Source organism: Phaseolus vulgaris, chromosome 2 (assembly GCF_051622355.1).
Source record: "Phaseolus vulgaris cultivar YP4 chromosome 2, ASM5162235v1, whole genome shotgun sequence".
Classification (NCBI taxonomy): Eukaryota; Viridiplantae; Streptophyta; class Magnoliopsida; order Fabales; family Fabaceae; genus Phaseolus; species Phaseolus vulgaris.
The window spans coordinates 1,145,780-1,203,280 of record NC_143499.1 but is presented as its reverse complement, the minus strand read 5'-3'; the positions used below and the strand labels follow the sequence as shown (position 1 = coordinate 1,203,280).

Genomic DNA, 57,501 nt, shown 5'->3' with positions numbered 1-57,501 from the left:
AAAAAACCTTGATTGCTATTTAGAGACCAATTTAGAAACCATTTAACAATAATAGTAATTAATTTAGAAACCAAAATTTTTTTAGTCTCTAAAACAGTTTCTAATTTAGTCACTATAGCAACTAATTATTTTTTGTCTCTAAAAATTGGTTTCTATTTTATGATTTTCTTGTAGTGTATCTGGATACCCACCTACCTTTAACATGTGTTCCAAACTAGAAAAACAACCTCACATTCTAGAAATAAATGTTGTACAGGTTCTTGGCACAACTGGCATAGCAAATAAAATAAATTAGTGATATTAATTCCTCTCCTACTTAAGTTAAGTCTAGAAGGTAATCTATCCAAAAGCATCCACACAAGAACTTGAGTATTTGGGAGAGCCTTCACCTCCCATAAACTTTTAAAGAAACGAGTATTTCCAAAAGATGGATTATCGTGTAGTACATCATAAGTTAACCTCCCAAAAAAACACTCATCATCTTCTGGAGTCCATCTCCAAGAATAAGGTTTATCCCTATGTATGTGTATTGAGTTCATTTCAATCAATAAAGTTGCTCTCGTTCTCTCTCACATCCAAACAAATCCATTCTCCGGTACAATTTTCAAGACCATATTAAATTCGACCAATAACTTCCTTCCTCAGTCAGTATAGAAAAACAAGATAATCTAAAATAAATATCTCACTAAAAATTTGTAATATTTTATAAATAAATAATTGTTTGTTATTCTCCAGAGTAACTTGAAACCTTCCTTAAAAACAATGCATGATTTGCTATCTAATGAAGAAGAAATAAAGTATGTTTTGGATTTTTACTAATAATGTTTGATTGATTTGGGGGTGTTTCAATATAGGTTGTAACAAAATTGGAAGGATTTTGGTTTTGTGTCCATGTAACACTGCTTTCATGAGTTGTTTTTGTTGGAGTTAAAATATAATCAATTGCATCAATCAGTTCATTCTACCTCAATGAAAGACCGTATTTGTTGTTGTTTGCTTGGAAAGAATTATATGGGGTACCCTATTCCCAGCCTTGTCCATGAATTTGGACAACATTATTAATTCACATTATTAATTTCCTCAATGTTCTAATTCACATTATTAATTTCTAGATTGCCAGAGTGAAATCAAGGGGTGGGACTTTAAACTACTTTGTCTTTACTCTGGAGCATCCCATTCATCTTTGTTTAGGTCGCTTTCAAATTTCATTCCTTGCATTTATTTAATGGAGTTAATTTCCCGTATCTGTTTTCTTCACACAATTTTAACATTTCCCCCACTTTTTTCACTATGAAATAATCTATAAAATTATCTCATTTTTAACTTAGATATAAAATATTATTTTTTTAAATAAATATTTGATAATAAAGTAAAATTTAAAACTCAAATTACACCATCTACATAAATTATTTTAACAGCACAAAAACTTTAATTGAAATATTAAATTTCCACGCATTCTAAATTTTAAAATTTCCCATCAAAACAGTACCTTATGTTTTATAGTGCTTAAATCTGTAAGCTATTTATAATATTTTATATTTTGTATAAATTTTTTGTAAGACTTTACAAAAATTATTAAAAACAACCTATTTCTTGTAAACGTTTTAAAAAAAGTTTCAAAAAGTATAAAAAAAAAATCTTAAACAAAAGTATTATTTTGCAAAACTTTATAGATATTATTTAAAGACTAGTATCTCGGGTTTTATTTTATCAAACTTTCATTGTCGGGAGTTAGGTGTAATAATAGTAGTATATTCATTAAAATTGTGGTATGCATTATTTTAAAAATAGACAGAAAAACAATACTTAGCAAGTAAGTCAATTCTCATTGACTAAAAATATCATATAAATGAATTCTATTACATAGTTTTCACGATCTTGCATAAAATTGGTCGGATGTGGAAGTTATCATTTTCAAAATGTCAAATTTAGTTATCCATTTTCATTTAGTTGAGTGTATGAATTGAACCATGCTATATACTATGTATAGGCAAACATGTCCTGTTCTAAGATCACTATAGGCCAACCTAATTAATGTAAACTTTTATTACGCTTACTGTTTCAAATCAACGTAATTAATGGTAAAGAATTCTCCCCAGTCTAAAATCAATCTTTTGAAATTTGGAAAGCAAATTAACATATCAATAGTTTAATATTTTAAACAATAACACGCTTTTGTACTTAAACAATAAATTTATCGATATTTATACATATAATAATATCTTTGATTTTAATTTCTAACCTATGTAAAAAATTTAAATACATCACCTTAAATTATCCTATAAAAGTTGAAGAATAAAAGTAACATAGGTCTTCTTTCTTATCTTAAATTTGTTGGCATGGTTGGTTAATATAATTTATTATACTAATAGTAAACATTGTCACAGCTTCGCCGCAAACTCAATTTAATGACATAATGACGCAATGAACAAGGTCTAGTTTGATACTTGATATGATTAATGTCTTTAGCCTTTTCATGGTTTTGAATGAATCCACACATGGAAGTACATTTTACTGTGCAATGGATCATTATCATTTAAACTCTTTATTTCAAATCCTGTTCATCATGAACGAGTTGTAATCCAGAAAAAAACGCACGAGGGAAAGAGCATGTTATAAAACCATGTAGCATGATACCTGTTACAGTCTTTTAGTTGCTAGTTAAGGTTATCTACATCATTACTTGTCATTTTTGCCTTTCTTACATGTCATCACAATGTTAAAAAAACAAAGTAATGTAAAGAAGGGTAAAAGGAAATTGGGGCTATGCAAATCAGTGAGTGGATCCGCAGTTACCAATTAACTACCTCACCAACCCAGTTAGGTTTGCTTTCTTTGCATCAAACAATTTCTATATAAAGACAGAGAGAGATTAGCTACCGTCACTTTAACCACTTTATTGCTTAAAAATGGATGATCTCGCTTTCACTAAAATTTACTACTTAACAAGAGCTAAAAGGCTGAAGCGATTGCAAAGAGGTTATCTACTTCTAACTTCATGACTTTGTTAAGTTTTGCTAGTGATACACATGGGTTTTAAAACTTATAAACTCCATTTTTGCTTCCTTTAATTAAAATAAATTGTGCCTCTTGTTGTGAAAAACTGTGGAGGACAACCCACATCAGTTTTCATCACTTTTCATTAAATAAACAAAAAAAAATTGTGTTTATTAGCTATAAAATTAAAACATGTTTAAGCGATTTTTATCATTATGGTTTTTTTTATTAAAGTGGTGTTGTTTTCTAAAAAATTATTAATTTATATAAGTTGTGTTAATCTGACACGATTTTTGTCACATCAACTTGAAATCGTGTCAAGTTAACACGACGTTGTCCATTCATAATTTTTTTTTTTAATTTTTGTTTAATTTTTTTTTTGTTTTTAAATAAATATATACTATTAATCATTTAATTACAGTTGAAATTGATTAAAATTGAGTAGTAAGTTATGTAATATTTGAAATTAAATTAATAAATAAGTATTTTAATGATGATCAATTTATCAAATTTATTTAAAAACTAACACCCTTAAAATATTTATTTATCAAATTAATTTTAAATATTATATAACTTACTATTCAATTTTAATTATAATTAAAAAATATTTATTTATTTAAAAATAAGAAGATTTTAAGTAAAAAAATAACATAAATATTGAAGTGACAGAAATCGTACAAATTTCACAAATTTAGTTTGATGTGGTCATATTAAATTGGAAGTTTTGTCAACTTTGACACAACTTCTATGTAAATCTTTTAAAAATCATTTTACTTTAATAAAAAGTGAAAAAAAAAGTCAACAACCATGTTTAAGCATACATTATCGTTACTTCATAAAAAGTAAACTGGTTATAGTTTGAATATATTTTTTAAATACAAATAATTTAAAGAAAAATCATTCATAATCAGTTACACCAAAATCTTAATCAAAAGATCCAATGAAACTGCGTTATACTTTGACATTCACACACAAATCAAAACAAAATTTCATTCGTGTTATATTCGAAAATAACTTAACGGTAAGTACGAAAGGTATAAGTGAAGAAGAGAGTAATATTATAATTAGGCAGCATTAACAGCAAACAACACCTTAGAAATGCAATGTTATTTGGTTGGTATAAAGTATGGTTGAAACCCACTACAGTGTGACAGTAGTGATATAAGTTTGACCACATTTTGATAGTTGATTTAGTTATATGGTTACGTGACACGATCTGAAGCTAGGTAATATATGTGTTAGTCTGCCAGAAGCAAAATATTAGAAGACGCTAGCTAAGAAAAGAAACAGAGGGAGGTGATAGAAGAAATTGGCCGACAAAATCAGAGGGTAACCAGGGAGCATAGCGGTCCATGCTGTGGGTAGTCTAGGGTCCAAATTAAGCTTTCTGGACCGTGTGGGTCTCTACCCATTTTTCATGTAATTTCCTGTCGGTACGCTGTTACAAACTCTACTGTATTCCCTTCCCATCACCTTACACCATTTTTCTTTCTTTCTCTTTTTTTTTTACTGAATTATTCCTTGCATTCTACCCAACTTATTCATTTATAATTCATACAATACAATTTTTCTCTCACTTCATATATATTTTTATTTCTTTTCAAAAATATATAACCAGTAGAGTTATAAATAAAAGGTGCCAAAAATGTATGGGGCGGTGGACAAAGTGCGTACAATTAACACATTCATTTGAAGGGATTTGCCTCCTCTTTTCTCTCGTAAGCAATTCTCTCTCCTCATAAGCAAAGAGACACTACTTGGTCAAAAGTGTTATATTTAGCATCACGTGGCCCTATGCGGCAATGTGATTTTGGCATATATACATGACCCCACCTATGTCCTTCTTCCCCCACCAATTGGCACATATAAATACCATGCCTCATGCACTACTTCCCCCACCAATCCTCTTCAACGTTTTAGTACAAAAGGATCAAGAGTTATTAGAACCTTCACTTGATAGTCTCTCCTCGACATTCTTTCTTCGAATCGCTTTTACAAGCTATTCTATTGCTTCAGCCTTTCTCCCTTTCTAGGGGCTTCAGTTTAATTTCCTCACACTTCTTTTCAGATAAGAAATCTCAGACACCCTCTTTCATCCTTTTCCACTCTTTCCCGAAAAAACAAAAGATGAAGTTGTTGTCTACAAAAGCCACATGCAACTCTCACGGCCAAGATTCCTCATACTTCTTAGGGTGGCAGGAATATGAGAAGAACCCTTACGATGAGGTTCTGAATCCCGAAGGAATTATTCAGATGGGTCTTGCAGAGAATCAGGTTAGGAATTATTTCTTGTTGTGACAATTTTTTTTTTGAAGCGCATAGTCACCTTCTATTATTATGAACAATAATTAATAAAAAGACAAAAAAAAACTACGGAAAAAGAAACAAAGAAGCAGGATTCACTGTACGCTTTTGCGTAATATGAATCTAGCTACAGCTTCGACATGCCATCTTATCAAGCTTTATTGAGTGACATTCTAATAATTAAGGTGGTGATGAGCTAATGAAATTTTTTGTTATTATGTTCAGCTCTCATTCGATCTCCTAGAGTCTTGGCTCGCTAAAAACCCTGACGTGGCGGGATTCAAGAGCGACGGAAAATCCATATTCCGAGAGCTTGCTCTGTTCCAGGACTACCATGGCCTCCCTTCCTTCAAGAAGGCATTGGTAGACTTCATGGCAGAGATTAGAGGAAACAGAGTCACTTTTGATCCTAACCACATTGTTCTAACAGCTGGTGCCACCTCAGCAAATGAGACCCTCATGTTTTGCCTTGCTGAACAAGGAGAAGCATTCCTCCTTCCCACTCCTTATTACCCAGGGTGCGTATTAATTAATTTCATCTTCTCTATAGTAACCTGCATAACATTCTGCATGCCCCTTTGCAATAAATCTAAATAATGTCCACAATCAGGTTTAAATTTGTGTAAATCTCTCTCCATAAATATTAAATAAGCCCTACTTATTTATTGTCTATTATTATAGGAGAGACAAATACACTATTTGAACGTGATATTATTTTCCTAAAATTTGACGTAAGAAAATACAATATATCCTATTATCCATATACACATACCCACGTGGTAGTTCTTTTTTGCTCCCCATACATATCTCTGATGTTGCTTGCGCTTGTCCAGATTCGATAGAGATCTCAAGTGGCGAACTGGGGCGGAGATCGTTCCAATACAATGCACTAGCTCCAATAACTTCCAAATCACTGAACCCGCTTTGCAACAGGCTTATCAAGAGGCGAAGAAGCGCAATCTCAGAGTCAAAGGCGTGTTGGTGACAAACCCATCCAACCCACTAGGCACTACCATGTCCCGGAGTGAATTGAACCTTCTCGTTGACTTCATAAAAGACAAAAACATGCATTTAATAAGCGACGAGATTTACTCCGGTACCGTTTACAACTCTCCAGGCTTCGTCAGCATCATGGAAATCCTTAAGGAGAGAAATGACCTTAATGACTGTGGTACCACAGTTCGGGACCGAGTTCACGTTGTCTATAGTCTCTCCAAAGACTTAGGTTTACCAGGATTCCGTGTGGGCGCCATCTATTCTGAAAATGAGGCCGTTGTGGCGGCTGCGACAAAAATGTCAAGCTTTGGCTTGGTTTCCTCACAAACTCAGTACCTCCTCTCAGCCATGTTGGGTGATAAGAAATTCACCAAAAACTACATCTCCGAGAACCTAAAGAGGCTGAAACGACGTCAGAGAAACCTTGTTTCGGGCCTCCAGAAAGCAGGCATTAGTTGTCTTAAGACCAACAATGCAGGCCTTTTTTGTTGGGTTGACATGAGGCACCTTCTCCATTCCAACACATTCGAAGCTGAGATGGAGCTCTGGAAGAAGATACTCTACGAGGTTCGGTTAAACATATCCCCAGGCTCATCCTGCCACTGTACCGAACCTGGCTGGTTCCGGATGTGTTTTGCTAACATGTCCGAAGAAACTCTAAACCTAGCCATGAAACGGTTGAAGACCTTCGTCCAAGAGTCAAATCACGATGACAACGGGTGCACCAAGAAAAGAGTTCAATCTTCAAGAAGAAAGTCACTCTCCAATTGGGTATTCCGGCTATCTTCTCGCGAACATCATGAACAAGAAGAACGATAGCCCGGTGGTGACGTGAACTGTGCTAAGTCTGAACGCATGCACGATTAACTTTATTATTTTTTCCTCCCCGAATATTCTTGGTGGAGTTACAACTACATAGCTTTAGTCATCGTTATTATTACTATTACTCTTTTTTTTTAAATGATGAAATTGTAGCGAGAGAGAGACGAGCACTCTATCCATTTGGATGTAAAGTGTGATCTTTTAATTAGTGAACTACCCTCGTTTGTATAACTTCCATCAATAATCAAAGTTACCTTATGCATGAAAAATCTTATCAGTATACCATGGATGAAAACTTTGAAATGTACTGTGTTGATGGTAGTTCGTGTATATTTTCAAAATAAACCATCCGGTGTAGCCTGAGTTAATAAACGAGGATATATAACTCGTAAACGGAGGACAAAAATTCATTTATTCATATCAAGTTTTCGCAGAGCTCATTCAAGGCTTACTAATATTGTTCTTAGTAATGAATGATATATAAGGTATATAGGTGTGAACGTCCACCAAAAAAATGTAATGTATGTGTGTGAACACTTACATATTGCTTGAAAGCTTACATGTATCTTATATAATAGCACCGGCAAGATAAGCGGTGGCACAACATGGGTTGGCTGCCGACGCTGACACGGTAATCGTATGAATTCAACAGATATAAGGAAGTTTCAACAACTCAGATTCTGGACCCTTCACACTCACACCGTTACTACTCACTCACTAATCCTCTTACGGAATTTTCACTGACGAGCTATCAGTTTTCAAGGCGTATCAGTAGGAGAGAACACGTTGTAGTTACCATGTGAGACAGAGAACAGAAAGTCAATAACCCCTCCTATTTTTGGTATTCAAGAGAAAGGTAAAAAGGAAAAAAAACATTTTATTTTTTCATCAAATAAAATACCTGTTATTCTACGTGTTATTTTCCCTCCAATTTTTCTTTCTCTTATGCAAACACATCACATGTTTTGTTTTTCATATAACTGCAAAATTAAAAAGAAAACGTGATGTTAATTATAAAGAATTGCATAGCATTTATAAAGATTATTTTTGTTTCCATTTTACAGGGGGAATAGTACCAACTTGATTTTCTCGGTCACAAAAAGTACTAACTTTTATTTCTATCCACAAGGAGGAAATTAAAGGTTATGTGGAGCCACGGAAAAATAAAAACTGTTGTCTTGAAATTTGGACTTAGAAATTTTCTAAAATTAAATGAAGAATTATACTATTTTGTACACTATTTTTTATAGTTTGTTGAGTAACGATATATGTATATGAAAAAAACATGCATTTAATTGACGGACTTATTCTGATAAAAAAAATTGACAGACTTATTTTGTTTAATTGTTATTACATTATATCTTTATTACATCTTTTTATCTAGTCTGATTAATTTATATAGTGGATATGCACTCGACACTCATATATTACAAGAACACTATATCTAACCAAATCTCTTATTCCATTCCGATAATTCGTGAAGATTTGAATTACGGTCATAATATTGCGAACATGTGATAAAAATAATACGTATTTTACTTTTATACCTATCTTTTTTTATTGATTCGTGTATCTATGAATATTTAAGTTATTTTTTATGGGTTACAGAGAGATAAATTAAATAATTTTAGTCATCGGTGAAAAAAATTATTTTCTAAATTTTTTAGAATAAATTATGAAAGTGTTAAACCATTAGTAATTACTTTTATCGGTGATTAGAACTATTTACTATATATAAATAATATCAGATAAAATAAAAAATAAATGAAGAAATCAATAGATGTGATTGTTAATCACTATTATTTTTTTATAATTCGTGACAAGTACGCAAGCGATCAGAAAATGGTGATAAAAAGCTAGAGGTGTTTTCAACGAAACATAAAGTTGAAAACACTTTGCTTTGTTGTTGAACTTTTGGGGAGTAATCATCACTGCTCAAAAAGTTATTGTGTTCCAAAGTAAAACAATTACGCGTTGTGAAGTTGTAGCATCGTGTATGTGCTGGATATCACTCCGCAGATCGTACGAACTATGAACTTTCTTTAAGCAACTTTTAGCCAAGTCACTTTTCAAAGAAACCAATTAACGGGGTAAAGAAAACTTTTGAGAAATAAAAAAGTGGAATTATGGTTGGTTTGGACGAAGAAAGATATAGAATTGTTGTGAAACATATTAAAAATGTTTTTCTTAAGGTAAGTTTATTGAATTCTTTTTAAGATAATTAATAACAAAAATTGATTTTGCACAACAACAAAAACATGAACATGTTTGGGAAAAATTAAATTAATAGTTCTAGTTGTTTTTTATACAAAATTGTTTTCCATATCAGTTTCACGATTGAAATAATGAATCAATTTAGAAAAAAAGATTGTAGAAATTTTACGCACCTACTGGTTTAACTTGTAACTATTTTTCAGTTACATTCGAACAAATTTATTCAAACAAAAATTGATTATAATTTATTCATACATGTAATCGATTACAAAAATAGTTTAACTTATGAATTTTTTTCCCAAACATATATGGTGTGAAACCAAAGAATATTATGAAAAAAAATAATTACAAAGTATAATTTTTCAAATTCATAAAAAAATATTTTAAAATTTACTTATTATCCTAGATTATGAAATAATTGAAAACCTTACAAATAATATTTCTCAAAATATACTCTAATATTATCATTGCAGATTTTCTTACGTATATATGGAATTTACTATATTAGTATAATATTAAAATATAATTATTTACAGGGTAAGTTATGCATGATTTAAGAGATTTACAAAAGGAAAACTATTTTTTCAATATGAGATTTATGTAACATCTAAAAATTAAAATTTAATAATGAAATAAATATTAATATTTAGAAAAAGATTTATTACCTACAAACTTTCCTGCAAAAAATTATTCATAGAAAATACTTGTAATTTTTATTGTGAAATATTTTTCCTAAGAAATATCTATGTATTTTTTTGAGAATTATCTTTTTCAAAAAATACCTTCGAAATATTTTGTGAAAAATTATTTTCAGAAAATAATATTAATACTTGTCAGTTTTGCTGCATCAATTACTAGAAAAATATTTATTACCTGCAGGTTTTTCTATAACTTTTTCGCAAAAAATATTTGTGATTTTTGTGTGAAATATTTAGAGAGAGAAACACCTACAATATTTTTTCCGTAAAAGACTTTCCGCAAAAAATACATGTGAATTTTCTTTTATAAAATTATTCGAAAAATATTATTTATAACATTACTTGCGTCTATGCTAATTTAGAAATTTTATTTTTGTGAATTTTGCACCAAAAATATTAAAAAAATTTATCATTAAAAAATCATTTATTACATACAATTTTTAAAAAGGAAATTTGGACAAAATATATTTAAATTATTTTTTGAAGAAATATTTACTGATTTCTATTAAAAAATCCACTAAAAATTACATGTGAATTTTTTAAAATTATTTTCAATACTTGTAGAATTACATACTTCTATATTAGTTATATGATTATTTTTATAAATAAAAATGTTGCCGAGATTCAAGACGCTGTAGTTTTTAGAGCTTTCGGAAAACTCTTAAAAATCGATTTTTGTGTGATTATATAGCGATTTTGCAATCACAGACTATTGGAAAATAGTATAGGTAGAGAAAAGAATCTATTTTTCCAAAACTGCTCCACTTTTATATTTGTTCTATTTTATTAAAAGTCCATTTATTTAAATTTAACATTTTATTATATTTTCAAATCAAATTTTAAAAATTGAATAATCCAAATTTTTAATTCAATTTTTTAGAATAGTATCTCTACAGTATCTTTACCAAAACTAATTTTTTATACTTTCTTTCATTTGCCGATCTTTTTTTTTCACCTGCACCTCTGTTGAGCACCTTTTATTTACTTTTTGAATTTTATTTGTTTTCTCTCACATATGAAGCAATCAAATTTTATATATTTTTTTTAGAATTTTATTTGCTCTAATATTTTTTTACATGATATAATATTTTCAAAAAATTTAATTAAAGTATTATAAGTAGGTGTATTTTAATATTCAGAATTTATATATTATGTTATCTTTAATTTTTTTTTTATTATTAAACTATAATTTTATTAATATTTATATTATACTAAACTTTTTTTTTTGCATATTATTATATTAATATTAAGTTATTTTTTTTAAAAATATGGATTTTGATTTAAAATACATTTTTTTATAAAAATATGGATTTTGATTTAAAATCCAATTCAAATATTTAGATTTGGATTGGATTACCCAAATTTCAATCTATGACCATCCATATGGATTGATTTTTTTATCGATATGTTCTCTTTAGAGAATGTCCATGAATAAGATGATTCGTTACACAAAATGACTCCTTGCTTCCTAAAAATTATAGTCTTTTTAGAAGAATTCTCTCATCAAATTCCAACTAATGCAATAAGTCATAAATTTGTTGTTGTCAAACGAGTTCCTTCTAAATCTGTTTCTCAAGATTTGACCGTGTATTTTTTTTTGAATTTCAAGTGATGAGGTTCAAGAGTCATGTTCAACCACCATCTTAGCAGATATAATTCAATCTACTTCAACTGGTATTTTCTTAAAAGAAGCCAATTTGGTATTTATGTTCTGAACTAAAAAGATGGATAATGATAAATCATTAAGTGAAGATGATGAATCACTTCAAAGCTCTAAGAGATCGGGACGTTCTCCTAAAGTTAGAGTGAAAGTCCATAAGAAGACTTCTAAAATAGGTAAACCCAAGAAAACATAATGGTAGTGATGTGCATTAATATTGTAGGATTTTATTACTGATATTGAATGCAAAGAAGGATCAATCCAATTGGATTTTTGAAATTGTTTATGAGAGCGACACATTAGAGAAACTTCTTTTGTTTGATCTTGTCTTTATTTATTTTTTTTTATTATTTTGTTTTAACTCTCTTTGTAGTTGCTTAGATTATTCTTGAAAGTTTATTTGTTTTTTGTTTTTCTTCGTATGTATTTAAACTCGTTCATGTGTTTTTTTTTATGCTATCTTTCATGTGATAGCATGTGTTTTGAATTTTATTAAAAAAATCTCTTTATTTCACCAATGATCTAACTAATATAAATGTACAAACTTAAGATTATAATAAACTTATTTCAATATTTAATTTTACAATTCTCCTCTAAGGTGTTAAATTGAATCACATGGTTAATATAAGACTTCTTAAAAATGTTTATATGTTGCTCTCTATTTTATGTCTATTTGTGTTTAAGTCTAACGTAGATATACTATAGATCTAGATCTACAATATAAAAAATAATATCAAATACTGTTTCTTGATATGATGTATATAAAACACGTTGAGTTATAAATTTTTACTTGTAATAATTTAACCTTCTCTTTAAAAACTATTGTAATTACCCTTGCAAGTTTAGGACTTAAAAGAGTATTTCATTTAAAAATATTTAAATAGAGATACATGAACAGTTAAAATAATTATGTCAGTAAATTGACCAGTAAAACACCTTTATACATGTTTAAAAAAATTAAAAATATTACTGTTTATTATAGATTATAAACTACATGATGAGAAAGTGAGAAAGATTCGTAAATTTGTAACATTTGTTTTTTTTATCACAATAAGAAATATATAAATATAAATGCGAACCACTTTACAAGAGATACATAATCCAACATCTAACTGGAACCACCAAACCAACAAGTAAAGCACTGTCCATACTAATCAACCTAAAATAATTCAAACTACCAATTACATACATTCTAAAGATTCCAAACACTAACTGAAAAAAGGAACCGAAGCAGAGCAAGATTTTACCAACACCCAAGACCAAACTTTTACTTGCATCAAAAAACAAACTTCAGATGCGTCAACCATACCCCTATTAAAAATGATAGAATTTCTGTGAATCTAGATTTTCCTTCAACCCAACCCAAATTGTACTCCACACGTAAATTTGTAAAATAGGATGAACACGAACCGATTACACTAATTAAGTATAAAATAATCATGGGCGTAACTCAATAATATTGAATATGATAAATTATCTTTGAACCTGAACAAAAGAAAATCATGGTTTTACGAATCAAAATAATTGAGAATGAAAAGCATATTGAGATTTTATCGTATGAATTTTATAATTAAAAATATGGTGCTGGCTAAGATGTGACAATTTTGATTACGTGGTATGGGTGAGAATAAGTGACATGTGGGTTTCACATGAAGTAGCACATGCTAGGGAACATAGAATACCTGCACTGCAGAATTTGAAGAGTGTGGAGGGTGGGAGAGAAGAGAAGGTAATTTAGCAATGTGAATAGTATAGTTTGTGATGGAGGAAGTGAATCAGCTTAGAATGTTGATGGGGACAAGAAGGGTCAATCCAACATGGCTCTTTGCTTGGCATACACCGATAACCCATGCAAGAAATTTAGTACTCTAATTCTGGTCCCATAGGTCTGCTAGAGAGACCCTTGCCATGTCAATGAATGATTGATCAATTACAGCATTGTCTTCGTTCTTGGCTACCATGAAAATATATGGAATTTTGTCTCATTTATTTGTCTAATGCGATGCAATTGCGAGCCACCCTATCCATTACCTTCTTCGTCAAATTAATTTACGTTGTCTCTCCGGTGTCGGGAGTCTTTCACTCTCACGTCACTTCCAAGTCAAATTTCCTCCTCCACCTTATTATACAACATAAAATTAACGGAAAACTATGTTTTTTTTATAAGTTTTCAAAAAATAACATCATACAAAATTATGTTTTCAAAAATATTTTTTATCAAAATTTTAATAACAAATTTCGTGAAAAATAATAATACAACTTTCTGGATCAGATATTTTTTTTATCAAACAAAAGAAAGTAGCCCGTGCTCTTACTCAATCATTTAATATAACATTAAATTGGAGATTTTGATAAAAATTATTTTTATAGTATATATTTTACTATTGATCTTATATTATTCAAATATTTTAAACTAACTTCCAAATAGAAAATAGATATCTAAGTAAATATAATATTTATATGATTGTCTACTCTCAAATATATTAATTTATGAAAATAAATAAGGTAATAAGTAATCACTAGATCTATACAAGAAATTTGATATATAGAGTCGAGTACACAAAATAAAAAAATGGATGTTATTTTGAAAAATTACACCGGTTCTGTATTAAAAAAATTAACGTTAATAATATGAAATCTAATAAATTAGTGTTGACACTGGTGAAAAAATAATTCAATATTAATTAAATATAGAATGGACATGTATGCATATTTTTCACATTGGGGTAATAAATAGATTCTAACATATATATACAATCTTAAAATGGGGGTAATGGTACATGTATGCATATTTTCCACATTGGTTATGTTGTTTTTTATAGCCCACACACAAGCAAGCAAAGCTATTGTTAAAAAATCTTTTGCATGTTCCAATTTTTTTTTAAAAATGGTTAGTGAGTCAAAGTTTGTAAAGACAACAATGTTCATTTTAAGTTTCATTCTAATATTTGTTATGTTAGAAATTAGGACACAAAGCATATTGTTTTTAGAGGAACTCTTAGAGATAACTTATATCTTTTTCAAAATTTTCAGTAATCTATTATTTTAATGTTAATAATACATCTCTTATTTCTGCTTTGTCTTTATATAATTATGGTATTGGACATGCCTCAAACCAAATTGTTAAAAAGGTTTTAACAAATAACAATACTTAGTAAAAAAGATTTCATCTATTATGTTCCTGTGATGTCTATGTTAGAGCCAAGATGCAGTAGCTACCTTTTAAATACACTAAAATTTTAGATGCTTATTCTAAATCTACTTTGAATATATCTTCGTCACTTTAAATCTGAAGTTTCTTTTGTGTTTATTCTTTTCAACCTTTGCTGAAACTAAAACTAATCACACGTTAAAGGTTATCACGATTGATAATGCAAAAGAGTTTTTAAGCATTGTCTCATATTTTAATAAACATAGTATTAGACGGAGATTAACTTGCCCTCACACTCATCAACAACATGAATCAATTGAAAGAAAGCACATACATGTTGTTTGACACTAGGTTATCCCTTCTTGTCGGAGATTCTTTACCTAAAAAATTCTAGAGTGAGGCCTTCAATGTTGCAATTCATATTATTAACATGTTGCCTACTCTTATTTTACATAATTTCTGTCTCTATGAAAAGTTTTTTCACAAAACTCTGGATTAAAATTTTCTTAGAATTTCTTGTTGTGCATTGTACCCTTGATAAGACCATATTATAAGCATAAGTTTTTAATTTTCAGTCAACTATGTGCTTATTTTTGGGATACAATTCTCAAACAAAAAACTATGTTTATCTTTGTAGTTCTGGAAAGGTTTACATATCATGTCATGCCCTATTCAATTAAACTGTATTTTCTTTACTTTTTCAAACAATCATTTTACAAAAGAGAAAACAAACTTTTCTGATATAAAAAATAGCATGTCTATAACTTTTATAAAACAAACATTTCACAAACATTTAATAAAAATTATTAATATTATTAATATTATTCATATATTTAATATCATTCATATTATTAATTTTATTAATATTATTATTATTCAAATTAATAACATTATTAATTATTATGATAATATTATTAATAATAATAATATTATTAATATTACTAATATTCATAATATTTATAATATTAATATTAAATTTACTTTTGGATATAAATTTATTGTTAAAATTTGTGAATAATGTAAAATTTATCTGCAGATAGAGATATGTGAGTAATAATTTGTAGATAAAGCTAAATTTACTTATGGGTTTAAATATGTGGGTAATATTTCGTAAATAATGTTCAATTTACCTACGGATTCAGATCCGTGGATAATTCGTAGGTAATGTTAAATTTATCTACGGATTTAAATTAGTGTGTAATATTCGTAGATAATACAGAATTTACTTACGAATTCAAATCCATGGGTAGTCGATAACTCTGATTTTTTTTTAGTGAATGTTTATCCATGATCACAAGATAAAAAAACATGTATTTCCAATCCCAAACTCTTCATTATTTCTACTTCCATTGAACCAACTACTATTAAAAAGCTTTAACTAATCCTGATTGGTTAAATGTTATGCAAACCCAATATAATACTCTCATTCAAAATGGAACATTGACTCTCACTAATCTTCCATATGGAGAAACTCTTGTAGGGTGTAAATGAGTTTTTCAAAAGAAATATAATGCAAATAACACTCTTCAATGATACAAATCCCATTTTGTTGCAAAATATTTTCATATGTACATAGATTTGGTTACAAAGTGATATTCAGTTCTGTTATCAAGTCAACCGCAATTCAAGTCAACCACAATTAAAGAATGTCTTTTTTGCATGGTGAGTTTTAAGAGATAGCTTTCATGCAACAACCACCAGGTTTTATCTTTTCTAATCCTAATCAAGTTTGTAAATTGCACAAAGTTATATATGGCCTTAAACAAATACCATGTCTTGGTTTAAAAAAACTAAGCATCACTTTAATCCAAATGGAATTCTCTTCTACTAAGAGTGATCCTTCTTTATTTACATGGTTTTTGGGTTTATCCACTATTTTCATTTTAATATATGTAGATGATATTATTGTCACTAGGTCTTCTACATGTGAAATCATTTATCTAATTTCTTCACTCCATAATGTGTTTGTTTTAAAAGATCTTAGTCTTTTACACTATTTTCTTGGCATAAAAGTTACATGGATATCATCTGGTCATCTACATCTCTCTCAAACCAAGTACATTAAATAAATTTTGCAACGTGCAAACATGTTTGAAGCTAAAGTTCAACTCACTCTTATGATCACATACCTTCATTTAACACAAGATGACTCAACATCCTTTGAAGATCCAACTTTACATCACACGAAATCACTAAATAGAAACCAATTTTAGAAACAAAAAATAATTAGTTATCATGTGGACTAAATTAGATACTATTGTAAAGATTAAAAAATTATTGGTATCAAAAGTAGTTTATGAATTGTTATCTAATTAGCTAAAATGTTTTAGCTACCAATTATTTAGATAGTAAAGTTAGTAGCTAATTAGATATCAATTTAAAAATTATTTATCAATAATAAAAAGTAATTTAGATACTAATAAGTTTTTAGTCTCTAAAATAATATTTAATTTAGTTAATATAACAATTAATTATTTTTTGTCTAAAATTATTTTTTATTTAATAATTTTCATTTAGTGAACCGTGATTTTTTTTTATACAATCTCAATAATAGAAAACCTTTTCTTTCTAGCTTTTTTTTATTAGAAAGAGAAAGTAATATTTCATCAGTATTTTTTTGTATTCTTTTTCATGATTATTACTTAGACATTTTTATGTTAATATAGCACTTTATTTTTATTTTATTTTTCAAACATCAATCCTTAGTTGAGTTAACAACACTTTTACATACTAATTAATTAATTTTTATCAAATAATTGTGCTATAAGAAAGCATGTGCAATATAATTTGAGTCATACATATATCTTCTTGTGAATCGTAAACGAGTTTTTAAATTTTTTTAAAAAAAATGTTATTTAACATTGGGGATAGTATCAAATTTACTTAAATATCACTACAAGAAAATCATGAAATAGAAACCAACTTTAGAGACAAAAAATAATTAGTTACTATAGTGACTAAATTAGAGACCATTTTAGGAACTAAATAAATTTTTTGTTTCTAAATTAGTTTATATTATTGTTAAATGGTTTAAGAATTGATATCTAATTAGCAACCAAAGTTTTTGCTACCAAATTTAGAAACTAAATAATTGATAGTTAAAAACTTGGTAGCTAATTAAATACCAATTTAAAAACTACTTAACAATAATATAAACTAATTTAGAAACCAATAAATAATTTTTAGTTTCTAAAATGGTCTCTAATTTAGTTACTATTACAACTAATTATTTTGATCTCTAAAAATTATTTTCTATTTGATGATTTTGTATTGTACGTTAAGCTTTCCATATGAAGACTTGTATTTATTTTAATATTATTATAAAAAAATTGTATAGTTTTTTTTAATGTTTCTTGTAACCTTTTTAAAAAAAGTTATAGATAGTTTTGTTTAATAAAACTAACCTGGCATTTCTTTAACTATATATTGTGTGTTAACAAAGGGTGTGTTAAAAAAATATACCACTGACATTATTGAGTAAAAATGTATAACTAATAATTTAATTTACAATATATTATTGCATTAACTAATTAAAATTTGATTAGCGGAACTTTGGCAAAAAACCCTTGGGTTTTGAAAAACTTAAAAATAGCAATAATGCATGGTTTGATGAGTCAAAATGTGTACTGAGCCAAGTAAGAGAAAAAGAAAGCACTGCTTTTGATTTTACTTTTCTTCATGAATCACTTGGTAGCTAGGTCACATAGCGTGGTGAAGGTTTTGTCCCTTTACCAGGCTGATCTTACCCCCTTTGCCAATTCAACGAAGAGTTAGCATTGGTCTGATACGCATTGAATTCATTTCTGTTGAAAGCAGAGGAGAAGGAAGACTATGGATCCATTGTTTCTCATTAGGGAAAAAGTGTTGGTCTTGGATCTCTTTGGATCTCTGAACTCGCATCACCATTACTAGTATATTTGTAATTCTTATGGTACACTGCAAGGGAGGTAGATAGTCAAGAAATAGGAGCTTGTAATATTCAAGAGTTGGGGTATTTATTGTAGTGCGTTGTCTTTTCCACATGCAATTGAAAAGGAAAACCGTGGGTCAGTGGGCAAGAGTGGGATGTTTCCTTTCAGGGTATTAATTAATTAATTCTGAATACGGTTGGGAGTGATATGTTGCAGAATTTGCAATAAACTTTAGACGCAATGGAGAAAGAGATTTAGCAGGATTCTAGTGCATGCCATGGGGGTGTGTCTCGTGCGTATACTACGACTTGGGACACTTTTTTCAAATTGTTTTGCCTTTTATAGAACCCATATTTTCCTTATGGCTCCAAAAGGGTAGAGATATCCCCATTATTCCGCTCCAGATTGTGATTATAGTAATCCATAAAAAACCAAAAGCTAACCAAGGAGTCAGAACATATTTGTTCCATGCAAGATCATTGTCGGAGTTAATTTAATGTCATTTTCAATGAGTTGGTGTGGGTTATACCCACTCTACGCTCTTATATTTAAAAAATCGATGGGGATAACTTTTTGTTTATTATTATTTTGAAATTTTGAACAAGGAAATTGACATTATAAACAAATACTATATAACTGCATTTTAAATATATTTCAAGAACAACCAGAGAAAACAATTTTTTGTCCTCCAACTTTAATGTTGAGTAAACATTTTCGATTCGTCTATACACAATGGGAGTGGAATAACAAAGGCATTGTCCCTGACTGAACTATGAACTCCGAAGTCTTCTCCATTTATTTTGAACTCCGAACTACGACTGAACAAAGTGATTGTACTATTTCAAAATAGAATGCCGTACTAAAAAAATAAAAAAGTCAACGTTTGCCTCAAAATTCAATTCTAATTCATTATGAAGACCTAAATTTTTTATGACAGAGGCAGAGCAAGGTTGTGTTTATGTTCACTGTACCTTATCCCTTATATCTCACTCCAATACTTGACTATGAAATTTTTTTAAGAAAATAGGATTATTATATAAAAATTATGAGATAACTATTACAAAAATCATGACGAAATTTCATAGTTGCGCCATCCATAATTACCAAGGTTTCCTAATATTGTTTTAGAAACCAAGGTTCTCACTGTGGAATTATGGAATCAGTGATAGTAATATTTCTTGGTTCGTAGTTCTGTGGTGCATAGTTAGTGAACTAAAAAATTCTTAATACCTTTTATATAACTTGTCAAAATTTATGGATGCCAGTGTCTAATAATTTGTTTTGAAGACCCATGTTGAAAATCAAGCTCGGCCCGAAATCACTAAAGGTTTCCGTTGCGTAAAGCCTTGGCAACTTCTTCCTGAACCTCTACAAATTTCTCCCTGCATCCCATCATTTACAGAAAAGACTGTTTTGCCCCCTTTAAAAATGACTTTCAGATTGTTTTTTCCAAAATATTTCCAGAACATCTTTTTCGAAACATGTTTTATGAATTCTGAATTTATCAATCCAGAAATTAAAAATATGTGTTCCAGAATATTTTTTGTCTTCTGGATTTTTTATTCCGAAAATACATTTTACTTACGGAATCACTATTATGAAAACATCTAAAACTGTAAAGAATAATTTCAATATTTTGAAGAATGTACGGGTGCAGGAAGAAAAATATAGTGGTGCAGGAAGAAATTACCTATAGCCTTTTATATTGGATGGCTTAAGTACGGCCCATTACATTGACTATCTTGGTCGGACAGTTTCTTTACTATTTCTATAGTTTCTTTTTTTCAGCATTTCAATAGGTGTAGCAAAAATTTAAATTCTCTATAAGTTATAAATATTCTAGGTTGAATCATTTTAGAAATCAATTTCAAATTTCAAAATAAGAAAATAATATCATCTTATAAATTATAATCTATATTATGAATGATATAATCTATAATATATTTTCAGATCAAAAATATATTTTTGATTATATAATTTAAATTTAGATTGTAAAATCCAAAATATATTTTTTATTCAATAATTTAAAATTTAATTTAAAATTATATATCTGAGAAGTTTAGAATATTTTTTTTTAATTTAAAAATATATTCTAAATTACATAATTTAGAAATCTCCTATACATTTTCAGAAAATTATATATTTTAGATTTATAGTTTGAAACATATTTTAAAATTATGCATTTTAAAAAATCTAGAATATGGATAACTTAGATTTTTCCAACCTCTCTATGAAGGTGTAAGATCTATTAGGGTACCACGGTAGGTATAATTGAGCTTCCAAAGTCTTTTGGCAATATATCACTCGAAATTTGAATCTACTATTAAATATGCCCTTAAATAAAAGAGGTATGAATTAAAATACATTTTAGATTTCTATTTGATGATTTTGGATTTGGATTTACATTTCAGGACACTTTTCTGGTTTCTAGAATTCTTTTATAAATAGATTTCTAGATTTTGTTTCTAGAATTGGTATTCCAAATTGTTTTTCTGGAATTGAATTTTGATTTTCTAATTTTATTTTGGAATTCCACTTCCAGAACATCAAAATATATTCTGAAGTAATTTTTAATTCTGGATTTTAATTCTAGAATAAAGAATAATTTTAAATTTTTTGAAAGTTGCAACCAAGTTTTTTCATACTTTCATAATATGATTCTCAAAAGCCCAATTTTATGAAGGCGGCGAAAATATGAAGTAAATGGCCTGTAACTGAAAACACAAAAAGTATTCATTCTATCGGGCTTAACTCAGTAATTCTAAGGCTGCACCCCTACATTCTTTAAATACCAAAATTATCCTTTCACAGTTTTGGGTGATTTGAGTGATTCTGGAATAGGGATTGCGTAAGTAAAAATGTTTCTGAAATAAGAATTCCGTAAGTAAATGATGTTTCCAGAAAAAAAAATCATTCCAGAATATCTGTCTGTAATGATTTTTTTTATTTCCAGACAGGTAAATTTGAAATTAATATAATATATAGTGAAAATATCCTAAAAATAATAATCCGAAAATAATTTTTAAAAGAGTTAAAATAATCTTCTTCAAAAATATGGGTGCAAGAAGACATTTGTTAGGATCAGGAAAAAACAGCCTAATTCTAATGGGTCAAAGGCCGACACAGCCCATGTAATTATATATATTTTAATAATTTAAAATGTCAGGTTAGACTAACAAAAATGAAAAACCATTTCAGATAAAAAAATCTGTAATATAAAATTTCGTTGCTAAAAAAAAATCTGAAACACATATTTCAGAAATTTTTTTTAGAACAGTTTCGTCTTCGTCTTTTCCGTTAAAATTGGGTGCAGTGATATGATGCAGGAAGCAATTGCCTAATTTAAAATGTCAGGTTAGACTAACATGTTGTTTTGGATTTTGTTAAGATAGGGTCTGTAGTTGGTTGATTTTTCTGCTGTAGTCGGATCTTGATACTCTTTTGTTTACAACTTTTTTCTTAAAAATCTTTAAAAGAGAAAAAAAAATTATAAATTTAAATTAGTTTATAAATAAATATATTTATAAAAATTGTAATATACCTTATGAAAATTGTCTTTTCTAACTTGAATTTTCTAACTCGGATTTTATTGCAAGTGATTTAGGGAGTTCAACTTACTTCACATGGTTCCAGTAACTGCAAGCAAGTCTCCCACATTGGAGTTATAAATCTAATAATTTATTTGCACTTTAATGTGTATGTGTGTGGGAGAGATTAAGAAAATAAGGAAATATTCTTTAGTTACCATCACCATCTCACAATTCATAAGCCTGCCACCGTCAAAATGGAGAAAAAGAAAATTTCAGTGTTCTTCTTGTTAGTAAGAAATAGTATATATATACACAAAATTGCTAACTTTAATGATGAAACGAATATTAGAATGAAGAAGGTATATGTGTATATAATGTGGTGGTACAGTGAGTGTGGATATCATGAATAAAGAAATGGTGGGAGGCATAGCTATTTTTGTAAAGTAATTCAGTAATGCTACTGTTGGTGTTGCATGAAAAGTATAAATCCTTGAAGGAAGGTCGTCATGGGGCTTTTGTCGTGGCTTGGGCAAACTCAAGGCTTCAATCAAGCCTCACTTTGTGTTTGTTTATTTAATTAATGGATCCTTTATTACTGTGACGGCATGGCATTCAGAGAATTGATGTGTGCCTTCTAAGTTTAAAACCATATCTTAATTTCAATAATACGAAGAAAAAAAACCTCAAAAGCTTTGTTGGTATGCTCTGAATCTGTTTCCCAAATGGTTGCTCTCGTCAAGGGATTATGCTCTGAGTTCCTACCCACTTCATGAACCTTTCAATTGAATATTCACAAAAGCGATTGTATTGAGCAAGTTGGTGGGGAAACCATTATTGTTCACTCCACATTGTTTTTTTTTTCTTCTTGTTGGCACTTCCTACCCAACCCGCTTCCATTTCTGAATTACAATGTCCTTCATCTGTCAACACACATCGTAAACTTTCGGTAGTCTTATTTTTGTACGTTTCTTTAACCAAAATTCAAACCTAATTTATATATATATCCATGTTTATAATCAATTTTCACATATATTATATAGTTATTTTATACCAGCTGCTTGCGTGCGGATAGGACGCGTATATAGAATAAATTAATTTGAATGCTCGAGTCGTTCAATATTTCATTTATATTCTGCAATATAAATGGTATAGCCATCTCCTTTTTTTATTCATTTGTCTTCTTGCTGTTGGTTTGGAATGTTCAAAATATGAAATAGTTTAAGGAGTGAAATATGTATATTGTTGTAGTGGTAGAAGTAAGAGTTGGGGTATGTGCATGGTGTGGCGAAAGGATAAGTAAAGATGTGCGTAAGAATTTTGTGTTTGGAGTGAATTAATGGGGTGTTGGAGATAATGGATAGAATGGAGATTCGTCGGTAAAGACGGTACGTTTTTGTCCATGGATAAGTATTGGCTAAAGCGACAACTAGGTCTACTAAGTTACATCATGCTTTGTTAGGGTTTGTTCAATGGATAGGGAGATGTTAACGGAGGGGAATGATTTTAGAAGAAAAGGTATATAATAGATAGGTAACTCTTGTTTGGTTCACATGTGAAAGATATGATAATTTTTTAATTCTTTTATATATATTTATACTTTTTTATTTTAAAAAATAAATAGTATTACTTGTTTTAATACATTTGAGAAGTTTTAAATCACTTCCTCACCCTTTTGAGAAGTACACAAGTATTCCACACCTTTTCAGGTAGCAAGTCTTAATATTCCTTGAGACTAAGATCTCTCAACAAGTGAGAAAAACACGGGAGATGAGAGAGTAAACAATGAAAACTCACAAGGTAATCTTCACACGGTGAAGGATTTACAATACAAGGTTGACTGCCTTAAACTATGAGTGTAATAAATAGCAGATATGAAATATTCTCCCAAATCACTAATACAATGAGAGTTAAGTCGTTTGTAATGATCTTTGAATGCTTGTATGTTTCGTTATTGTGTTCTTCATCTTCAATGTCTTTATATAGAATTTCAGAGTGACCGTTGAAGCTTTCGTTCATCTCTTTGTTCACATAGTCATTAGACGCTAGATAAGAAATTCTTTGCTTTTGATTGATTCTTTTGTGTCTTGGACTTTAAATGAAGTTGATTTGTTTCTTCTTGTAGTCCCAATGTGAACATTGAATCATTAATAATGTAATATCTTGGTTATCCTTCATTTCTACTCGTAGTTCATCATCTTCATCACGTTGGACGTTGAATATAATAACTTCTCCTTCATGATCAATTATATTTTTTTGCATCTGTGATCATTTGAAATAATTTGAATTGTTTTCTTTATGAACTTTTGATGTGAACATTATTCCTTTACAACTTTGTGACTTGAATTCTAATCATATCTTTGTCACATATGCTTTCACTATAATTTTCATAAACGCTGAGTATGGAAGTATTTGCTTTGCGTTACATGTTTTCTTAATTTCTTTATTCTTGTGGCTTGAATGTCATCAATGACTTCAACGAATTGTGGTCTGCAATAACTTCATTTTTCTTGTTGGATGTTTGATAAGTAAATTCTTCCTCCTCTACGTCTTGATGGTTCCTAAAAGCATATTAGGAAACCTTTGTGATTATTAGTGATTTAATATCTTCAATATCTCGGAGCAAATATATCATTGAATAACTATCTTAGAATATAAAATGAATTATCAATATATTCAAGTTAATTTTTCATACTAAGTCTCTTTCATTATCAATCATAATTTCTCTTGAATATATTCCACAAAACATTTTCAAACACATTTAAATCTCTATTAAGTATAGATTTGTTTTTACAAAATATCTTTTGCATAGATATATTAATTAAACTCATAATATTTTCAATATATTGGACATAGTAGACACAAGATATATTTGTTCAAATTTATTTGAAAACATTCTAAGGTTTTAATTAAAACATTGTATTTTGATAAATATGATTTGTATGACACAACATAATCAAAACACGTTTAGAAAATTTGAATAGCACATTGAAAAGTGAAAGGATTAAGTATGGAAACTTCCTTGACACTTGTTCATCTAGCGCAAGGTCTTCGTCTATTGCATTTATTTGATCAACGTCTAGCCAGTGTAAAGCTCATGCTTTCTTGAATATAGCATAGCAACAACAACATCTAATGCATTTGCCTCTGAGCACTTTGTGTTTAGACTTTGTCTAACTCTTGAGTATGACGCTCGATCCATTGCGTTCTTTGTGACTTTGTCTACTTCTTTTTGTAGATTCCTTTAGTGATTCATTTAACTCTTCGCCAGCCACTCGTTTGTTGTCTTGCTAACCATGAATAATTTTTTATATGTTTATTGTCTAGTACACTTTGTATTTTTATTATCTTGTAATCTCAGAAGCACATTGTTCATTTGATGTGACCTTTTGAAGTGTTCTTTTAATGCTTATTTCGTTTGTCATTTGAGTTCATCGCCTCTTTGTACCTATATAATTCTTGTAGTGTTGTGTCTCATGTATGATATGGTGTATCATTTCTTTTATGTTGTACATGAGTTAGATTGGTTATATATATATAACAACTTATAATGTTTTGTTATCATCAAAATTCTTAGACTGTCAATACAATAAGTGATATCATCTAGCATTTACATAATAGTGATAATATTATTGAACCAATAACTCATATTCTTATAACAATTATTATTATTTTTTTCGAGCTTTAGAGTAATGTTGGATACTCACCAAAATCGAGTCTTCCTAATCATTATAAGTAATTGGTGCTGTATACAATAATAATTTTGATACTTACAACAACTATTTTTTTTGTTGGATTCTACACTATATACTTAACTTATTGATGAATATTGTAATTACTTAAAAGCTGATCTTAATATGCGTAACATATGTATTATCATTTTTAATATGTATTCTGCAACAAGTAAAAATAAATAAATAAAATAATCATTAAAGTTTATTCTACACTATATACTTATTGATGAATATTGTAATTACTTAAAAGCTGATCTTAATATGGTATAGTGCACAAACGTAACATATGTATTCTGCAACAAGTAAAGATATAAAAAAAAATCATTGAAGTTTTTTAACTAATAATTAAAATGAAAAAATATTAATTTTAAAGCCATATATAAATTTAGAGTTTGGTATAATTTTTCTTTATATCGATAATAATTATTATCACTACTTATTTCTTTCTTAAATTTTTAATATTAGCGAAAAAAATTAGCCACACTATTTTTGTGATTTTACTTTTGTGTACCATATAAATTTAAACTTTCTAACTTTAGATTAGTTTAAAGTCAAGCTTGTAATGAATGCATGTTTTTTAGTGATGGGTAAACCAATGCCTATATAAATAAATATATACAAAAACGAAATACTCGACACATAATTAATTTAAAAGCAAGTTAGTGGAATAAAAGAAAGTTGACATAAAAATCGGTTCGAAGATTGATAGATTTAAAATATTTTATTAGTATTTTTTTAACTTGTTGTCAAATAATGTTTATGTTTAAGTATGATTATTTAATGTTTTGAAAGGAAAAAAATATTTTAACAGGGGGTTTGAAAGTTAGATAAGCTGCAGTTGAAGTTTTCTAATGTTGACAAATCAACTATCAATATCAAATCACTTCTTAAGATTATGTTGGAAAAGCAAAATCAATAATTAAACGTTAAAAAATTCTCCAGAAGCTTTTCATACCAAACGAATTGAGGAGGAAAGTCAACATTGAAAGCTGGTAACTTCCTTCGAGTTGCATGTTGCAACAACTCCTTATGAGCTGGGAAACAATCATTCAAATATTAATATCCTTTAAGAATTATATTTTTATTTCACAACAATAAAAAAAAAGTCATAATAACTAATAATAATATTGAATTTAATAATTATATATGTTTAAGTGGAAGTGTAAATAATATATAATTAAATTGAGGTCTTATATATACTTTTGGATAATCAGTGTTTAGACCCATTAGTTTGTTTGAAGTCAATTAAAAAGTAAGGATGAAGTTGAGAGTCTCTATGCACTACAAGAAAATCATGAAATAGAAACCAATTTCTAGAAACCAAAATAATTAGTTGCAATAGTAACTAAATTAGAGACCATTTTAGAAACTAAAAAGAAATTTGGTTTCTATATTAGTTTCTATTATTTTCTATTATTGTTAAATAATTTCTAAATTGGTATCTAATTAGCAACCAAGATTTTAGAGACTAAATTTAGAAACTAAATAATTGGTATCTAAAACCTTAGTTGCTAATTAGATATCAATTTAGAAACTATTTAACAATAATAGAAAATAATAGAAACTAATTTAGAAACCAATTTTTTTTTAGTTTCTAAAATGGTCTCTATTTTAGTTCCTATCGTAACTAATTATTTTGGTCTCTAAAAATTGGTTTCTATTTGATGATTTTCTTGTAGTGATGGGTATAAGTGTCTCAGGGTTCAGTAGGTAAGGTCTTTCTTGTGGTTTATATTTTATCTTTTTGTTTTCGAGTTGGATGCTACTAACGTCGGTCTTTGGCTAATAATGGAGTTTGGTAGGTGTTGCAGGTTCTTCATATGACTCTTGGGTTTTGAAGGATTGAAGTTTGATGTTTCTTTCCCTTGTATTGTTTTACTTTGTTTCTTTTGGGTGGAATGACTTGATAGGCTTTTGTTAGGTGTGTATGCGGTGTTGCTGGTTTGTTCGGTTTGGTGTTTTCGAGGTTTGTATTTTCTCTCCATTTGTGTAGTTTGTGTGTATTGTGTGGTTCAAAGATTGAAAGGTTTTGCGTGTACGTTTGTTTATGGATCTTGACATGTTAGGTAAGATAGTTTTAACATTTCGTATAAGGGTTTGAATATCTCTGAAGTATTTCATTTTATTTTATTTATTACTGAGAAAAAATATATATTAAAAATTAGTCGAATTCTTAAAAAAAGTAAATTAAGACTTAATGCAATTTGAACTTCATGTTTTATTTAACGAATTTTTTTCATAATTTTATAATTTAACATAATTAACAGAAGATGTTAACAGATGATGTTTGAAGAAATTGTTAATAATGTGTCGCAATGGCTCTTTTATTATAATGATATTATCTCACATTAAATAATTCTGAAGAAATCCACGTTAAATTTGTTATTTAATTACGGAATTCACCTAAACCGGCAAAGAAAATATTAGTTGTTTTAAGAGATGATCCAAAATCAATGTCACTATCTAATATTGGTTTCTTAGATTTGGTTCGCTAGCTTTAAATCCTCACTTTGGAAGAAATGAATAATCTCAATCAAATAGTGAAAAAAAGTCATGTTTAATAGTACATGTACAGATGTGTCAAGTTGTGAATTTCATGAAATTGATTCTTTATTTTACCATTACCAATTAGGTGTCATGTATTACGAGTCAAATAAAAGTCTTATAAAAACTACTCACGATGAGACCAAGAGAAGCCATTTCCCACTTTGTCATAGTTATTCATGAGTCTTCAACACTCAAATTTCTTTATAATAATAACTTGATCTATTTTTCAGGTAATAAAAAATAAAATTAATAATTTTTGTTTTCTCTTAATAAAGCTAAAATTATGAAAAAAATAATATATCGAATTGTATTAAAAATAAAACAACATTTATATAGAGAGTGTTAAGAAAAGGACTAAAAAAATCATTTCTATGTGTATAAATTAATTACAAATTTATTAATTTTAAATATTAAACTATATTTAGTATTTTTATTCTTTTTTTATTGATAATAAAAAAATGAATTAACTGAAACATTTAAGAGATCTTCCTAATTAACCAAGACCAAGTTTTTAACTAAGTAAGAACAAAAACCTTCAAACGGAGTAAGACCATATTTATTAATTTTTATACTTTATATTTATTAATTTTTATTGTTGATAAAAAAATAAAAAAATATGTACCAGTCGGTTCTATTCTAAAATAACCATTAACTAATTAAATTCCAAATTTTGGATGTTGTACAAAGATGTTGCATTGTTCATAAATATAAGGAGGCACACAGCTTAAAAAAGAAAAGAAACTCTAAAATGGAATTATTTTGAATTAATGATGAAAGAGTGCAACAATATTCAATTTAGTGAAATTACAAGTAATTAATCATCAACAAACTAAATATAAATATTTGTTCAACAAAATCTCTCACGCTCAATTAATTTGAAGAATAGTTATTAATAACCGATGTAATTAATTAATAATTACTTAATTACTTATAAAAAAATATATTTAAGTTTTTTTGTCAAAACTTCTTTAGTTAAAATTTGAGAACTCAGAATCAGATAAGTTAAATAAGCTTCTCTAATGAGTTACAAGCCAAAACAACCTTTTGCTAAATCACCCAAGAAACGAAGTGAGCCAAACAAAAGGTTTTACGGCATCATTGACACTTCGGAAAATGGATCTTCATTATGTTGAGGCGAATAAACCATGAATGGAGGATCACATCAACGAGAACAACTTTGCCACTATCAATGACAAAAATAAGAAAAGGACTAAAAAAGGCTTAAAGATTTGGTGGTGCGCAAATAATGATTGACAATTATGTTATCAACTCTAACAAATCCACATATCCATTTCAAAATTAAATGCTCTTAGTAAAATCTCTAAGTTAATGTTTACATATACGAAAGAAATGACTTGATGAAAAAATTTCATTAAAACTGACTAATCAACATCATAAAAAACTTAATAATTAACAAATAAGATAAATACTTCATTGTCCAAACTTGTATCTTTTTAACTCACTCACGAAATTAAGACTATGATTAAACAAATTGTGAGGAACGACTTTTCTAAATCGAAGCCAGAAAAATATTGCACCATAAGGCTGAAAAATGCACTGGTTCTGAGGCCAAGTTAACCATGATTCTTAAAATTGTTTTTCTCATATTAGAACTGTACAGTACTGTCAAAACTGGAAAGTTCTCTTCGTATCCCTTGTATTTTTTTAATGTTACGTAAGGCCATTGATTTTGATGGAAAACTTTCGAGTTTTAGTGGATATTGATTATATTTCACTGTTTGGTAGTTCATTTCAAAAACAATAATTGGTTTATGCGTATAAATGTTATGATAGAAGACATTTTGGTGCAGAAGAAAGGGCTAGAACAAGATATATGTTATGATAGAAGCCTTTTTCATTTTGAATGAATAAAGAGGAAGAGAAAAGGGATAGTTGGTACGTGTGCCTAGTTTTAGTTGCGAGTAATTTATGTGTTGTTATTGTCAGGTGAAATCTATACGAGGCATCCAAGTTGAGGGACAACGAGGCTTAATGCTGTATAGTTTCTAGTTGGACTCACATGAGATGTACGCCAACTAAATACCAGACATGAAGAAAACTATAAAAGAATGCAGACAGATAATTGATGCCTCCGTTGCTAAAGCTAAGAAACTCACAGCCAAAATGTTATGCACCTTTCAAACTTCCCACAGCTTTTTGCTTTGCCTTTCAAATGAACTTTGCGAAAAATACAAATCAATCAATAGAAACTGAGATTTTGGTCCCTCATTGTTCAATTCAAGTACATTACCATAAATAAAATCATAATTAAACTGCATCTACTGGTATAAAACATATGCACGTATCCAAACACTGCACTTGATCCAGGTGCAGTAGAAAACTGACACATTAGGAATTCAAGGGTCTCGCACTATTACTAAGATTCTTTCCTTCTGTAGCATCCATATACATAAGGTTATAGATATATAGAAAAGAAATCCTAAACAAAAGAGTTTCTCTCAATATGTATAAACATGTGGACGATGTTCGAAACAGTTTCAATGAAACAAGAAGCTACGAAACCAACAAATTATGTAAGGGAATTAAAGTGAACTCATTAGGGTTTTGGCCAATACCAGTTTTTTTTAGCGGTACAAGTTTACATGTATGCCACCTCGTATTCAGAGCTGTTATTGCATCGGCATTCCAAAGTACTTGCACTCTTCGAAAGCTACAACATCTCGAGGATTTCCTTGTCGGCAACCTTCATAGTCAGAGACCAAAGGTGAGTAAACCAAAGAGCTCATGTCACCCCAACTAGTGCTTTCTGTTGAAGTTGTGTTGGTGCTACCACCATTGCTCATGACGTCCATGGATTCCATTCCGTAGTTAAAACTCTCCATTGACCGATCCATTTGTTGCGAGTTCACGCAGACCAGTTCACAAAAATCACTGGGGAAGTTTTCAAACCCTTGAAATACATTTGATGGCTGATAAGTGACGCTGTTGTTTTCATCACTCACCACGGCCACATGATTTACCATGGTTGGGAAAACCTGGTTTGGCAGGGAGGGAATTTCGCATGCATTGGTGTATGGCTGCTGCTGCTGCTGATGATCGTTGGAAAATCTTATTCCCTCTAGTTTGTTAACCATCAAGTTTCTGAGAGATGTTTGATTGTTCAGACCATAGTGTTGAAAGGAAACATCAGTCACTGGCATAGGCACAGAAGAATATTCGGCAGACCAGTAGGGAACTTGATTGATGAGTTCAGAAGCAACTATCAAATTCTCGGTTTCTCTTTTCACATCTTGCTTCTGCCGATTGCCGCTGACACGGCGAGCTTGAGCCTGTTGTTCCTTCCTTTGTTTGCCAAGAAGCTTCTTCTTTAGCCTAGTGTTCCAATAGTTCTTTATATCATTGTCTGTTCGCCCTGGTAACTGTGCTGCTATAATTGACCACCTGCATGTATGTATCCCAACGAGTTCTAAGCGATCAATTAATTGGATTCCAAATTTATATCAGACACTGCTTAATTCCACATAAATAGAGACTGCTAATTAATTAACTTCGATAACAAATTCAAATTAATTTTAGCAGATCAATAAGGAACTTATTTAATTACCTGCTTCCAATACTGACATAAAGGCTGCAGATGATGTTGTCTTCTTCTTCTGAGAAACCCCCATGTTTGATGTTTGGGCGAAGATAATTTAGCCATCTAAGACGACAGCTTTTCCCACACCTCTTAAGGCCTAAGCCACACACATACAAAGCAAATAAGAAACAACCCAAAGAATTCTGTGTTCTAAGATGAGATTGACAAGTTAAGAATCATCCGTATATATGTAATTGAGAGGTTTGATTTGCAATAATATTTAACTAGCATGTGTTGATTGATGAATACACATGAACAGCATACCTATTTTCTGGGGCAAGGCTATCCAGTTGCCACCAGTGCCATGCTGCTCAATATAAGCCTTGAGTTTAGCATCTTCTTCAGGTGACCATGGACCTTTCTTGACGTTGGCTTTGTCACAACAAGGAGCCCTTCCCATTTCTGCAGCGCCAGCTTCTCTCTCTGTGTCAGTTGGTCTGAGTTTCAAGTAAGCCAATCTTTGTAATGAGTTGAGTTGATGATAATGATAATAATGCTGTGTTTATTTATATATATATATATATATATATATATATATATATATATATATTAGGAGAAAGAGGAGAGAGAAAAGCCTGGAGAAGGAGGGAGAGAAAGAGAGAGCTTTGGAAGGTTTCAAAAAGGTGAAGGAAAGAAAATATATTCCTTTATGCGTAATAATGGGTGAATTGAAAAATGGGAGGAAATAGACCCTTATTTTTCTTATTTTTCCTTCTTACTACGTAGTCTATATAATTAAAAATGGAATTATAAGAAATTGTCTATAGAAAGCATGAATAAGAATAATGAAACTCCTTGTGTTATCTGTGAATGCAATATGCAGTCTCTCTCATATATTATTTTGTTGAAGTAACGGGGATATGAATTATTGTTGTGGAAGGATGATGATAAACCTGGTGCATGGTGCAAGCAGTGGGACCAAAGGTGAAAGGTTAAAGTGGTTAAACCTCATTTCGTTGAATGGTTCTTTCTTTGATTACGTAATACCTAGATGAGTGACTCTTTGATTTGCGCATGGGAAAGAAGCAGGACGCGTACATGTTTGTGATATGGAACAATCTCTCTCGCCAGAAACCAAAAGCAGTTCAAAAATTCACTCCATCTGGCCATTCATGATCAACTTATGAGAACAGTATATGCGTGAGACTTGAATACTACACAACTTTTCAAACCTTTTAGCAATGCTAAAAATGAAGTTCTGAACTATGTATATTGTTCAGTCATTCCATCATATGGATCATCTTTTCACGTTAAGATAAAGGTGGAAGAAGCATTCAAATTTGTATATTTGTTTTGTTATTTTGAAATAAATATAAATCATTAATAAAATAATATTGGTGCTTTTGATATCCTTGTGTAATGAAAATGATATATACCAGACGTTTCATCACATTCTCCCAATTATAATGATAAAGGGACAGTCTCACGTAAAATAGGGCTAATTTATTTGGATGCCTCTGCTTCTCTTTCACATACATATACATATAAATATAAATATAATAGAAAGGAGTAATGTTTGAAAGAAAAAGTAAAGGGTTTCATGGCATAGACCCAACTCTATATTAATTAAATTGCATATTAACAATTAGTAAATCATAACTAAGCACGTTAATATTATAATTATTATAGAAAAAAGGAAAGGGACAGAGCAAGAAAGTTCATGGAATTCTTAAAATGACTCTCGTTGGAGATCCCACATCGAATATAAGTGGGTGCAAACTCCAACTTTATGAGCCGATTTTATGGGGTTGAGTTAGGCTTAAAGTCCACTTCGTAATATGGTATCAGAGTCATTTTGAGCCTATCCTATCAAGTATTTGTGTTGGACCTATTGTGTCACCCGCTATCGAGTTAAAGTCCACTTCGTAATAGCTCTTTAAGCAGAAAAAAAATAAGATTTTTTTGTATTAAATTGATAAACGTTTTTATCACATAAAATAAATTATTTTAAATAATTATCTTTCTATTTATTTTTTATCAAATAAAATGTAATACTTCCTTTTCATTTAAATAATAAAAAGGTTTTATTTTGTTTTTTTATTCCATGTTTATAGTTGAAAAGAAAATTATCTTACACATATCACTGGATTCTATATTAGCAGCCTTCATCCATAATAAAAAACAAAAATAAAATAAAAACATTATTAATGAATTACTTTTTGGGTATGCAAATAGTCAACAACTAGGATTACCACTATCACCTCTGTTACGTCATTATAACTTTATAAGGGGTACCTGTGATCATAGTTTTATTATTAATTAATCGAGTGTTCTGTAGGCTACAGGAATTTTGTTAAGATTTAATCAACTTTTAAAATATATAATTAGAAGGTAATTTAAATAATAAAATATTGATATTAATTCTCTTAATTATTTTAAAAATTAAAATCGTGGCACGTATATTGTTTTAAAAACTAAAGTAAATATATTTACTTTTATAAGTAATATGATATAATCGTTTCAATTTTAAATTGACTAAAATAATATCAATTGTTTCAAGTAAGATTAACTACTATATTTAAAGTATTATTTACTTTTGAAAATGAGTAAGTTTATCATAATTTATTTTTAAAAAGCATCTCAAAGAATTAAAAGAAAAAGAAATATAAATTGTTCCACTCCTGAACTGTAAGTTATGTTGGACTATTTCACTTACTTAAAAAACAATAAATTGTGAATTTAATATTAAATTAGAGGCTTGATAGATATTCAACAACAAGGTTGACCTAGCATAAATAGCAATCACAATTATCAGTACAATTTTCAATAGAGAAAAAATACATGCAATTTTACTAAGTGTTTTCAAATTATTTTTTAATTACCTCGATAGTTAGTTAGTGTAATAAAATTTACATAAAAAATAACATACTTTAGCAAAATATAATTTAAAAAATGGTAATAAACATAGAATGCATTTAAAATAAAAAGTTGTGGAAGAAAAAAAAGTAACAAACTTTTCAAGAAGTGAAGGAAACGGTCTTGGTAGTTGGCCACCATCATCTTCTTACTCATTTTCATAATAAATTAACCATGGTTAAGTAACTGCCTTTTCTTTTCAACCAGGAGAAAAAGTATAAAGGAAGAGTTCCTCTATTTCCACGTTTTGCGTGCGTAACCGTAGACCTAGTTTCAGGTGTGAGACAGTCCCTTTTTGACACAGTCCAATCTTTATTTCTATGTAAGTTCAAGGATTTTTCTTCACTACCCTCGACTAAGCAAAATTACAATACAACATTTACAAAGGAATCCATGTTCTAGTAATCTTAATTCTATCTAAAAGACAACAATAAATATAAATGATAATTGTTTTTTTTTCCCTTTTAGTCCATAGATCAATCATACGTTACTAATCAACAATGAAACTCCTAGAGTAATTGAAATAATAATTATTATATATATAAAAGTTAAATTTCTAGTCAAGAGAAATATCTCTCTACTAAAACATACACTTAAGCCAGAAAAAAATATTTAGTTTTAGAATGTTATGTTTATTAAGTCATTTTTTTTCTTATATAAGATAGTGTTATTTCATCTTCTGCTTGTATTTAGTTTTATTTTGATTTATATTCTTAAATTGATTACAATCTCGTATATACTTTTCATCTCTATAATTAACGTTCTTCCCTCTTTATGAGAAATAAATGATATTTTTTTCATTAATGTTAAATATCGACATTATGACTATTTCACTAGATGATCAGACTTGGTCCATGACCTCAGAGCCTCCCAACCTCAGATATAAGCCAATGAAACCGATAAGTTCATAACCATTATTTGCATAGATCGACATTAAGACAATTTCATCCTATGGTTGGATTAGGACCATGACCTCACAAAAATAAAAATATTTCGTAGTATATAAATTAGTAAAAATAAATATATTTTATAATATATAAATAAATATAAATTTCACATTATAAAATAAAATTAATTAATCTTAGTTTTTTGGGATGACAAGAACACTATCACTCGGAATCATCATCTGTGGATCTTCCAAGACTGTATATGATTTGGGGAGCTAATTTTCAGGTATATATAAGTTGCCCCTATTTTTGTATTCAATTAAGTAGTTTCTAGAAGTTCTGTTATGCAGGGTGGTGGAAAGCTTGTGGATGCGTGGTTTTGTTGTTTATGTGACCAGATCGTGACAGAGAATAATTGTAACTATTATTTGAACTGTCACATTAACTTAAAACACTTATTCAACAATAAGACTAAGTGTGACGCTCAAAATCCAAATGTATGAAACGGCCAATAAAGGTTTTAACGTAAGTTACAGTAGCAGTGAGACCAAGCGAAGGTTAGTAGCTACCCGCGGCGTTGAATCTTCTATCACCAATGAAAATGTCTAAAGAATTTGTATACTCCTTTTTATAAGATCAAGTTTATTCATGGAAATTTAGAATTGAGTAAAAGATTCACTGAAAGCCAAGTAAGTAAAGAATCACAACACTAGAATTATGAGTCATTGCAATGTTCCATTCTTTGCAAAATATCTTGTATTTAGATTTAATATATATATATATATATATATATAAAACTATTGAATATTCTAGTGAGAGATATCCTTCTCGATGCAATTAAAAAAAACTATTGAATATCTTGTGCGATGAAAATCCACTTATTTTCCTAATAAAAAAGGTTATGCTGAGTGAGGTACGCGGTTTCTTGTTGTGGTTGGTTTGTTTGTGGGGAGAATAGAAAGGTTTAAAATGAGAATGGACATAAGAGACAAAGGGTGAGATATGAGATGTACATTTTCATTTGAAAAAGAAAGCATGGTGTGAGTTAATGGTGAATTGTATCCACATTGATAGTGGCATAGTCTGCGGATTAAGAGACACCTGTGTAGCACATTATAACTAATTCTTCATTCTCCCTCTTTTTTCATTCCAACAATATTACTTTATTGTTATCATTTCACTGCTGATTAAAAAGCATACAAAGTAAGCAAGTATGTCATTTTTATCATTCTTTATTTCTTTCTTTCTCTGTTTCAACAATGCTCAGAGTCATGCTAATACTTTATGATAATGCTAATTGGATTAGCTCGTTTGCTTGATTAGGGGAATTCACTTAATAAAAAACCTTGTAAGAGGCAAATTATCTCACACAATTTCTGTCCCATCTCCATTCTCTTCTCTCTTTTTTATATATTTAAAAAAAATGTTTTTGAATTGTGCAACATGCATCTCTATCTTTAATTTTTACCAACAACTCTTTCCAATGATTTTTATAAATTTCTATTTTAATGCGAATCCTTGCTTTCATGTTTAAACGTTTTTAAACTAATCAAAATACTTTTCTAAAATTATTATAATTTTATTTGAAATTTATATTTCAAACTTGAAGAAAACTCACAACAATAATATTAACTTTTATTGTTTAAGATAAAATCAACTTTGTTTAATATTTGTGTTTAATCCAAAAAAACAACAAAATTCAAGCTTTTGATGTAGCAGAAAAGAAGACAAAACAAAATGAATTCCAAATAGAATGAAAGGAACAGATGACGCTAATTAGTAAAATGATAACTTTGTTCATTTTTTATTTTGTTCACTCACACTTCTTTTTCTTTTTTTTTTTAATTCTAAAATCTGGAATGTATTTTCTATATTTAAAAATACATTTCAAATTCTATAATTCAATTCTAAATTCTAAAGTCTAAAAGGTATTTTCTAATTTGAAAGATATTTTCTGAACTTAAAAATACTTTTGAATTTTAGAATTTGAAATACGTTTTTTCAAATATAGAATTCTAGAAATCAGAATGTATTTTTAAATCTAAAAAATATCTTCTAAACTTTAGAATTTAAAAAAAAAATGTATTTTAAAGTTTTAGAGTTTAGAAAGTCTACTAATTATAAAATTAAAAAAGGAAAAAAAAAACTTACACTTTTTATCAAAGGGTAGTTTTAGAGTTAAAAGATTGATGGAAGTGTGGAAAGAAACTATGAAGGTGCAGGAAGAAACTATAATAGCCACTTTATCATATGATGGACCTTCCTCTGTGAAATACCATACTCAAAGGTGTTTCTTTTAAAGCCCAATACATTTCTTCCTGCACCCATTAATTTCAAAAAAGGATTATTTTACCCCTTTTAAAAAATAATTTTTGGATTACTTTTTTTCATGTTTCTAGAATATTTTTCAGAATTCATAAAACATATTTCTGAAATAAAAAAAATTCTTTAACAAATTTTTCAGAATAAACTTTCCAGTATTATATACATCTAAAATGTATTTTTCAGAATAATTTTTCTAGAGTATATTTCAGAAAAAGTTTTCTGGAATGATGAGGAAGTAGATGGGGCTTTTTGGTCACTTCACCTAATTAATGAGTTGCTGGAAAAAATTTGACTGGGGTGCAGGAAAAAACACCCCAAATTCATTTAGCCTTTTTGTTTTTTTTTCTTGTATGTTTTGTGATTTAATGTATAAAAAAAGTAAAAAACACAATTTATAAAAACATAAATAAAAAGAAAGAAATGAAAATTTAATGTGAGAATAAAACATATTACTTTCAGAAATACATTTCAAGAAGTCTCGTCGTTTCTTCCATAAAAAGAGAAATGCGAGTTTCAAATTAAATGATCAACCCTCATGAACTGTAAAAATTTCAATTTTTAACTGGCTAAACCATCAGTCTAACGCTGTAATACCAAAATAATAAAAACTAAAAAAAAAAAACAACCCATGAAAAACATAATATTGTGAGAATACTGGATAATCACCACACCATTGCAATTACACCATCAGAGGGAGAAAAAACCATTATAACCATTTACACCAGTTGTTTATGCTAAAGTTCTGCTATCCTTCGAACAGGTTAGCATCAATTAAAATTTCCCTGCCCAACCATCAACGTCATCCCTATCACGAAATAAAACTGAAACTCTAATTTGCTCCTTAGATTGTGTAAAATGTCATGGTCTAACTTCACGTTTAATACGTTGTACTTGTTACTGCGGGTGCCGTGATAAACCGGGTGGAATTTGAATTCAAGAGAACAAATAGGTCCCGTCAGTCTGTCTGATTCCTGAATGCAGAGTTTATTTCGTTAATGCCATGTAATTCGAATACAAATTGCACTATTCTAACTAATAATATAAAATCGATTAAAAAATTCTTATGCACCTTATATTCATCTCAATGTAAGACATTCTGGAAAATCCATTTCAAAAATGAATAAAAAAATATCCAAAAATGTTATCAGGTGCAGAAGAACCACCCAGATATTGTGGTAAGGTACATTATCAACTAACTTTCAATTTGGCAACGTTACTGTAGGTTATTAACTAAGGACCAGTGTTGTTAAAATCGCGATTTTACGATCTTTCATGCTAAAAACGTGATGGATCGGGCCTGGATCGTTTTCTCAACGGATCGGAGCGATCCAACGATCCAAGGGTTGGATTGGCGATACATGGGCCTCCACGTTCCGTGATGCGGCCCAAAAAACCCCTTAATTTAAAAAAACCTAAAAACCCTAATTTGAGTCTCAGAAACCCTAATCCCAAATTGCAACCCTAATTTGAAGAACCTGTGCCTCTGTCGCGCCATTTGGCCGCCGTCCACGCTACCTGTCGTCGTCGCCGCCTTCGTTGATCGTGCCTTCGTCATTTGCCTTCGCCATTCACGTCGCACTGCCTCCGCCACGACCGTCGCACAGTCGCACTTTGCGATCTGCTCTGCTCCGTTAATTATGTTATGTATTTGGACTATTTAGTTATGTCATATATTTAGACCATTTCATGAATTATGAGTCTATTTTTAATTATCTTATGTATAGTAACTCGGATAGTAATTCTTCCGAGTCGAGTTACGATCCCCGAGTTACGATCTTTATTTCCCTCGTTACGATCTTTATTTCCCTCTCCGATTCGCCTACGAGTTACGATTTTAACAACATTGCTAAGGACACTTGAAGCATTTCCTACCTGGGAAAGGAATCAACTAAGAAACATAAGCTCAAAATCTGGGTTTAGGGTTTAGGTTTTCGTGAGCTTGTAAAATATAAAAAACTCCTGCAAAATCAGTTGAGCATGTTTAGGACCTCAACTATTCCTGCTTTTACACCTACTTTTCTACTCTAAGCTCAGACACTAATGCCATGCCCTTTTCTCTACATCCACCAAAAAAATTAAAAGAAAAACAGGGTACACAATTAGCTTATTTAGAAATTTTTCAACCAACAAAAAGATAAATAATTCACTGAACATGATTTCTTCAGCTGGAAAGAGCCGACCGTGCTTGTTACAGCTTTCAAGAGAAATAAAATATACCGAACAGTACTATCTACAGCAGCTAATCATATACATATATATGACAGCAAAATTTTAAAAGCAACTTCTAGAACTCGGAAATATAAACGCACATATGTTTTCAGCCAAGCATGCAACTTTGAACTATTCCTATTGCGCTTATCTCAGCTCAAGAGTCCAATTCATCTCATCCGCCGTGAGACCCATCTGCAATCTGGTTAGGACAGTATAAAGTTGCTGTGAAACCACACCAATACCATCCCCATATGATACCCTGCAGAAATTAAAGTAAAATAAAAATGTCAATCAATGATTCAAACTGGCTTTTTATAACCAATGATTGGCATAAAGGGGTTTCACTCGGTTGACAGAATACTCAGTTTAAAGGTGGGTTTGGGGGGGGGGGGGAGCACAGGTCAACGACGAACATCTGATCATTTTTATTTTTTCGTTACCAAATTACAGGTCTTTGATTTGCTCTCGGTTAACATATTTGTTAACGTACAAGATGCAAATTGTCTTTCGCAATTAGTACAACGTACCTCTTGCCAAGATAAGTAATACTGCCAACAGGTGATACAACCACAGCTGTTCCCGTGCAGAAGACCTCGTCAGCATCTAGCAATTCATCCACTGATACGAAACGCTCCTCAACCTGCACGTATATCAGATGAAACATGAAATTAAGAAAAAAATGTGCAGCTGATGCCATTTGAAAATGTAAAGAGTAGCGTAGTCTCGAGTTTAAATAAAACTGTAACCTCTACCCTGTTATTTTCAAGGTGACATTAAGGAACAATTGCCAAGAATGAATGATTAAAAACAAATAAGCAGGGAATAGGAGTCAAGCAAAAAACCATTTAGGTGGCCAATGCCTAAACGAAGGGATAAAGAGCACTGTGGCTCCTATATATAAGAACAAGAGAGACATTTATAATTGTATAAACTACAAAGGGATAACTTATCACAGTATGAAATAATAGAAAAATGTGAATGCGTATAGAGTAAGAGAAGAAAATGAAATAGTAAAAGAAAAATTATGTCAATGGTGTCTTTCTGCAACAAAAGATATTTATCTTCTATGAGGGTTGTTGTAAAGTTACCAAAGTAAAGAAAAATTCTTATACATAATTCTCATTAAATTGGAAAAAAATGACTGAGTGCAAGAGAAGTGCTGTGGAAAACTTTGAAAAAGAAAAGTGTTCACTTGGCTCATTTTTTTATTATACAACATTTATGACGGGATAACTACTACCGTGAGAACTCTAGAAGACGAGGGCAAGTACTAATTTGTAAGGATGCATCTACACCAAAGTTTAGTAACAAATCCCTAGTTTAATCTAGTATTGGATACAATGTGCTTAGTAGGGACACACAAGATTATCCCTAAATGTATATTTTTTGCATATGGTTTGAAGAATCAAGGGAAGAGATTAACTATAAACTAGCTTTGGAGACACATATCAGAATCAATTGATTATCACTTGAGCTGGGGTGAGACAAAATATACGCATGGCAACTTCAGCAAAAACACGAGGAAACTAGCTTGGACATAAAATTGGGAGAAGTCATATTACATGTTTCAAGGTTTATGGACATGGCATCTATATTACAAAGTGGTAGAAAAATTAATGAAGATGTCACACACAGGATACAAGTCGGGTAGTTAAAATAGAGGAAGTCATGAGGCATTCTGATTGCAAAGTACCTATCAAGTTTCTATCTTATTGTTATTTTACTTCTATACTTTATGGAAGTGTATGTTGATCAAGGGACAGAAGAAAAAGGTGAGAACAGCAAAAGTAAATATGTTAAGATGAATGTGTAATCATACAATAAAGGGCATTATATGGGATGATTGTATACATTAAGATATTGGTGTAACATCTATTGTGGAAAATATGAAAATTGGATAAAGTGATTAGACACATGCAAAGGAAAGAAGGCCAATAATAAAGCTAGTGATGAAAATAGTAGATAGTGTGTTTTTTACTCCTGTAAAAACGGGTAGAAGGAAACCAAGGATATTAATGAAATTATTAAAAGAGATTCCTGGGGAATAATATCCCTGATAATTCAGTTTTTAACTGAGATCAACGACATCATATGATCCATATAGCCAATTTCACTCAGTGGGATAAGGTTGTTTAGTAGTAATTCAGAAATAATAGCTCACTGAGATATAAAATATCAAAATTGTAACTTGTAAGATATCAAGTAGATAGTATTCATCAACCAACTCCTTAACTTGGAATTTAAAATACCTGGAATCCTTGGCTTCGAGCAACATCAATAATACTTTTGCGAGTAATGCCAGGTAGGATTGTCCCTTTAATAGCAGGAGTTGAAATAATGTTACCCTGAAATGACGTAGGAATAATAAAAGCATGACGGGGTGAGTTCAAATGAAAAGGATAGTGCTTGAAAACAACACAAGTTTGAACCACAAAATACACAAAAGAGCACCAAGAGTTTAACGAAATCCATGCTCGAGAAAACATGTGAAAATACCAAATTGAAAAACTTCATGGTCCAGACAAGATTTATATGAAATTAACAAATTTGTACAGACTAGTGTATAAAGATTCCTTTATTGAAGCCACCAAGAGGATGAGATATCTTTGTAGGATTCTGTGGATACTGGACTCCAAATAAATAATACATTTGACCTTGTAGCAAACATGATTTATACAACTTAAAATTACAAGTCGTGTTGAAAATACTTTATTTTGAAAAGGTGATAAGCAAAAGGTAAGATTCATAGCAGGGATGATTTCAGTTGTTGAGAGTTTGCAATTAGCATAGCCACCAACTTGTTGATGAATCATGGATCAAGAGGCTACCATTGCTGAAATTTTTTCCAAGTATAGCTAGAAGATACTTCAAATCAGATGATGGGGCTCATTCAAGAAATCGATAGAAAATTTGCACGTATACTTAAATGATTGGTAATTCTGACTACTACAAGATATTCATCTTACTATTCCAACAGGTACATGTCTGGGTAAATTATTCATGCATTTGTGAGAGAAAAGAGATGTGGCAGTTGGAAAATAATTCAGTGCATGAAAATGTAACAGCTGGCAATAAACAATGATGCTTATATGTGTGTGTGTGCACATGTAAACATGATCTTGAATTCAAACTAGTTGATTAAGTACAATACCTTAACAACAAAAATGTTGCACGAAGAAACCTCCTCTAGATATCTTTTGTGCACACAGTCAAGGTATAAAACATCAGAGTAGCCTTTAGCTTTTGCTTCAGACTGTGCCTTCAGAACCTACAAAGAATAATTGCACATGTTCACACAGAGAGAAAGTAAGTAATTTAAAGAAAGAGAAATAAAGTGGCAAGAAATGACAATTAAGAAATCAAACAAATAACTTAAGCATCTGAAATTGCTGATATACAGGTCATTTCTGTCGATAAAAATATAGAATTTTTAACAGGAAGGAACTGAAGGCAGCAAAAAAAATCCTCAGTTTTCTCCTGTGGTATGTACAAGAAAGCAATTAGTATTTAGGAAATATAAAATACCAATTGAAACCTGGAAAAAGAGAAAAATCTAAAGTTTAAATTTTTTTGATGATTTAAATTAAAATAGAGAGAACGTGTAGGAACAAGTAACAGTGGACAACAAATAAGAAAGGAGAAAGGGATGCAGTCTGGCTTACTGCAGCATAGTTTCCAATGGTCTTCACACCTCCAGTGCCACCAGGAGTTGCCCGATGTAATTCATGTTCCACAATCAAATTGATCGGGGCCAAACCTTCCTGTGGTGAAATTCATACTTTATTAATTTCTGGTAGGACACAAGTATGTTTAATATAGCAATAGTAAAAGATGTAAAAAAGAAACAAGTATGACAATGTTATGTTGAAAATAATAATTGTTAAGAAAATGTGATACTATACTAATATATGTAGTAGAAGTAGAAAATAAATCACACAAAGAAAATAGGTGGTAACAGTATGGACCAATAGAACACTGATGCAAATTTTCTTCATCTTTTCATACTACAAATTCAACCCATTCAGTCATATCAGCAAAATCTATAAACAATTAAATTCCTATTGATGTTGCATCTCAATTCTCATAATATCCAGCTCCCAGGCTATAAGATTCAAAGAAATCGTTCAAGTTTGTCTAAGCTATGGGATTTGGATCAAAATTTGTTATTTACTTCCGTAAGAAGATAATGAAATTGGAAAACTTATACAATAAAAAATAAAGACGATGTCTTTCAATGAAACAAAATAGATACCTTAAAGTAGTTCCCAACAGGTGAAACATATATTAGAAAAGTGTACTCTGGAGAAGGTGCAAGACCAAGTACAGGTCCACTTCCCATTAGCAATGGTCTAATGTACAATGAACCTTTACCCGGAGGGGGAACCTGAAACCAAAGTTCACCTAATCAATCTGACGTCATTACAAAATCTAAAATGTTTAAGGCGATGACTGGGCTCCATAACACCCTTACCCAACGTTTGTTTGCTAAAACAGTATCCTTTACAGCTTCCACAAACTGCTCCACAGTAGGCGACGGCATGCACATCCGCTCTGCCCCTATCTGCATCCGCAGACCATTTTCTTCCGGACGGAATAGGAGTATATTCCCATCTTGTTTCCGATACGCTTTCAAACCCTCAAACAATCCCTACAGTGGAGCAAGGAAATAAGTTTTCCATAAAACAAACACACGAGGTAACTTCAATTCAAATGTTAAGAATACGGATACAACTAGTTGGATTTCAATTCTAGAACATTACAGAATAGTACCAAACACAGTTCACCTAAACAAATTCAAATATAAATTAAGCATTGTTTTCAGGTCAAAAGCAATTCAACAAACTGAACAACATAAAATCGGAAGTTGAATATGTAATGCCTCAAATAAAATATAAGTCAACCTGGCCGTAGTTTAGAATTCCGGCGGAGGGATTCAATTCAATGTTCCCAAAACGCTTAAGTTCACCTTTGGAGAAGGTTCCACCTTGAGCGCATTTCATGACATACATATAATCCGTGGGTTGAATGCCAAATCCAAGGTTGTCCCATTCTATGTCAGTTAAATCGATCGTTTCACTGTTCCATTCCAATATTATTCCGATTAAACAACGGAAGCATTAAAAAGAAGAAAAAATGAAAAGGAGAAGAAAGGACCTGTAGGACTCAGATACAGTAGCGGAAGGCTTGAGAGGAGAAGAGGCTTCGAGAAGATTGAGCGGACTGAGAGGAAAATGATTTGGAAAAAGCTGCAGATTAAGGGAAAAATGAATTAGGGAAGATAAAAGAGCGCAGTAAGAGATTAGGAGAAAGGAAAAGGGATAAACCTTGAGAGATAAAGAGCGAGAAGGTTGAACGAGGAAGGGCGATTGGTGAAAAGGAAAATGTCGAGAGGGGCATATCGGGCATGTTAGTCGAATGCGTGCGCAGACGGCGGCGCTGCTCTCCATTTTATTTTCTTCTCTGTTTCTCTTTCTCCTTCTCTACAACACCGACGACAATAGAAGGGTTCGTACAGCACGTGCCTGATATTTACCAACCTAAGGTGATTCTGAATCTCTCTTTTCCTTTTATCGTTTTGTAATAATAAATAAAATAATAAATACTGTAATTAGTATTGTCAATGGATTCAAGTAGGATCGCGGGCGAATCAATACTCATTGGTGTCGATGCGATTGCCATAATCTACACCTTTCATTTTAAATTAAGAAAAATATTTTAAATTTGACAACAATAGTTTGAGCCGTCAAAAGGCAAACTGCATCGCCTGCAGTTTACATTTGAGTGCAGCAGATCACTACAATTTTTATTTTGTGAATTTGGAACAAGGATGTTTGGGATAACTTGTTTGCATTATACAACATGCTTATGCTTATCTAAAATCCACTACTCAATTCTAATAAATCCACTAGTGTCGGCTAGTTGCCAGGAAAGTTTGAATAGACTATATATTATTATTATTATATATATATGAATGAGATTTTTATGTTTAAACTAATATTATTCTTTAAAAAAGTATGGTTAAAACCTTTGTAATTTTAACCCTAATTTTGCATGATGTACTCTTAAATATTAAATTAACATAATTTACATGAGTAATTAAATTTTTTTATTTTATTTGTTAAACTTTTTTTTTAAAATTAATTTTAAAAAAATAACTATTGTTTCCCATTTTATTAACATAATGTTTTTAATTTTAAAATTATCTTTAATACTTTAACTACCCTTGTACGGTGAATTTGATTAAAAAGTAAAATACGTATATTTTTCAAAAACTAAATATCTTATTCAATGTAATTACATAAATAAACATCCGATGTCCTTTTTTTATGTATTTTTTTCAAATAACTACTATATAAACTCTACCATTATTATTTGTAACATATAATTACATTTACCCTAAATTGTGAAAATAATATATATATATATATATATATATTCACACACAACATGTACATCATTTATTTTATTGTTTACATATAATATAACAAATATATAACACACGTATATCAACAAGTATAATTAGTTATATGTTTAAATATTATATATGAAGATATTTCTCATAACACTTTTAATAAATAATTTTAACTAAAATATTGCTACAAAATATTGAAATTATTAGTCATATTATGAGTATATAATGTAAAACACTCACATTTATATTAAATATGTTTTACTAAATATTTACATTTGTCATCTGATCAAGGTAGTCTATACATTTACTCTAAGTTAATGCATAAACTTCTCATTATCTTATATCTTAATTTGTGTAATTAGATCACTAGTGAATTCATGATATTTTCTCTCATTAATGAGCTAACATGTTTAATAATGTCACCTAAGACATGACACTAAGTATCCCACATATATCCATAAAAGGTCACCAACACACTCAAGAAGAAACTCATAAAGAACTATATGTCATAATGATATCACTATACTACACACACATGCATATATACATTTCACATCATACATACAATCAATTTATCAATATTATAATGACAAACACATGTACACAACAAATATAAATATATATATATATATATATATAAATTTTTATGTTTAAGACTTTGGGTTTATGGTTTAAGGTTTATGTTTTAGGATTTAAAGTTTAGGATTTGAGGAATCATTATGAAAAAATAACAAAATTCATTATAAATAACATCATGTCACTTTAGGAACGTCTTTTTTCACTCACACACAAATCAACTATGGTGCTTAGCAACATACACATGTTCTAAAATCTTCACCTACCCTATAATTGATGTTTAAGTGACCTATTTGATTATCGTAACACATATACATAAATCTATAAATTCTCAAAACTATAAATACCACCTTAACATGGATTGAACAATCATTTCATCACTTGAACAATATGCTTTTAAAGAAACAATAATTATCTTAATTTTTCCTTCACTTTCACTTTGAAGTCAAATTCATTCAATGTATCAATGACACTACCATCAACACTTAATAATCAAATTATATTTATAAATGAATATAAATATCAAAGTTTTAATATGGAATTAAGCAACCCATTAATAAAAGTTAAATTTTCCAATATACGAAAATTATCATTTTTTTATACAATGTATATTTGAGACGCACTTAAAAAAAACAAATAAAAAATAAAATTGAGATTTCACTTAAATAATTATTGACTTTCAAAAATACGTGGTGCATGATTATGTATATATTTTCTTAACTCCCATAATAATTTAAGTTTTCGCTGAACTATTATTTGAGTAATTCGATTTTGCTTCTAGGTTTGAGTTTTAACCATGTTCCTAGTCTTATCTTGTTAATAAAAATTAACTATTAAAATATGTAAAATTCAATTTTTTTTTTTTACATAGTGTATCGTCCGACTAAATCGAGTACGTATTGTTTTGACCTAAGTCAGGATTATGTCGGTAAAGTCTAGATAGAATTGATATTGACCTGATATCAATCGAATTCATAATTAATGCATGGCCACAGTCCGTGAAAATGAAAAGAGTTCCAATAAAAATCTAAATAATTTTCCTATTACCTCTTGTAAAAACAAGTCGAGATATGAGATCACACTTTAATGGTTTACAAAGATATATTAATTGATGTAATATTGTTAAAATAAATTCAATTTATATTTATATTTATTTTGTTTGCATGATATTATACACAAATAAATGATAAAGATAGATATGTATGATCCATACATACAATAATAGAGATGAAAATAATCTTATTGTATGCTACACAAAAAAATTTAAAATTATCCACATATTTTTGTATTTACTTGTAAATTTAATATTACATGCGGACTATAACCTACAGATTTTATATTTGTAAATAAATTTAGTATTATATACAAATTATTATCTACAGATTTTATATCTGTAAATAAATTTAGTATTATATACAAATTATTATCTATAGATATGTGTCCAAAAATAAATTCAAAAATTATATATACATTATTATCCACGAACATGTATTCGTCAGTAAATGTATTCGTCAGTAAATTCAGTAATACAAAAAAATTATTACATACTAACTAATAACAATATTAATATTAATAATAAAATATTAACAATAGAAACAATACTAATAATATTATCATTAGTATTATTATTAATTTATCTATTATATGTAGTCCTAAACTCTAAATCCATATATAATACTAAAAATCTATATTTTTATAATAATAATAATAATATTATTATTATTTTATTAATAAATACTAATAATATTATTAATATTTTTATTATTATTACTTATATTATAATTAATATTATTAATAATATTATAAATATTATCATTGTTAATTTTATCTATATGTATTATCTATGAATTAATATTCATAGAAAAATTTAACTACAAATATCTATTCATAGTTTAATTTACCATGTCTTATAGTGATAGTTAATATTAATCATATTAATCTGACAATAAAAATCATACGAATAACAATATTATTATTATTATTAATAATTAATATTTATAATATTATTATTCATGTCACTATTAATAATATGAAAATTATTGTTAATACTATTATTATTTTTATTATTAATATTATTTATTGTTCTAATATTCACAAAAATAAACATGTAAGTATTATTCATGTATACAAATTTAAAATTATTATTTAGGGATATATATTTGTAGATATTATTCACGGATATCCATAAATATTATCTACGTTTATATATATATATATATATATATATATTTATTTATTTATTAATTTTGATAGTTGTTGTTTTGATGTCAAATTAAGATGCTTTCAAAGTAGATTTGTTGAGCGTTAGAAAGGTTAAAAGAGGGTAGTTATTTTCACTTTAAAACGTCGGCTTTCTAGTCACATTTGATGTACACGTAGTCTTATGTCCAACAGAAAAAGAAGACAACTATTTAACCGCATTCTTAAATGCCGATTTATAAGGGTAACTATGATAAACAGTTGCATTCTTATATATTGTAAAATGATCTATAAAACCGATGTGTAATTCATTTAAGAATACAACTATTTACTATAATCGTCCTTATAAATCTTTGCGTTGCATATAAGAATGCAACTACGATAAATAACCGTTATATATATAATTATTTTCGTGAGTAAATTCTGTTTAATACTAATATAACCGCGAATCACAACTGCTATTGCTTGGTATCTATGTATGTATTTAATCCGTCTTTTTCATTTTATGGACTATTTGTGTAATTTACTTGCACTATATATCCAACTCTCAAAGTGTTCCTGAGTGGGACCAAACACAAAATTCTTTCCTTATTAATTTTCCCTCTGCTCTTGAATCTTGAGAGTCACAGTAACCTTAGTAATGGGGTCTGACATGACATGGCTGCCTCTCTTTGCTTTCACTAGTTTTAAACGCAAGCATTATGGTAATGTTATGTGTGAGACTCCACTCCACCCAGCAAGTCTTACAAAAGGGACTTGGAGTGGGCCAATCTATGCTCCCCCTCTCACCACTCCAAATATCCAACTCCTCTATTTCACTCACCCTGCACCACATGCTTTCAATTTAATCAACCATCCCTCTTTCAATTTTTCACTATGTAACTTTATGTGTTAAATGCCATCTTTACTGATTTTCCTCACTCAAATTAATCAAATTGTTTTCCTATATACGATTCTCCATAATGTTTATTGTGGTGTGCCTTACTTGGAATATAGGAATCAAATCTTCTTAAATTTTGTTTTTTTTTCTTATAGTATAATTACCCACTTCGTGCATAGGCCCCCTATATAGTTGGAGTATTTTTTTAAATTGACATTTTCACGTGGGATTCAGCTTCTTTTCAAAGACAAGGAGAAATGGAATATATAAAGATGAATAACAAATCAAATATACTTAGTTGAAGAAAAATAAATAAATAAAAACTATATTAAAAAACAAGGTAATAAAATACGAGTAAACTTACTCACTTCTTAATTCTCTAGTCCAATTTTTTTTACACTAAACAAAGTTTAATTACTTGGTTCTATCTTCTCTTCTTTACTTCTAACTAACAAACCATATCAATGATTGTCTTTCTTTCATTATTACCACTGTTAATTTCTTAACTTTTATCTAGAATACTATAATTAGAACAAAACTATTAAGGTTCAGAATAATTAATCATTATATTCATTAAGTTATATATAATTCTATAAACTAAAAAATTATTAACAAAAATTATAAAATAATTTTCAAATTGATATCTAACATTAATTATTAAAGTTTTAACTAATAACTATTTTTAATTTTAAATTAATTACTAATTAAATTATTAAGAAATATCCATGTTAGAGTACTAATTTAAGCTAAAATGTGTTATTAAGAACTGAACTTTAAGCCTAATTCAACCTTATAAAACCGACTTATAAACTATGATGAAATGTCATAATCTCTAGTATGTGAGATCTCCAACACACCTTCTCATATCGAGACTACCAACTTGTGCGTGAGACTATATATTATGGGTGATCCGATAACGACCTGATAACGGATGGTCTAATAAGCCCAACAAACACTCGCTAAGATAGACTCTAGATGACTTTGATACCATGTTAAGAAGTTGACTTTAAGCCTAATTCAACCTTATAAAATCGACTTATAATGTGAGGTTTACTAGTTTTATATATCTCATTTAGAGAAAGAAAGAGAAAAGGGAGAAAGAAAAAGATGCATTTCATTAATCAAATAATGTTACACACTTACTCATATTATTAAATACTCTATTTATATAGCACATAAAAAGATAAAATATAAAATATAACTAATTGAGCAGTTATAACTAATAAGGTTAACTAATAGTAGTTATACAACTAAAAATATAAAATATTATATGAGATCATATTTATCATCTAATAGCGTCCCACAAGTTGAAGCATGTATATCTTTCATGTTCAACTTGGATAAGTTGTCACAAAATAACCGAGGATGCAGAGGTTTGATCAACATTTTAGCTGCTTGATTAGAGGAAGAAATTGGAATTAAATGAATGAAACCTTCTTAAAGTTTAGTCCGAATGAAATGACAATCAATTTCAATGTGTTTCGTCCTCTCATGAAACGTGAGATTTTTTTTCTGTGCATATAGCAGATAAACAATAAAAGATTCAGAAGTATTAATATGCAAATCATGTCACAGATATTGTAACCACTGAAGTTCACAAACAAGTGAAGCTAGTGCTCTATATTCTGTCTCTGAAGAAGATATGAACATTATATACTACTTTTTAGACTTCCATGAAAATAAAGAGTTTCTCATAAGCACACAATATCCAATGATAAACCTTCTAGAATCAATGCAAGTTCCCCAATCCGAATCAGAAAAAGCTTTGATAAAAAATTGATTATTATTGGAAAATAATAGACTAAGAGCACATCCTTTCAAATATAGTAATACACAAAGAGTTGTTGTCATATGAAGTTCTCGTGGATTTGAAATAAACTGACTGAGCTTATGAACCACAAAGTTGATACGAAGCCTAGTGTGAGTAAGATATTACAAACGTCCAATAAATCTCTATATTCACCTAAATTCAAAAGTAATGAACCTTCACTTTCAGAGAGGGGACAAGATGGCTCCATAAGCGAAGTGGCAAGTTTGTTGGCAGGTTTGCAAGCCAATAAACCACTATCAGAAAGAAGATCTAAATAATATTTTTGTTTATTGAGAACAATACCAGAAGGTGAACGACTTATCTCAAATCCCAAGAAATAGCAAAGAGTACCAAGGTCTTTAATACTAAATGAGTTATGAAGATGAGTTTTAACATGTTGGATTTCTTGAAGATTATTGCCAACCAACATATATCAATAGAGCGGTAAAAGTATGATTGTTTGTGCGAATAAATAAAGAATGATTATTTGTACTTTGAACATAACCAAGTTATATTACACAATTTGAGTTAGTTTTGAGTTCCATTGCCTACTCGCCTACTCTAGCCTATATAAAGATTTTCTCAATTTACAAACTTGCTTTGGATGAGAAAGAGTCAGGCCCGCAAAAGGATTCATGTAAATTTCTTCATCAAGATCGCCATGAAGAAAAACACAATTCACATCTAGTTGATGAAGAATTCATCGCTTAGCACTTGCTAAAGACAAAATAAACCAGATGATAGTAATTTTAACTACTAGAGAGAAAGTCTCAAAATACTCAATACCTTCGGTTTGAGTATATTCTTTGGCAAGCAAACGAGTCTTGTACCTATCAATGGTGTCATCTGGTTTATGCTTAGTTTTGAAAACCCATTTACACCCAATAGGACGCTTTCCATGAGACAAATCCACCAAAGATCAAATTTCATTAGACTCAAGAGCATCAAGTTCACGTTGCATAGCTTCTTTCCAACAATCATGTTGTATTACCTCTTTAAATGATTTAGGTTCTTGGATAGAAGAAATATTATGACAAAAAGAAGAATATGTAGGAGAACAATTGTGGTAAGAGAGATACTTTTGAATAAGATATTTAGTACTTGAAGAATGATTGGTAATATTTTTTTGAAGAGAAGAATGTAGTGTGATATTCCTTCAAGTATTCAAGTTGTTGTTTGAGACGAGTAGAAACTCGAACAGATAAAGATTGTGGATCAGAATGTTGGTGTTGTAAGACATCAATATCAAGTAAATGTAATGGTTTAGAAGAATCACTAGTAGGAATATTTGATGGTAATACAATTTCAAAAACAATATCACTAACAGGTGTAGGCACAACAATATCATTATCAAAAATAGAAGGAAACAAATGCTTAAACACATCATGTGTGTCCAAATTGGTATCTATGATATCCTTATAAAAAGAAAAATTATTTTCATAAAAAATAACATTGCGTGTCACAAAAATATTTTTCTGATTCATATCAAAAAGAGTAAAACCTTTAATCCCATCTTTGTAACTGAGAAAAACACATTTTATGGCTCTACAACCAAGCTTTCTTCTTTGAACATTACTAGTAGTAGCAAAAACCAAGCAACCAAATTGAGATAAATCTGATATTTCATTATAAACCATTTTGGTATTGTGATTTATCATGTAAAAGAGGAGTAGGAGTTCTATTAATTAAATGAACAGAGTGTTTGGCAGCATATGACAAAAAATAAAGAGGTAATTGAGACTGAAAAATCAGTGCACGAGCGATATTCAAAATATGAATGTTAAACCGATTTTCAATCATGTTGATGAAATTTTGTAAATGTTTGTGTTTCAGCTTTAGTTTTCATTAAACAAATCCATGTATATCGGGTAAAATCATCTACAAGAGTTAAACATCATTTATACCCTTCAATAGAAACATGATTAAAAGAACCTCATATATTAACATGAAGCAAATCCAAAAATTGAGTTGATTTAGTAAAACTAGAAGGAAAAGGTAATCGCTTTTGTTTAGCAAAATGACATATATCACAAGGATGAACAAAACCTATGAAAATATTTGAGTAATACGAAGATAAAATTTTCAACCTATCATGAGACAAATGTCCCATTCGAAAATATATTTACACAATATTTATTGATGTTGGCATTCTTATTATGAAGACATGAACTCTCATGGTCAAGTCTACTCGTCCCAATTTTTGTTTGTGACACCTGATGGATACTAGAAGTCCTTAATTAATAAAGGTTGTGTGATTTCTTAGTTGTACCAATCACTCTCCATGGTTAAGTTTGAATAATAAAAGAAATAATGGTTAAACAATTGTGATTTTTCGTCAATCTAGAAACAAAAATCAAAAACCAAAAACCAAAAATCAAATTGACATGAAATGAAGGTGCATATAAAATATCAGTCAAAGTGAGTAAGGGAGATATTTGAATTGTACCAGGTTGATTAACACTTAATTGGCTTTCGTTGGGTAAAAAGACTAGTACATGTGAAATACTATGAATGGATAAGAAATTTATTATAGCATATATGATATGTAACCCATGTGTTTAATACCTAGTGACTAGAAAACTTACCTAGTTTGGCTTAATTGATTTGAGATGAACTAATATGATTCAAAGCAGAGCTTTGAGAAGATGATTGTTGGATCAAAGCCATTGAATTGTTGTATTGTTGTTCTTGAGAAATCTGAATGTTAGAATTTGGTGGATTAGCCTCGAAAGGAGTAACATCTTCTTAGCATTAACGGATGCAGCCATATCAGCAGATTTCGTTGCTCCCTTCTTGAATTTGTAACCAGGTGGAAAACCTTGTTTCTGATAACAGGTATCCACTATATGATTATTTCTACCACAATATGTACAAAAATTGAGGTAATATGGATTGGAGGGATTAGTAAGATGATTTAAGGTTTGACTTGCCATGATGAAAGAATAAGGAGCAAAATAGAGAAACAAAAGAGATGACTCAAAACTCTTAGAAGCTCTGATACCATATAAGTTTTTATATCTTATTTAGAAGAAAAAAAAATATTTCATTAATCAAATAACATACTCATATTACTGAGTACTCTATTTATATATATAACACATAAAAAATAAAAAAATAAAATAGAAAAGTCATTACAAACCGAGCTACTAATAGAACAATTATAACAATAGTTATAACTGATATGAAAAAGTAGTTGTAACTAAAAATTTAAAATATAATATTTATCCTCTAATATACCTATATCATCTTACAATTCCATGAACATTGACTACATTATTAGTTTTTGTCTTTTTATTTTGATACTATAAAGGTATTATATATTCTATAATATAGAGGTCCAAAAGAAATCTGCGACTTAGTAGGAACTCAAAAATTTCTTTGTAGTGCTTTCCCCCGAATATTCCGAGTTCTACTAGCAAAGGCATAATCAGATAAAAGTTTGCAGATAAGGAGCAGTTATAAATGGTAGCACTTTTTAAGTCCAGTAATATTCTCTATCCACTTTTTTAAGGAGTTGTGCATGTCCATAGACTGCTAGCTATTACTTTACTAAATATGTCTCTCCTTTTTTCATCAACAAACATACCTGCTTCTGTTTTATTTTAACTAAGCTCCAGCACGAGTATTTTATAAAACAAAATACAATAATAAAAAATATAATATTATATTTATTATAATATTAATAAATTAAATAAATTACGTAATGTAACATTATTTCTTTAAGTACATCTGCAATAAAAATAAAATAAAAGTAAAAATTAGATACAACAGAAGTGCATGTTATTACTAATACATGAATACTCACTCAAAGTATCGTTAATGAAAATAATAAATAATTTTTTGTTATTATGAATCTCCTATTTCGATAAGAAACTAATTATAATAAAATATTATTATCATACCGAACTACTATACATAAATAAAATAAGGAAACAAATAAAATTTATTTAAGAATTTAGTTGGGAAAACAACATAAATTGATATATAAGGGTAAGAAATAAATACATAGTTAAAAATTCTCTCAACATTCTCCATTCAAAATGATATAGTATGAAGTGGGTGATCCGAATATATTATGAAATTCTTTAATTTCTAGTCGATGTGGAATCTCTAACAATACATGTCACTTTATATTATGAATAAATTCTAATATGTTGTATTTTTCTATTTATTTTTTTTTTATAAAAGATAAATATAAGAAATTAAAACTGTATTATGTAATTTAAGATGGTATTTGTATCAGGCCATTGTATATCTATATTTTATATACATGTTATAATACTAAAAATACTAGTGCTATCATGACTTTCAGTCTTTACAAAAGATTAATTTATATATACATGTTTCAACACTCCGTTATTTATAACATTTTTTATTTCTTACTTTTTGTTGTCCATAAAATTCCAAATAATAATTGTTTTTGCAATTTATTAACCTTAATTGTTTAGCCATGTTATTTAAATTAGATCATAGAAGTTCTATGATTAAAGAAAAATGTTTAATAATGCAATAAATAACAGAACAACATCACGTATAAGTGTCAAATAAAAAAAATGTTTTCATTGATTGGATAATCATGTATAATAACAGTAATGCAAAATTTGAATGTACAAAACAATAAAAAAAAAAAAAAAAGACAATTGCTTCTCGCACCTAATATGTATACTCCAGATCCACATGTAGTAATACATATCGAATTATAATATTTGATATGTTATTAGAAAATGAATACCACAATTAGGTATGTATACCTGAATTTACATATATAATGAATTGTACAATGAAAGAATACAATATGAGGCTAAAAGAGAAATAGATTTTTAAAATTTTAAATAAGGACAAAATTGGTATTTCATATGGATGTGTGGAGGTGTAGAAGAACCATTGAGGGCCAGGGAGAATTTGCCTTCCAAAACATGTTTCTTGATTTTTGTTTTCTAGAATCTCATCTCCATAATATATTTCTGGATTTTGATTTTGTTTTCTAAAATGTATGGATTTGTCTTTCCCAAATAGGATTTTGGTTTTTCAATTTCATTTTGGTTCATTTCTGTCTGGAACACAAAAAATCTATTCTAAATTTCCATCAATTTAAGACAAATTTAAAATTTTAGAAATTGATTAGATACATATTCAAAAGGCGCGTGAATCAATTTGCTAAAAAATATAGCGGAAATCATTTTCTT

General features: G+C 29.3%; 3 protein-coding genes across 5 annotated transcripts; 1 reads left to right on the top strand and 2 right to left on the bottom strand.

The window, feature by feature from the left end:
- Nucleotides 1–4,894: 4,894 nt before the first annotated feature.
- Nucleotides 4,895–7,388, top strand: LOC137810015 (1-aminocyclopropane-1-carboxylate synthase 3). Its single transcript, XM_068611121.2, has 3 exons — nucleotides 4,895–5,271; nucleotides 5,527–5,819; nucleotides 6,135–7,388. The coding sequence occupies exons 1-3, from the start codon at nucleotides 5,125–5,127 to the stop codon at nucleotides 7,114–7,116; spliced, it is 1,422 nt and encodes a 473-aa protein (XP_068467222.2). The 5' UTR covers nucleotides 4,895–5,124; the 3' UTR covers nucleotides 7,117–7,388.
- Nucleotides 7,389–30,740: 23,352 nt separating this feature from the next.
- LOC137810014 (transcription factor RAX3) lies at nucleotides 30,741–32,657 on the bottom strand. Its single transcript, XM_068611120.2, has 3 exons — nucleotides 32,424–32,657; nucleotides 32,127–32,256; nucleotides 30,741–31,963 (listed from the first exon to the last, which is right to left on the bottom strand). The coding sequence occupies exons 1-3, from the start codon at nucleotides 32,557–32,559 to the stop codon at nucleotides 31,192–31,194; spliced, it is 1,038 nt and encodes a 345-aa protein (XP_068467221.1). The 5' UTR covers nucleotides 32,560–32,657; the 3' UTR covers nucleotides 30,741–31,191.
- Nucleotides 32,658–38,853: 6,196 nt separating this feature from the next.
- On the bottom strand, nucleotides 38,854–46,261 carry ATBCAT-5 (branched-chain amino acid aminotransferase 5 / branched-chain amino acid transaminase 5 (BCAT5)). Of its 3 annotated transcripts, none has more exons than XM_068611116.2 (11): nucleotides 45,763–46,005; nucleotides 45,593–45,684; nucleotides 45,340–45,514; nucleotides 44,910–45,086; nucleotides 44,691–44,822; nucleotides 44,101–44,199; nucleotides 43,590–43,706; nucleotides 42,688–42,783; nucleotides 40,966–41,078; nucleotides 40,537–40,697; nucleotides 38,854–39,198 (listed from the first exon to the last, which is right to left on the bottom strand). In XM_068611116.2, the coding sequence occupies exons 1-10, from the start codon at nucleotides 45,883–45,885 to the stop codon at nucleotides 40,583–40,585; spliced, it is 1,239 nt and encodes a 412-aa protein (XP_068467217.2). In that variant the 5' UTR covers nucleotides 45,886–46,005; the 3' UTR covers nucleotides 38,854–39,198; nucleotides 40,537–40,582. The 3 variants fall into 3 exon arrangements, with proteins under 3 accessions (XP_068467217.2, XP_068467218.2, XP_068467216.2); XM_068611117.2 differs by having other exon boundaries at nucleotides 38,854–39,191; XM_068611115.2 differs by lacking the exon at nucleotides 38,854–39,198 and having other exon boundaries at nucleotides 40,332–40,697; nucleotides 45,763–46,261.
- Nucleotides 46,262–57,501: the final 11,240 nt, after the last annotated feature.

Bases quoted from the DNA above. Each gene is read 5' to 3' on its own strand.
- LOC137810015 (XM_068611121.2), top strand. From the start codon at position 5,125: ATGAAGTTGTTGTCTACAAAAGCCACATGCAACTCTCACGGCCAAGAT. The intron at 5,272-5,526 runs GTTAGGAATTAT...TATTATGTTCAG, and splicing joins TGGGTCTTGCAGAGAATCAG to CTCTCATTCGATCTCCTAGA. The intron at 5,820-6,134 runs GTGCGTATTAAT...GCGCTTGTCCAG, and splicing joins CCCACTCCTTATTACCCAGG to ATTCGATAGAGATCTCAAGT.
- LOC137810014 (XM_068611120.2), bottom strand. From the start codon at position 32,559: ATGGGAAGGGCTCCTTGTTGTGACAAAGCCAACGTCAAGAAAGGTCCA. The intron at 32,257-32,423 runs GTATGCTGTTCA...TGTGTGGCTTAG, and splicing joins AGCCTTGCCCCAGAAAATAG to GCCTTAAGAGGTGTGGGAAA. The intron at 31,964-32,126 runs GTAATTAAATAA...ACATACATGCAG, and splicing joins TATGTCAGTATTGGAAGCAG to GTGGTCAATTATAGCAGCAC.
- ATBCAT-5 (XM_068611115.2), bottom strand. From the start codon at position 45,885: ATGGAGAGCAGCGCCGCCGTCTGCGCACGCATTCGACTAACATGCCCG. The intron at 43,707-44,100 runs GTAAGCCAGACT...TATTCTTTGTAG, and splicing joins CCATTGGAAACTATGCTGCA to GTTCTGAAGGCACAGTCTGA. The intron at 41,079-42,687 runs GTATTTTAAATT...ATATACGTGCAG, and splicing joins CTCGAAGCCAAGGATTCCAG to GTTGAGGAGCGTTTCGTATC.